This window comes from Leucoraja erinacea, chromosome 21, assembly GCF_028641065.1.
Source record: "Leucoraja erinacea ecotype New England chromosome 21, Leri_hhj_1, whole genome shotgun sequence".
Lineage (NCBI taxonomy): Eukaryota > Metazoa > Chordata > Chondrichthyes > Rajiformes > Rajidae > Leucoraja > Leucoraja erinaceus.
Genome location: NC_073397.1, coordinates 18,769,993 through 18,842,081, shown reverse-complemented (window position 1 = coordinate 18,842,081; position 72,089 = coordinate 18,769,993). Strand labels below are relative to the sequence as shown.

The window sequence follows — 72,089 nt, the reverse complement described above, 5'->3', positions numbered from 1 at the left end:
GTTCCATGGACAGAGTCCAATATCCACAATGGGGTAGAGATGAATCAGGCAGCACCCTAGCTTATGGAAGGACCATTCTGAAGTCTGATAACAGAGGGGACAAAGCTATTCCTGAGTGTGATGTTGCATGCGTTTATGCTTCTGTACCTTCTGCCCGATAGGAGAAGGGAGAACATAGAACATAAGAAAAGGATCTTTTGTGGTCAAAACTGACTCTTACCTGCCTACAGATATGAGTCGCCAACTTTTACATCCGAGAAAAAGATATGACTGGGAAAGGATAATTATTTGTTTACGTTGGCTGCTTCCCCAAAAGATCATGAAGTGTAGATGCAGTCAATGATGGGGAGTCAGTCTGTGTAATGAACTCGGCCTATCAAACCTCTGCCGGCTGTTTATGACATACTGTAATAAGTTCTCCTGCTTGTTGCCCATAGCCCTGCAATAGTCTCCTCTCCTTGTACTTATCCAATTACCTCTTTAAAGTTATTATTGATTCTGCCTCCATCACCTTTGAGGCATTACCTACCAGATGGTAACAACTGTCTGTATAAAGAAACTCTTCTCATCTCCCCTTTGATTCAATGCCAAATATGTGCCTTCTGTTTACCAGCCACCCATTAATGAAAACTAGATTTATTTTTATCCACCCTGTCAAAATTCCAGGTAAATTCTTTAGCGTTCACACTTCAAAAGTGTTTTATTGAATCATAAAACATTTTTAACGTTGTGAAAGTTGCAAAATAAATATGTATTTCTATCATGCAGATATTTATGAGGAAAATTACCGAGCCTTTTAAGAGACACCAACATGTTTATCTCCATATGCTACAACTGACTTTAAAGCACCGCAGCATTTTTATGTTGATCTGTATCCAAATAAAGAAATTAAATCACGATGCCAGGATTGATGCCAGAATTTGGCCCCATTCATGGGTCATGGCAGCTTTTTAGCCAGGGTCAGAGATCTGATTCTGAAGGGAGAACTGCTTCAAGGTTTCCAATAAATGCTATAATTGGTACAATACTTCTTCACTTCGAGGAACCTTTTAAAGTCATTAAACAGCTGGTTATAAAATTTCATTCGTTTTTTGAACGGTTTTACTGTCAGTTTTAGTGAGATCAAACGGGGAATTACCATCTGAGTTTACAGTTGCCTGTTCCCTCCTGGATTATTTTTCACCTGCAATGTGAGGCTTTACTGATTGAAACGAGAGAGTTGTTTGGGTTAGCTGAGGCATTAAATATCAAAATATTAGAGATCTGAAGCAGATCTAATCTGCCTTCAAACCACCCTCATATTTAATGGAAACAAATTAAAGCAGATGCTGGTTTATACTGAAGATAGACACAAAGACTATTGGGGGAAGGGGGCAGATAAACCTGGAAAAGAGGTGAGGGCAGGACAAAGCCTGGCACAAAATAGGTGGATACAGGAGGGAGGGGGGGGGGGGGGGGGGGGGGGGGGGGGGGGGGGGGGTGGGGGGGGGGGGGGGGGGGGGGGGGGGGGGGGGGGGCTTTAATTAGTTGGACAAATGAAAGGAGATGAAAAGACAAACCATGTGTTGGTTTGCCCACTGCCAGGAGAGCGATGTTTTAGAGGATTCAGCCAACATGATCTGTCGAAACCACCTTTGTTCATAGAGAGTGAGGTGTCTCCCTCCAGGGTACCCCCTGTGCCCTTGCTATCTTCATCAATCCTCCAAGTGTTCTTCAGTACGGAGGAACACAGATTTGTCTGCTGAGGTAGGAAGGAAGGTGAGCATTGGACATTTCTTGTCCATGTTTCATCTGAAGCCTAATCATGCAGTAAATAGCTTGATTACAGGCATATAGATTCAGACAACACACAAACAGATAATTTATGCAAAATATGACATAAATTATACGACAGTTAAAAGAAAAAGACTTTAGTGCAAAAAGCACTTACAAACCATGTCCATAAGAGATGGTCCATAGAGTTCCGTTGCTGAGGTAGGGTTTGGGTTGTGTGGGTCGGTTCAAGAACATGATAGTTGTAGGAAAGCAGCTGTCCCTGAACCTGGTGATGTGGGGACTTGAGGTTTCTGTACCTCCTGCTGACGGTGACAGCGAGAAGAGTGCACGGCCCGGATGGTGGGGATCCTCGGAGGCTCTCTGGGGGTTCCAAGGTTTGTTGCGGAATGTACCCCGGGGCATGGAGGCTGAGCGGTGGCCCCATGAGGCAAGTGGATGGTGCGTTCGTGGGTCGACGTGCCTGGGTTGAGGCATCAGAGGAGTGGACCGCTGGAGGTCCAGCAGCAGCCTGGGGATCGGATGCGGCACAGAGCGGCAGAGCACTGGTGGAGGACAACAGCAACATTGCCTGGCCTGGTCACCCCCTGCTACTCCGACTATAGGCCTTTATGGCCTTAAGGCTTTTAGGCCTTAAGTCTCTACATTTTTCACAGCTTTGGAATTAAATCATACAGGATGGTATCAGAAATATGGTGACTCTTGCGTATTGCATTGAGTAAACTATTATCCCTAACCTTTTGGACATAAGTATGATGTATAGTAAATGTTGTACTGAACTGTATGCAAAACAGGCATTTCACTGTACCTCAGTACATATCACAATAATAAACCTAAACCTATTCACTGCTGATGTGGCCTGAATTCTTGGCCTGGAGTGTACCGATACAGTGTAGAAACAGGCCCTTCAGCCCACCAAGCCCGCACTGACCAACACTCACCTGGAGAAAACCCACGCGGTCACAGGGACCGTACAGACAGCACCCGTAATCAGGATTGACACAGATCTGTGGTGCTATAAGGCAGCAACTCAATTGCTGCACCACTGTGCCGCTCCATTTGTTGCGGGTTTATGACATGGGCACCACCATTCTGAGCTCTTAGAGTACACACATGCATGCATGCATCTTTGCACCCTTGCACGCACGCATGCACACACACACACACACACACACTACAATGAACAGGAAATATCCTTTGTGTGAACTGGTCAAATAGCAATGATAACCTCATTGCTTGCGGCTGAGATGTGCCACACTAGACCGCAAATCTTCCTCTTTCCTGTTTATGTTGGTACTTTCAATTGACCCTGGGGAACTGACCGCTGGTACCAGACTTGGCTGAGTCCCTGCCAAATGAGCGTCACAATTAAAAGAACAAAGCTGTACTATTCAATGACATGGATAACATCTGACTGACTGATTGATGCAAGACAGAGGTAACAGGAAGACTTCAGTGCAAGCAGAGTGTACGCTGCTGGAGGGTCAGTTATTGTATATAGATGTGCTCAGGTATCCACTTAACTACTTTAAACAAAATCAATTTTATTATGTTTCAAATTTTTTCTTCAATGCAAATGACTCCTAGTTATGCTTAAAGATGAAAGAACAGAGTGTGGGGGGGGGGGGGGGGGGGGGGGTGTGGAGAGAATCTTGTCTTAGAGCTTGGATCATGTCACATATAATGTACTGTAGAAATTGAATCATGTAGGTGTAAAACACTGGGGCAGCTGGCTGAGACCCGGGTTCAATCCTGACCTCAGGTGCTGTCTGTGTGGAGTTTGCAAGTTATCCTTGTGACCGCATGTGTTTTCTCCGAGTGCTTGGGTTTCCTCCCACATCCCAAAGATGTGCAGGTTTGTAGGTTAATTGACTGTTTGTAAATTACCCCTTGTATGTGGGAAGTAGATACAAAAGTGGGATAATGTAGAACTAATGTGAATGGGCTGAAGAGCCTGTTTCCATGTTGTATTTTTCAAAACAATTGCAAGATACCTTAATTGCACTGCTGCACAATCCATTTGGAGCTTCTTTTTGGTTCCATATGCAAGCAATTATATTTTAGAATCTTCAAATAATGAGATATCTGCAGGCATCGACAGGTTTCTGTACATAGATTAGACTTTCTGTCTGGAATTCCCCAATCAATAACCCGTGCCTGCCTTCTCCCCATATCCCTTGATTCCACTAGCCCCTAGAGCTATATCTAACTCTCTCTTACATCCATCCAGTGACTTGGCCTCCACTGCCCTCTGTGGAAGGGAATTCCACAAATTCACAACTCTCTGGTTGAAAAAGTTTTATCTCACCTCAGTCTTAAATGACCTCCCCTTTATTCTAAGACTGTGGCCGCTGGTTCTGGACTCGCCCAACATTGGGAACATTTTTCCTGCATCTAGCTTGTCCAGTCCTTTTATAATTTTATATGTTTCTATAAGATCTCCCTTCATCCTTCTAAACTCCAGTGAATACAAGTCTAGTCTTTTCCATCTTTCCTCATATGACAGTCCCGCCATCCCAGGGATCAATCTCGTGAACCTACGCTGCACTGCCTCAATCACAAGGATGTCCTTCCTCAAATTAGGAGACCAAAACTGTACACAATACTCCAGATGTGGTCTCACCAGAGCCCTATACAACTGCAGAAGAACCTCTTTACTCATATACTGAAATCCTCTTGTTATGAAGTTACAAATGTTGGAATCTTGAACAGTTTGAACCTGGAGGTAAACACAAAATGCTGGAGTAACTCAGCGGGACAGGCAGCATCTCTGGAGAGAAAGAATGGGTGACGTTTCAGGTTGAGACCCTTCTTCAGACTGATATCAGGGGAGTTGGCGGGACAGAGATAGAATGTAGTCGGAGGCAGTAAGACTGGTGGGAGAACTAGGTAGGGGGAGTGGATGGAGAGAGAGGGAAAGCAAGGGCTATTTGAAGTTAAAGAAGTCAATGTTCATATTGCTGGGGTGTAAGCTGCCCAAGTGAATTATGAGTTGTTCCTCCAATTTGCTCTGGGTCTCACTCTGACAATGGAGGAGGCCCAGGACAGAAAGGTCAGATTGGGAATGAGAGGGTGAGTTAAAGTACTGAGTAACCGGAGGTTACTTGAACCTGGAGGTTACCGTTTTCAAACTCTTGTACCTTCTCCATGATGGTAGGAGTGATATGAGAACAATGCCAGGGTGATGTGGGTCTTTGATGATATTGGTGGCGTTTTGAGGCAGTGCCTCCGATCAAGCAGCGTCCACCACTTTTATAGCTTATCGTCTTGGGCGGAGCGCATTTCCGTGGAGGGAAAGGACATACAACGTTTTGGAGTGGGAATCCATCTTCTGACTGAACCCTTCAGACTGATCCCCAGAAGCACTGGTTTCTGAGACCTGTTTATCTATACTGAGTAAAATGTGAACTGGGAAAAAAACAGAAAATGCTGAAAATACATAGCAGCCCACGCAGCAAATCTGCAGAGTAGAAATGCTGATGTTTCTACACAATGAATGTGTCAGCAGATCTGAAGCTAGATCATCAGCCTAGACCGCAGACCAGCACAGACATTGTGTGCTGAAGGGCCTGTCCCTGTGCTGTACTGTTCTATGTTCTGAGTTTTTAATTTCTAGTTTCCAATTAGAGAAGTTTAAATTCCAAACCAGCTAAGCAAGATTTTTTTTATAAATGGAGAATTAATTTCACCATAAAGTGAAAAGATGGAACATTTATTGAGTAAATGAGCTCAAAGATAACTTTTGTTTATTGGTTTTCTGCTCACTGCCTCAAGGCTATATTGATCTTGGCAAGATTTTGCCAATGTCTCGGCTCTAATAAATTTAAAAACAAAATCTCCGTCTGAGAAAGATCAGGCTGTTTAGCTTAGAAATTTGAAATTTGTAAACTAGTCTTTAGTGAGTTAATTATATTATGCACAAACTGTAAACTAAAAATGGGGCGCTGATCCACCAACCACCCGTGCAACTGCCCTAGCCCTGTGCTTCTCCACAGCTGAATACGCATGCTCAAGCTGGAGCCGCTCCCACCACACCAAACTGGTTAACACAGCCCTCAACGACACCTGCCACATTATCACGGGATGCATAAAGACAACGCCAGTCCCGTGCCTCTACGCCCCAGCTGGTATTGCCCCCCCCCCCCCCCCCCCCCCCCCCCCCCCCCCCCCCCCCCCCCCCCCCCCCCCCCATCAGACGATCCATCGTCGCCCAAGACGAGCGGAGAGCACAGGAGATCGATACCAGGCACCCCCTGCACGGACACACAGCACCTCCACCCCGACTGAAATCTAGAGCCAGTTTCTTGCAGACAGTCCCACCTCTCCAGACAACCAAAGAAATAGCAAGGACCAACATCTGGAAAGATGAATGGAACCAGCTTAACACACGAGCCCACGACTGGATGGAGAGAGGAAGCACTCCGACTGAATGCCTCGCCAGCGGGCATGACCTCCCATGGCCAACCTGGAAGACCCTCAACAGATTACGAGTGGAGCAGGGGAGGTGCAAAGCACTTATGAAAGCATGGAACTACCAGGCAGAAGACACATGCAGCTGTGGAGCAGTACAGACAATGTCCCACCTACTGGAGTGTGATGACGCCCCCCAGTGCAGCCCCCAGGACCTGGCTGAACCGACCCGACCAGCTGTGACCTGCACCAGATACTGGCAGAATGACATCTGAGATTGCAACGGACTAGAAGAAGAAGAAGTTAATTATATTGTGTGTTGCTATTTATTACAGTGTGTGTATTTTATACACATGAGACTGGAGAGAGGGGAAAGGAGAGGACTATAAAATATTCACCTTGTGGAGGGAATCGCCCGTCAATTGCGGCAGCTTGTTGTGATGCAAAAGGACGTCTTTCTTGAACAAAAAAGAAAGTGCAGGAGGGACTCAGTGGGTCAGACAGCATCTGTGGAGGGAATAACAGGTGATGTTTGCGGTCAGGAGCTTTCTTTAGAACAATATAAAATTATGAGAGGCATAGATAGGGTAGACAGTTAGAACCTTTTCCCCCAGGGTGGAAATGTCAAATACTAGAGAACAGAGCTTGAAGATGAGAGGGGCCAAGTTTTAAGATGTTGTGCGGGCAGGTTTTTTACACAGAGATTGATGGGTGCCAGGAATATGCTGCCAGAGGCGGCGGTTGAAGCAGATACGATGGTGGTATTTTAGAGGCTTTTAGATATGCAGGGATATGGACATGTTGTCATGTTTGGAACAGACATTGTGGGGTGAAGGGCCTGTTCCTGTGCAATACTGTGCTATGTTCTATGAAAGGTAAATATCAAGAAACCCTCAGATCGCATCATCTATCGTGGGTGAAAGGATACCACCACCCTGAGCTTCCCCTGCAAGATGCACACCATCCTGTCTAGTAAATGTATCGCTGGTCCTTCATGGTCACTGGATCTACAGCCTGGAACTCCCCCCATCAACACCACTGTGGCATAGAGTCGTACAGCACGGATACAGACTCTTCGGCCCAACTCGTCCATGCCAATCGAGATACCCCATCTAAGCCAGTCCCATTTGCTTTGCGTATGACCTGCATCCCTGCTGAACCTCTGCTATTCGTGTACCTGTCCAAATGTTGTCGTGGTACCTGCCTCAACTACTTCCTCTGGCAGCTCATTCCACAGACCGTCCGCTCGCCCTCCACCCACCCACTGTGGGAATACCTTCACCAGAAGGACCTCAGTGGTATAGCAAGGTGGCTCACCACTTGATTCTTGAAGCACTAAGGGATGGCGAGGAATGCCAGCAATATCCAGATCCTGAACGACGAACAGGTTTAAAAAAACTGGCTGACTTTGCTGGAGACTGCCCTAGATTGAATAAATGAAGAAAAATAAATTGATTTAATAAGTGGTAGGAAGTATAACAGCCCGAGGCTTCAATTTACATTGAAATTTAAAAAAGCAAAATATCTCCAAATTAGGAAAATGCCGATGTGAAATTAAGCCATTTTCTCTCATCTGGAGTTGCACCAGTAATGATTTTAGTGCAGCTGCCTTTGTGAGGGCCCCACTCACCATGACAAGGGTCTGGGAAAGGGTTTATTCAGTCACAGAGGTGGGAGAGCTTACTCCAGTGTCTCAGAGAGTCAGTGAGAATGGTGCAGGAGAACTTGTTTATTGGCTTTGTATTGTCAAGTGCAGTCAAGTCAAGTCAAGTCAAGTTTATTCGTCACACACACATACGAGATGTGCAGTGAAATGAAAAGTGGCAATGCTCGCGGACTTTTGCACAAAAAGACAAACAAACAAACAACCAAACAAACTACAAACAGAATGTAACAGAATCACATATTCAGAATCTGGTCGGGACCCTTGGTACAGAATCACTGAACCAAGATACAGTGAAAAGCTTTGTTTTGGATGCCATCCAAACCGATCACATAAACTATACATAAATATAATCAGTCAAGTCAAACTCAAGTACAATAGATAGGGTAAAGGGAAAGATACAGAGTGCAGAATATAGTTATCAGCATTACAGCGCACTTATTCTATAGTCAAAGTAAATATGTCCACAATGGGGCAGAGGTGAATTAGCTCATGGAAGAACTGTTCAGAAGCCTGATAACAGAGGGGAAGAAGCTGATCCTGAGTCTGGTGGTGCGTGACTTTGTGAATTCTTTCATGTGTACTATTAGCTGATCTGATTGGATAGCATGCAAAACAAAGTCTATGGTAACAATAATAAACCTGAAAATAAACACTGCTTTGCCTAATTCTTTTTTTTAATGTAGTTGGGATTGTGTAAATAAACCACAGTATTTGTCTTTTGAAAAACTCTATTCTCTCCCCCACACCACCAGCTCCAGTTCTAGCCGAGGAGCAATGATTTAGTGCCTTCTGTCAGCTGCTTAATAGCCCAGCCTGTAATGATTTACTAATGGAGGCATCATAATGGGACATTAATGGAAAAGGGCACCATACATGCATCCTCCCAGGGGACAGCGCCAGGCAGGCAGCACTCAAGCAGCAGCTTTTACTCTAGCACAGGCAGTTTAATGGTAATTAGGCCCACCTGTATCACTCAGCACATCACATTATGCAGCTCAGGAGAAGGCTAGTTGGCCCATCATGTATATGCTAGCTCTTTGAAAGAGATATCCATTCACTTTTAGACTTTAGACATAGAGATATAGCGCAGAAACAGGCGCTTTGGTCACCCTGTACATGAGGGTCACCCTTAAAATTTGCAGAAGCCAATTAACCTACAAACCTGTACATCTTTGGAGTGTGGGAGGAAACCAGAAGCACCCAGAGAAAACCCATGGTGTCACTTGGAGAACGTACGAACTCCACACAGACAGCGCCCTTAGTTAGGATTGTACCCGGGTCTCTGGTGCTGTACCCTCGTGCCACTGTGCTGCTCATTCAGTTGCGCACACTTTCCCCTCTTGGATTTGCAATTTATTTTTCCTCTGATAAACTATCCAATTCGCAAGTTATCACTTACCCTCAACCAAATCATTAGTACAGATCATAAATAATCGGCGTCCAACCATTGCAGTGTCCGTTAATCACAGTCTACCAACCTGAGAAAGGTCCACTTGTTTCCACTCTTGGTTTCTCATCAAACAACTCAGTCCATGTCAATATCTCCCTTCTTTCTTAAAATAGTTGGGGGGGGGGGGGGGGGGGGGGGGGGGGGGGGGTGGGGGGTGGGGGGGGGGGGGGGGGGGGGGGGGGGGGGTCACATTTTCTTCTCTCCAATCCATAGAAACAACTTGGGAATCTACAGTTGATGACCAGAGTAGTCACCATCTATTTCAAACCCCTGGTTTGAGATCACCTAATTCTTGGGATTTATCATCTTGTTTTCTTTCATACTTTTAATAATTCATATTTATTCACTACAGTTCTCACTGGATCCTTGGTTTTGAGGAAATTCTAGCACCTTTTGTGTGTCTTGTCCCCCAGAAAGAATTGATGTAATCCCTCTGCTATGTCTATACCCATTATAAATCCTCCTGTCTTTGTCCAAGGTCTGCTCTGGTTAATCATGTTTTCACATTTTCACAGTCCATATTTATGTCTCTGGTCTACACTCATTCTATATTATCTGTCTTTACTTCTATTATCTGTTACTGGTCTTTGACCAGTGAGTTTGCAAAGTTTTCACACCTTACCTTTCAATATCTCTATATCTCCCTCTTACCGACTCTCAGTCTGAAGAAGGGTCTCAACCTGAAATGTCATCCATTCCTTCTATCCAGAGGTGCTGCCTGTCCTGCTGAGTTACTCCAGCATGTTGTGTCTATCATTGCAAATCTTCTCAATCCTCAAGCCTAGAGTCAAGAGTATGATGACAGGTCCCAACCTGAAACATCGCCTATCCAGTCCAGTAAGTATCCATTCCAATGTTGCTTTCTCTAATTTCAAGTAACCCCTACATTCCCTTTTTCTCTGCTCCTCCCCCACCCTAGACATCCTGCCAGTTCCACTGCTCGCATCCATATATTCCTTTGTTACCACCTCTCCCACAGCTAACAATGGATCATTGTGGACTCAACCTTTCCTTGGTCATCGGTGCAAGTTCCGATTTGTTCTGAACCTTTTCATACCTCTAGTTTCCCTCCCGTGACTCTCAGTCTGAAGAAGGATTTCGACCCAAAACATCACCTTTCCTTTTCCACACAATACTACTTGACTTGCTGAGTTACTCGAGCACTTTGTGTTTTTTAAGAGTCAAGAGTGTTTAATTATCATATGTACTAGCAATGGGACGATGAAATTCTTACGCTGCAGCTTAACAGGCTCTTAAACACCAATTGCTGTTCCTGACAATTTTATACGTTTCTTCCTTTTAGATTTAATGCTCATTAATTCCTCTTGTCAGCCACATATGGACAACTTTTCCTTGGCTTTTTATGCCTTAACAAATTATTTTTCTGGAAATTCTGAATTATTTATGTTTAATGCTAACTATTGTCTGTCCTCTGTCACCCGTTTCCCAACAAACCACGGTCAACCTCCACTCATCCTTCCATAGTTTCTAGTGTTTAAACTTTAGTTGAGAACTAGTTATATTATTAAATGACAACACTTTCTCGGTTGTACTAGGGACTTTGGGTTTTGTTTTGTTTTTGCACTATTTTTTTTATAATTGAACAATTTTGGTTGTTTACTATATTATCTACTGAGCACTGCGTTGCCGGAGGTTGCAGGTAGTAAAACTGACAAAAACCTCCGGGAACCTCCGGGAACCGCACGGAAACCTTGGGTGGGGTGCAAAGTCTCCAGAGGTTTCCGTTCAGGTTTTCTAAGTGGGACGGGAATAAGAATGTCATTGTTCCGTTTTGAGACATCAAACAATAAAACATTCTTGACTTGACTTTCAAATATATTGTAAAATTCTATTCTATTATCATCACGTTTCTCCAAAGGATCTTTGACATTGTGATTATCAATTTACCCTTCCTCGTTGGATGGCACAGTGGAGCAGCTGGTAGAGTTGCTGCCTCACAGCATCTGTGTGGGGATTCTAACTGCAGGCAAATGGAACAAACTGTGATGGGGCATCTTGGTCTGCATGGACAACCACTGCATGTGGCCTTGCCAAGGTCTTACCCACTTCAGACAATGGAGTTAGCCAATGGATCAGAGCAGGTTCACTGAGAAATGGGTTAAGAAGAAAAGAAAGCAGGTTTTCAGATGAGGAATGTACAATAGATAGAGCAAAGGAGCGTCAGTTCCATAGACAAAGTCCAATGCCCTCAATGAGGTAGATTGGTTGATCATGGGAGAGGAGTGATAAATTAAGGTGCAAGATTAATCTCAGAAAGGTAAAATGGACTATTATGAACAGCACCAGGAATTGTAACATCTGAGAGTTATTCTAGTGTGCAGAGGGAAGTCAAGAAATAGATTGCACAGACACTGACATTCTTTGTAATGTTAAGTGTTTTCCAGAGGGTGATGAAACGAGCAAGGTTGATATTTTTCTTTGTGCCCAGATTGTGACAGGGCTTCTGCTTAGACCTCCAATTTAGCATAATAGTCATAGTGTCATAAAGCATAGAAACAGTCCCAACCTGTCCATGCTGACTAAGATGCCCCATCTAAGCTAGTTCCACTGGCCTGCATTTGTCCCCTATCCCTCTAAACCTTTCTAGTCCATGTACCTGTCCAAGCGACTTTTAAATATTGTTACTGAGCCTGCCGCAACTACTTCCTCTGTGGAAAGGGTGCCACCACAATGTTGTCAGGGAGAGACTTGCAGGATATTCATTAACTCGGTGAAAGATTGGTGGAAATCAGGATGACGTTGCCTTCCAGGAATGTAGAAATCCAGAATTATCATTGGTCTGGTCCTTTATAGTTGCCGAGATCATGAGGATGGCAGATGTTGTTGAAGTAACTCTATCCTTATGAAAACAGTGTTGGTACATGTCAAAAATATTGAAATTGGACATAAACTCTGAAAAATGTATTCTCAAAAGCGGACTGTAAAAGAATATCATAACATGTGGAACAAATTATCTTTTCACTTGTCATCATAGAGGTTTTTTTCTGCGAGTGTTGACTGTTATTATGTAATATGCTGTGTCATATCCAATTAAACCAAACAAAGCAGATATACATAGTGGTTTCAACCAAGTAACAGTTAATCCCTTGGTATTTGGTAGTGATTTAATTGGTGTGGTCTCACCAATGTCCTATTCAACTGCAAGGAGACTTCCTTTCTCATGTATTCAAATCCGCTTGTAATACATTTATCCATTAATACATTTATCCGCCTAATTGTTTGCTGAACTTACCACTCATAGGTCGGCACAGTGTCACAGTAAACTTGCTGCCTTACAGCGCCAGAGACGTGGGTCGATCCTGACCTCAGGTGCTGTCGGTACAGAGTTTGCACATTCTCCCTGTGACCACGTGAGTTTTCTCCAGGTACTATGGTTTTCTCCCACATTCTAGAGACGTGCAGGTATGTAGGTTAATTGACTTCTGTAAGTTGTCCCTAGAGTGTTGGATAGAAATTGCATACTGGGTGATTGTTGGTCAGCGCGGACTCGGTGGGCCAAAGGCCTTTATCCACGTTGTATCTCTATACTAAACAAAACAAAACTTCGTAGAGTTAGATGGCACAGAAACAGGCCTTTAGCACAACTTGTCTTAGCCAATCCTGACGACCATCTAAGTTAATCCCACTTGGCCCATTTCCCTCAAACCCTTTCCTATCCATGTATCTTGTCCAAATTATGAAATGTTGCTTGTTCAAAGATCGATTTGCGGACTTGAGTGAATAAGTCTAATTGGTTATGTACTTCAAAATAAATGAGTGGATGAGTGATTATTGACTAAAATATTCCAATCTTCCCCCACCAGAAGCTCTGTTATGCTGCTGTATGTAAGAATTTCATTGTTCTGTTTTCAGTACATAAACACTCTTGACTCTTGAAACATGTTTTTTTCAATCACAACCTCCAGTCCATTTAACCTCAGACATGCTTGATCCAAAGTGGGTTGAGATAATTGGGCCTGGATAAATGGGGAGGTTGCCACAAAGAAGCTTCTGATCTCCTTTTGCCAATGTGAGTGCAGAAGAGTTGGTCGTTGACTTGTTTGTCGCCTTTTATCTCTGTTTTCCTTTAAAACATTCTTTAAAAACGTACTTCTACATCCATCCTTTGGCTATCACCCCTTATAACCCGAAGATAGACACAAAATGCAGGAGTAACTCAGCGGGACAGGCAGCATCTCTGGAGAGAAGGAATGGGAGACTTTTCGGGTCGAGACCCTTCTTCAGACTGATGCCCTTATAACTCTTTGCATGGGTCAGAGATTATTTTGATGACACAAGGAACTGCAGATGCTGGTTATTAAAATAAAACACAAAATGCTGAAGTAACTCAGCGGGTCAGGCAGCTTCTCTGGAGGATATGAATAGGTGATGTTTTGGCTCGGGGCCCTTCTTCAATGATTGTGGTGGGTGGAAAAACTGTAAAACAGGTGGGGGCAGGACAAAGCATGATAGGTAATAGGTAAGCACAGGTGACAAGGGATTTCTGATAGGCATATGGTTGGATAAAGGTCAGAGATTAAAAGATTAAAAAAAACAAATATTAGTGCAAAACAAAATCCCCGAAGGCCTTTGTGCAAACAAGACAGTTTGTACCAAAGATAGACACAACTTGGTAAAGTAGTTCAACGGGTCAGGCAACATCTCTGGAGAAAAATGGGTGACGTTTCGGGTCGGGACCCTTCTTCCGTCTGATACAAACAACTGCAGTTCCTTTTCACACCAAACAGTTTGTGGTTTAGTTAGTATTTGTAGTGTTCAAGAGCCTGATGGTTGTTGGGAAGTAGCTATTCCTGAATCTGGAGGTCAGTGTTCTGACCCCTATACCTTCTTCCCTGCGGCAGGAGTCAAAAGAATGTGACTGATAAAATTTGTCTCCTAATATCCTATGCTTTGAAATAAAAAATCCCTAAATTAGTGAGGTTACGCGCTGTCACCTAACCTTTCTGTACTGTCCACCAGTTCATCGGAAGGTCCACCACAAACTTCACCCCCAGCATATGGAACTGATTGCTTCATTTGATGAAGATTACACAGGAATCTCAGTTCAGACAGATTGCTGGTGGTTTCCAATGGATGTAGCTGATTCACCAATTGCCAGTTTGCAACAATGCAGCTTTGTGACATTATTGCCCTTTAATGTGACCGCCTCCTCTGCCGTCCCAGTCGACTTTCGCCCTTGGGCTCCTGTAGATTTCTCAAATCAATTTAGCTTGTGGCTCGCACTGAAGGTGGAAATGGAATTCCTCAGAAATAAACTAAACACAAAACAGGTTTCTGCCTTTCCTTAAAAAAAAATCCTCAAGTCCTTTGAAGAATTCAGGATCCCACTAATTATACCGACTAATAATCTGACAATCGGTCTCAGAACTGTTCAATGTTGTGTTAGTGTACAAGGACGTGAAGTCCAAATCAGACTCTCGGCATTAAATATAGCTACCTTGACTGGAAATCTAACACCTTTAATACCAGCACTCACTAAGATCAGCTTTGAAGCATGGCTAGACTGACTGTTACTAATTGACTGCAACATTTGCTTTTAATTTTTGTTGATATTTTCAGATTTCTTTGATGAGCTGCTCATTTCGGTTTCACATCTGCCTGACATTTTCACAAAGAGGGGAGGAGAGATTCTGAAGAAGAACGGGATGCGATGAGAAGGGCTTTGGTGGAATTAAAATGGGAGAATTATTCTAAGCAAGGATACAGACTGTTGTTCATCTGTGCGAAGGCTAGAGCAGAGATGTAGAAGGTGTCTTTCGTCATAGAAGGACAACATTTTAGCAAAGTGAGTATTATTTTGATTGTGCTGTCTTTTAAAGGAACGATTGCATGAATAAAATCTTAAATGTAATAACTCAAAGCTTCTATCCTCATAAAGACGCTAAGCCCTGCTCCCAATTCCATCGTCTATGCCGCATCTGCGCCCAGGATAAGGTTTTCCATACCAGATCTTCAGGGATGTCCACATTCTTTAGGAAACGGGGGTTCCCCTCTTCCATTATAGATGAGGCTCTCACTAGGGTCTCCTCAATATCAATAGGTCTGCTCTTGCTCCCCCCCCCCCCCCCATTCACAACAAGGACAGAGTCCCCCTTATCCTCACCTTCCACCCCATCAGCCGTCACATAGAGCATATAATCCTCCAAAATTTTCGCCACCTCCAACGGGATCCCACTACTGGCCACATCTTCCCATCTCCACCCCTCTCTGCTTTCCGCAGAGACCATTCCTTCCGCAACTCCCTGGTTAATGTCCCTTCCCACCCAAACCACCCCCTCCCCAGGTACTTTCCCCTGCAACCGCAGGAGATGCAACACCTGTCCCTATACCTCCCCCCTCGACTCCATCCAAGGACCCCCAACAGTCTTTTCAGGTGAGGCAGATGTTCACCTGCACCTCCTCCAACCTCATCTACTGTATCCGCTGTTCCAGGTGTCAACTTCTGTACATCCAGATGACCAAGCGCAGGCTCGGCGATCGTTTAGCTGAAAACCTCCGCTCAGTCCGCCTTAACCTACCTGATTTCCCGGTTGCTCAGCACTCCCCCTCCAATTCCCAATCTGACCTTTCTGTCCTAGGCCTCCTCCTTTGTCAGAGTGAGGCCCAGCGCAAATAGGAGGAACAGCACCTCATATTTCGGTAGTTTACACCCCAGCGGTATGAACATTGACGTCTCTAACTTCAAATTGCCCTTGCTTTCCCTCTCTCTATTGCCACCCCCCCCCTTCCCAGTTCTCCCACCAGTCTTACTGTCTCCAACTACATTCTATCTCTGTCCCGCCCACTCCCCTGACATCAGCCTGAAGAAGGGTCTCGACCTGAAACATCACCCATTCCTTCTCTCCAGAGATGCTGCCTGTCCCGCTGAGTTACTCCAGCATTTTGTGTCGACCTTCAGCATAAATATACAATTTGATTTTAGCCATTCAAGATCCTCCTTAAAAAACTAAACAGAAAACTGAACTTGCTCACTTCAGCCATAAAGAAAGACAGACAAATGTTCTGCTAAATCCTTAAAATATACTTTGTGTGTATGTGTTATTATAATATATTATTATATATGTTATGTACATCATATATATACCTGTATATAAATATATACATATGTGTGATATATTGTATATAATGTGCATAACGTAGAATATGTAATAATATATTAACTATAATATAATAATATATTATTATCACACATGCAACATATATATATATTTAGCAGATATATATATATATATTATGGATTTTGGGGAAATCGTGTCTATATAATGTTAAATAATTGTCGTCTATATAATGTTAAAATAATTGTCGTTTCTTTTGTTTTTTGACAATTTATTATTGCCATTTTAACAACTTTAAAACAAAATATGTCTGCTTTCAGTAGATAAGAGAGAATTCTAATTGAAATAGAGTTTCCGGCAGATTTCCAAAGGGCAGATCTCCCCCTTCGGTTTGTCATTAATGCTTCTTGTTTCTAATCCCCGTGGCCAAATCAGGTTTTTATGCAATGTTATGCCATTACAAAATGTAGCGAACTGGCTAATTATTTGATAGATATCACAAAGGAAGCTTTGACATGAAGTAACATGCCGTTGAATAACCCCCACCCCTGACAAACCACTGACTGAAAGGGGGAAAGAGAGGGTCGCGGCGAACGCTGTACATCTGAATTTCCATAAGGTTGGCTGGAGAACTTAACCCTGAGCAAAGTTCCTGAGAGTCTGAAATGAGGGGGGGGAAACGGATTCTTATTTCAACGAGACCATTGCAAGGAACAGTTCATTTCTAAAATGTTAAAGGAGGGAAGGTGATGTGTAACATGCGCCCAGATCCCAATAAAACTGCCTCTGTTTTATTTGCCAGTCTCTGCGGGTTTAATGTCCTGCCTTGCGCACACATTTTATTAGAAAAAAGTTATACACGGATCGAAATTTGTTTGTAAATTCGTTGCTGGAAAACTCAACAATTTTTATTACGCGCGCCGTTGTTATTCGTTTGAAGAAAACCCGTACATAGTCGTGCATTAAATTGGATTTCGTCTGTGCTCCAACACGCTCCCTCGGCAAACAACGAAAACACTGCACAGCGGTCCAACACTTTGGTAATTAATTGTTTGTTACACAATAACGTGAGAAAAGCCACCAAAAGTCTGTGATTTGCTGCAATAGTTATTTATACTTTCGAAACAAGGCACGCACAGTTAAAAAAAAAACTCGTCTAAACCGAGACGTTAATTCTACCCCGAATTAGCTATTTGATGCGTAAATATATAGAACAACATTGCAAATCTGACGATGAACCTTTACAATAATTGTAAATTAATCTGCATTCAAAGGGTGTTAATTTTAATAATGAGAATAGCCATATTAATTTAAAATATAAATTTATTTAAAGCATAGTGGAAACGAATGGGCACATTTTGTACATTTATTTCAATAGAATGAATTACTATTTTTTCAAAATTATTTTTCTCTCATCTGTTTCTTTACAATAAAGAACTAAACCCATTTTTGGATTCAGTGCGACAAATGAAAGATTATAACGCGTTGGTTAGGGAATTAGAAATTGCGAAGCCCTACTTCGAAAGCATCTCCCCACGTTTGATTGGGGCGAAATAAACTGTTATTTGGAAAAATATTGTTTGTTGAGGGGCCTGGATAATTCAGGTGATCTTGCAAATCAGATTTTCGATTCCTAAAATTGTGTGGAAAGAAGAATATGTTTTTGCCAGTATATTTTTCAGTTGTTACTCGGGCCAGCCATGTGCATACATACTAACATAGTTTCCATATTAGACGCATTTGCTGCTAAAATTCATGCCTCTACTTTTACTGTTTTTTTTACTCTGATTGTTCAATTGTTCTGCAACTCAATTCCCAATTAATTTCATGGGCTAAATTGAGTTTCACTTTGATGGTGGTAGTAAATTTTCCAACTGCAGTATCGGGGCTGGGGGTTTTTTTTACGGTTTGTTTTGGCAGTGGTAATGCAACATTTGCTTTTTGCACGAAATCGAACGATCGGTGGTGAGTCTTCGTTCTTGACAGTTCCCTTGCGATGCCAGTACTGAAGTTCCTGGTTTGCTAACAGCGATTTTGTTTGACTCACTCCCAAAAAGGCAAAGATGCTGCGTTTTTACAAAAATATGGACGCGTTTTGTTTTACACTCTGCATCAATTAAGCTAACATTAAGATGAAAGACACAAAGCGCTGGAGTACCTCAGCGGGTCAGGCAGCATCACTGGTGAACATGGATAAAGGCAACTTTTCGGGTCGGGAGACTTGTTCAGACTGATGGTGCCCTTGTTAAAAATAATACTGAATGAGTGTATTATATTATTTGTTTTAATTCACCTCTGAATTTGAGGTCATGTTACGTAGCACTGAAACCGTCGGCACCCAGCCCGACCCTCGACGTTTATAAGATTCACATTCGCGCTGCTCTTGGGGCCATCTAATTAGTCACGTACCACTCCGACATAAGCGTTTCTTTTTTGTGTACCAAACTTGTTTCCTTTTGAAAGCTGCCGTTGAATCTGTCACCAGCACCCTTGTACACACTACGACGCCGTTCATACATAAGCTTTTAAATATATATGTAATCTTTCCCGTGTTGATTTATCAAATGTTATGCTACATTTTTCTATATAGTATGTTTTACAAAATCAAGCATTTCCCTCTATCCGTGTACAATATTAAACCAATAGTCATGGAGCTATACAACATGAAAACAGGCCCTTCGGTCCATCTTGACCATGCCGGCCAGGTTAGCACAGTGGGAACAGAAGGAATTGCAGATGTTTGTCATCATGGTCGGCACGTACATGTGGGCTGAAGGGCCTGTTCCTGTGCTGCATTGTTTTATGTTCTATGACACAACGTGCTGGAGGAACTCAGACGATGGTTTCAGGTCGGGACCCTTCTTCACCTTACTGGACTGGTCCTATTTGCCTGTATTTGGCCCATAACCCATCTAAACCCTAAACCTAAACATTTCTAGTCTGAAGAAGGGTCTCGACCCGAGACGTCACCCATTCCTTCTCTCCAGAGATGCTGCCTGTCCCACTGAGTTACTCCAGCATTTTTGTGTCTATCTTTAGTCTCTGGAACTGAGGTGTTAGTGTTGAGAACTATAGTCTGCATCTTTTGTATCACGTGTACCAAGCAACAGTGAAAGGCTATTGTTTGTGTGCTCTCCACTTAAAGAAGACTACACATGACCACAGTGCACAGATAATTGATAAAGGTTACTGAGGCAAAGCATTATTGCTATTGTTGTGTGATAGTGACATATTGGACAGTGTAATCATTGGGTCGATGGGGAAGAGAAAGTCAGGTGGAACACCAATGGAGACTTTGGTCAGCCAGCGAGGGTGTATCTAACACAAAGATCACATAGAGTCATAGTCATACAGTACAGAAACAGGCCCTTCAGCCCAACTTGTCCATGCCAATTAAGATGTCCCATTTGCTTGCATTTTGGCCGTATCCTTCTAAACCTTTTCTATTCAAATAATTAGTCAGAATTTCATTGTTTTGTGTCTCTTGATTATCATACTTTTTTTGAATTGGGAACCTGTGTCAGATACTGAGAGATCCACTTTGTATTTAGGCGCTTTGCTCCAACCGTTTGACTTTGGCATATATTATTTTCTTATTTATAACACACATTTATAGTTCTTGGCACTGATAAAGAAGCTGATGACTGTAAAGACCAGCTTGTTTGTTTTCCTTCAGTTTAGTCTGTGATGCTTTGTGAAATACGAGCGAGTGCTTTACACCAAGGCTTTTGTTGCTTTCCAGTTGCATTTTCTCTTCAGCTCCCTGGCAAAATATTCAATGAACTTTGCATAACTTGGCGGACAAATTCATTATTTAATACAAAGTAAAACTTCCCCAGGAATGTTCAGGTTTGGATCAAACGGCTTATGAACCAACTGTAAATCACAGACACCATTAAGCGCCTGGTTAAAAGGAGAACATAAGAACATTTAGATGGCAGAATTTCTTTGGCTCTCTGTTTGATGGATGGCGATGTCTGTCGTTTGATGAGGCATATTGACATTGAGTTAGTGGGAGGTGATAAACTGCCCAAACAAGTTTCTAAACTAAATGTTCCTGCTTCTGTCATTAACCAAAGGCAAACTGGAAGCCTGGCAGTTTACAGCAGCCATGTTATCATCAGTCATTAATCTGTCATTGCAGCAAGGATACCTGGGTTCTCTTCTCTTCTCATTCCCAGTCAACATTACTGCTCTACCAATCTCTCCCAGACAAACCCCTGATCGTCAATTAGCCATCGCTATTTCAAAAAGCTATTTAAACCAGCACCTTGTGTGTATCTTTGGTATAAAGCAGCATCTGCAGTTTTTTGTTCCTACATAGAACCATACAATACAGGAACAGATACATCGGCCCACAATATTTGTGCCAAACATGATGCCAAGTTAAACTGATCTCATCTGCCTGTACATGATACGTATCCCTCTATTCCCTGCCTATCTAAAAGCCTCTTAAACACCACTATTGTATCTACCACCATCCTTGGACGCACATTCAAGGCACCAACCAGTCTCTGTGTAAAAAAGTTGCCTTGCACATCTTCACTAAACTTTCCCCCTCTCACCTTATGCCCTCTAATGTTCGACATTTCCACCCTGGGAAAAATGTTCTCACTGTCTACCCTATCTATGCCTCTTACAATTTTATATCCAGGTACTTCTATTGTCTGCCCTCAAACGTTCTCATCCCAATCAAAATCAGAGCTGGGCTATTTGCCAGAAATTAGGTACACTGTTATCAGATGGCGATAGTAGAAATAAAGAGAAATTTCTTGAAATTTTAATCAGGTCAACCAGCCGCTGGAGAGGGAAAAGTTAATGTTAGAGGTCAACATAGCCTTCATCTGGAACATGGGGAATAGATGCAGTCACACAAGAAACTGCAAATAATGGAATTTTGATCTAAACACAAAGTGCTGGAGGAACTCAGCGAGTCAGCAGCATCAGTAGATAGGCAATGTTTCAGGTTTGGGCTTTTTTTCAGACAGCTTTGAAGACGGGTCCCGACCTGATACTTTATTTGTCCATTTTCCTCCATAGATGCTGCCTGGCCCATTGAGTTCTTCCAGCACTTGTGTTTTGGATGGGGATATAGATACCTTGGATCGATTGTTAACTCAACACACTGCAGAGATTTTTGAAAGCAAACAACGGCAGGTTTTGTTGGACTGAAAGTAGCCAGTCTTTGTAGTAGAAATGATGCTTACATTACTTAGTCGGTTTTGGTGTGACTGACTCACCAAGCACGTAAGTTAACAGAACTCTCTGAGTGAACCGGAAATCTCTCTGATTGAGGAAGGAATTGAAAAGCTAATAACTGCAGATGCTAGACATTTGCAGGTCATTATCCTGAAATCTTAACTCACTTTGTCTCTCCACAAATGCTGCCTGACCTGCTGTGCATCTCCTGCACCGTCTGGCTTTAGTTAAGTGGGAAAGTTAATCAGCATTCAGCACCAAGGCCTCTGAGAATTTTATACCAAGGATCACAAACTTCTTCAAATAGCAGAGAAAGAAATGTTTGAGCTGAAGGATTTTTTTTGGGGATTAGGAATTGAATTTATGGTTAACTGATACAATGTGGAATTTTCAAATCTCTTGGGCAGTACCGGAAGGCCATTTTAAATAATTAGTTCCTGAAGTTCATTTTTAAGACCCTTATTTAAAGTTTAAAGATATATATTATCCTTGCATCCATCAGCACCTTATGACCCTGCTTACTGCTGCCCAGCCTATGGGTCTAACCGGCACTGAGCAAAACTATCCATCAAGCCTTCTACAATAACTAGGCAAGTGGCATTGGGGATTTTTTTATAAGTATTTATGGACTGTTATAAAACAAAATGTTTTCAGAGAAGGGGCAAGTGTCATCTTCTACCAATTCATTATAAATACTTGGGAGACTCTGTCTTTATTTAAGTGACTGCAGATGTTCAGATTCCATGGTGAGCGTATTATAAGAAATAAGGTTTATTAACAAACAGGAAAGCAAAATGCATTAATCCTGCTTTTTCAATTTGTTGGACTTCATTTCAGCTGGAGTTGTTAATTAGGTGGTAAGCTGTATTTGCAATCCAACGGTGATAAACAACATAACTTTGTGATATTGCAGTGCTTTGTGATAGTTTGTGATAGTTCCTCTCATCTTTTCAACAGAGGATTCAGCATGTACAGTACATGGTTAAGTGTCAGCATGTACATGGTTAAGTGTCATGAAATTTTATTTCTGAAAGGGGGTGGGAGATTGCAACCTTCACTCGGTCCACCCTGTTTCGATTAATGCAATCAACCCGATGTGCACAGACAAATAGATGTAGTGTTTTGTTAGGCTGTGCAAGCCATATGCAAAATAAGTTTTTTCTGAAAGTCCAGTCATTTAAGGACCAGACGCTTTGTGCAGAACAGTCACCATTTTTGTTAAATCTATGCATTGTGGAGTATGATTTGATTAAAATATTTAATAAAATTGCACCTTTGGGAGGCAAAATAGGTGAGCAAATCCTGCAAAATGTCTGAATATTTTTACGACCCGATTTCTCTTCCAAAACTAATATTTTTAACATGGCCACCTCCCAGCAAAACAAACAAGACCTTGCGTGATATGAGCTCACAAACAATTCCTTCTGGCTCCCATGAGCGCATCGAATGACAATCTGTATATTGGGCTGAAAATTGGGTTTAATTGACTGCAGCTGAATGATGGGGATTGATGTCAGGAGTAATTTATTTTCATACCAATCCTCGCTGACATTAAATGACGATACTTTTACTTGTCTATAAAAACTGGAACTTGTATTTTCAGAATTTTTTCCAATCTCAAAAGAAAGTGTTCATAATATTTCAGATTTGATATTCGGTCTCTATGTGTGTTTAGTTTTGCTTCATTCACCAAAAAAGGTTTGGTGTAGGTGTAGGTTTATTATTGTCACGTGTACCGAGTTACAGTCAAAAGCTTTTTTTTGCGTGCTATTCAATTGAATCAGATCATCTTACACATAAATACAATCAAGACAAACCTTGCTTTTTTTTTGCACAATGACATTTTAGCCCCAATTCTTACTTGTGTCCAGTGACTGTCAGCAGTAAATGCACTGGTATATGTGGCAACTAAGGGAGAGAATAATGCATATCACATCCATTTAACCATGGTGACCGATGTGTAAATAAAAGTGATTTGAGCAAATCACCAACAAATAACGGTCATGTCTAGAACCAGCTGGAGACACAAGGAACGGCAGATGCTGGAATCTTGAGCAAAACACAAAAGGGCTGTGGGAACCTGTGGAGGGAATGGACAGATGACAATTCTCTTCTTCAGACTAGTCAGTATGGCATGATTTAATTGTATAGCATGCAGATACAGCGTTTCACTGTATCTCTGTATGCATAAGAAAGTGAACTAAAACAAATATTTTCCCTGGATCTCAAACAACCAGGGGGCGCCGCACGATGGCAGCCTCGCCAAAAGTCTGTCTGTCTTATCGTCTTTTTTTTGTTATTTTTAGTGTGTTTTAAAAGCTTGTGTTAATGTTTTCTGGTTTGTTTTATGTGGGGGGTGGGGGAGGGGATGGGAGGAATCTTTTTTTTCAATCTCTTACCTTGTCGGATTGTATCTATGGTTGCTCTGCGGCCTAACATCATGGAGCTGGGGGTCTTACTCGGGACTGACGTTGAGCCCCACCACGTGGACTTGGACTTACCATCAGAGCCGATCCCTTGTCTGGGATCGACGCTCCAACTGCGGCCTGCGGATTTCACCATCGAGGAGCTCGCAGTCTCGGGGGGGAACCGATGTCGGGAAGCTCCAAATGACGCAGAAGGTTTCAACCAGCCCCGACCCGGGGTCAGATCGCCCGGCTTGGGGGAGCTAAGATTCCCCCCTGATGCAGGAGCTTGATCGCCCCGATACGAGGCCCAAAACGCCGCTGGCTGGGGGAGCCAAAATCGCCCGTCAACGGAAGGCTCAAGGCCCCCTACTGCGTGAGAACAAAGAAGGGAAGAGATTTAACTTTTTTTCGCCTTCCATCACAGTGAGGAATGTGGAGGAGTCACGGTGGTGAATATTTATGTTAAAATGTATTTTGTGTGTTGTGGTGCTTTTTATTGGTATGACTGGATGGCAAATAAAATTCCTCGTATGTTGCAAAACGTACTTGGCTAATAAAGCATGATTATGATTATGATTATAATCTCAAGGCGGGATAATGTCAGAGAGAACTTGATGTCAGATCTTAGAGCTGAATCCTGCATAAATCCTGGAGGAGTGTCGAAAGTGCAGGGTGCGGTTGTAAAGAGAAAATGGGAAATTGAGGCGTTAACTGTAGAAAAGTCCAAAGATGTCTTTTAAACAAATAAAAATCAACAAATGAAGGAATAGTGTTTATTAAAGTCAAACAAGGTAATCAAGTTAAGTCTAGCTGAGTTTATTGTCATATGCATAAGTACGGTGAGGTACAGGTACAATGAAAATCTTGCTTGCAGCAGCATCACAGCCACAAAGACTCAGACCACCCTCAAAAACATAACGTACATCAATTGTAAATTGTACATAAATTACACAAGGCTGTGAAATAATAAACACTACTTGTGGAATGGAAGAGTTGAGTTTAGTTTATTGTTACGTGTAGTGAGGTACAGTGAAAAAGCTTTGTGCTAACCACTCATCAGAAAGACAATGCACGATTACAATCGAATCATCCATAGTGTACAAATACATGAGAAAGGACTTAAAGTGAATAATGTTCAGTAGAAGATAAAGTACAGTAGGTTGAGGGTCTCCAATGAGGCAGATTGTAGCTCAGGAATGCTCTCTAGCTGGTGATTTGACAGTCCAGTTGCCTGGTAGCAGCTGGGAAGAAACTGTTCCTGAATCAGGATGTGTATGTTTTCATACTTCTATACCTCTTGCCCGATGCGAAAGGTGAGAAGAGTGGGTAGAAGGGAGTATTGTTCTTACTGTAAACTATTCTTTTGTCTTCACAAACAAAGGGGATGTTCCAAGCATTGTAGTTAGAGAGGAGATTGTGAGACATTGCATGATATACAGTAATTACATTTACAGAGCAAATATTAACAGAGGTCAGAGGTCCTGGGTGAAATGACACTGTGAAGAAATGTTCCTCGTGTTTGTCTAAAATAATTGTTTTCTATGCCACCCCACTTCTAGTCTCCACAACCAGTGACAACATCCTCCCTGTATCTACCCTGACGAGCAATGGAAACATTTTGTAAGCTTCAGTTAGGTCACTCTCACTGTAAATTCGACAGGTCGCAAGTCTGCTCTGTTCAATCACCCCTGTGGCAAATCCATTGGAAGTATAAAGTGGAAGGTTCACAAGTAAAAAATGTCCCAAGATGGTGAAACTGCCTTAGAAATGGAAATAAAATGTTATTTCATGCAAATGGCCCCATGAATTATTCTGTTTATACGGTTCATTATTTATGACTTTGGTATTCTCTCCTCAGCTCCCTCAATCGTGTTGAAGCTCGATTCTCCAGTCTGCAAAGACTGGGCCCTCGTCACTACCCACCCCCTCCTTGCATCATTCTGGCCACTTTTCCATCTCCAACAATAGAAATTGAGGAGGTGGAGAGGCTATTCAGAAGACAGAAAAGCCGGAAATCTCCATGACCGGACAATGTTTCCCCTCTACCCTCAAGCACTGTGCCGAACAACTGGCACCAGTCTACACAGACATTTACAACCAGTCCCTGCAAACCTGTGCTGACCCTGCCTGCTTCAAAGTCTCCACTATTGTCCCGGTACTCAAAAAGACAAGGATTACTGGTCTTAATGACTACCGGCCTGTCGCACTGACCTCTGTAGTCATGAAGACTCTTGAAAGACTTGTGCTGGCCCAGCTGAAATATATCACAAACCCCCTGCTGGATCCTCTGCAGTTTGCATACCGGGCCAATAGATCAGTGGATGACGCAGTCAACCTAGGCCTGCACTTCATCCTCCAGCAACTAGACTGCCAGGGGACCTATGCAAAGATTTTGTTTGTTGATTTTAGCTCTGCATTCAACACCATTGTGGCAGAGCTACTACACTCCAAACTCTCCAAGTTGACTGTGCCTGAACCCTCGTCAGTGGATCACCAACTTCCTGACAGACAGGAAGCAGCACGTGAGGCTGGGAAAGCACATCTCGGACCAGCAGACCCTCAGCATAGGAGCACCGCAAGGCTGTGTACTCTCTCATCTCATTTATTCTCTCTACACCAACGACTGCACCTCCACAGGCTCCACTGTCAAGCTTCTCAAGGTTGCGGACGACACAACCCTGATTGGACTTATCCAGGATGGGGAGGAATCTGCCTGCAGACAGGAAGTGACACAGATGGCGTTTGTAACAACCTGGAGCTCAATGGTCTTAAGACAGTGGAATTGATTGTAGACTTTAGGAGAGCTCCCCCTCCCCTCCCCCCTACTCACCATCAACAACATTAGCAGTCACATCTGTGGAGTCTTTTAAGTTCCTTGGAACCATCATCTCCAAGGACCTGAAATGGGGGGCTACTATCAATGTGCCCAACAGAGGATGTACTTCCTGCGGCAGCTGAGGAAACACAATCTGACACAGGCAACGATGGTCTAATTCTATACTGCCATCGTAGAGCCTGTCCTCATCTTCTCCAGCATTGTCTGGTTTGGCTCAGCCAACATGCACGATATCTGGAGACGGCAGCGAATCGTCCGATCAGCTGAGAAGGTTGTTGGCTGTAACCTTCCCTGCATTGACGAACTGTACACTGCAAGGGCCAGGAAGCGAGCGGGTAAGATCATCTCTGACCCCTCTCACACTGGCCAAAAACTCTTTGAAGCACTTCCCTCTGGAAGGTGACTCCGGACTGTCAAAGCCACCACAGCCAGACATAAAAACAGCTTTTTTCCACGAGCAGTAGCTCTACTCAACAACCAAAAGTCTGTAGCCTCCTTTTGTGTTGGTATTGTATTTCATTCACATGTTTAAACTATAATGTTTTATTATAATGTTTAATGTTTTATGTGTCATTCTTAATTGTTACTGTATATCATGTTACTTGCGAGCGGAGCACCAAGGCAAATTCCTTGTATGTGTACATACTTGGCCAATAAACTTATTCATTCACTCATTCATTATATCAACAGTCTACTGCCTAGAAAAAGAAGAGCATTAAGAAAACCCATTTTTCAATTACTGGTGTGATCCCAAGTGTAGTATTGTGTTCGGTTCTGGACACTGTTCAAGAAGAATGCCCAGACATTTGAGAAAGTGCAGACGAATTGTTGAAAATAATAATCTTCATGAAGTCTTGCAGGAAAACCCAGAACCAGAGAATAGACAATAGGTGCAGGAGTAGGCCATTCGGCCCTTCGAGCCAGCACCACCATTCAATGTGATCATGGCTGATCATCCCCAATCAGTACCCCGTTTCTGCCTTCGCCCCATATCCCCTGACTCTGCTATTTTTAAGAGCCTTGTCTAGGTTTCTCTTGAAAGTATCCAGAGAATCCTCCTCCACCGCCCACTCCGAGGCAGAGAATTTCACAGACTCACAACTCTCTGTGAGAAAAAGTGTTTCCTCGTCTCCATTCTAAATTGCTGACCCCTTATTCTTAAACTGTGGCCCCTGATTCTGGACTCCTCCAACATCAGGAACATGTTTTCTGCCTCTAGTGTGTCCAAATCCTTAATAATCTTATATGTTTCAATAAGATGCCCTCTCATCCTTCTAAACTCCAGAGTGTGCAAGCCCAGCCACTGTATTCTCTCAGCATATGACAGTCCCGCAATCATGCGAATTAACATTATAAACCTATGCTGCATTTCCTCAATAGGAAGTTTCGGAAGTAGCGGCGCTGTTAACAGCTGCGGCTCGCCTGCAGTCCGTCTGTCTTTACTTTTTTCTGTTGTTTTTTTTGTCTTGTTAAGTTAAGTTAACTTAACAAGACTTAGTTAAGTTAACTTAACAAGACATCTCCGGCCTGGATCGATCGCCTCAGCGCAGAGAGAGAACAAGGAGGGAAGAGACGGAGACTAAGACTTTGCCTCCATCACAGTGAGGATGTGCTTGGTGAACTCACTGTGGTGGATGTTTAATTTGTGTTTATTGTATGTTTTGTTTTTATAGGTTCTGTGTATGACTGCAGGCACCATAATTTCGTTAAGACCGAAAGGTCTGAATGACAATAAAGGTATCTAATCTAATCTAATCTAATAGCAAGAATGTCCTTCCTCAAATTAGGGGAACAAAACCGCACACAATACTCCAGGTGTGGTCTCACTAGGGCACTGTACAACTGCAGAAGGGCCTCTTTGATCCTATACTCGACTCCTCTTGTTATAAAGCCAACATGTAAATTTTGTTATAAAGGCCAATTATGTAAATACCAGATGCACGGATGACACAAGCTCAACAATGTGAAATGAGCTTTGGTTTATTATTTTCACGTGTACAAGGCACGTTGGTCGGCGTAACCGGGAGGGAGCTAGGGACATCTTGTGCTAGGGCCGGTAGGATGGTGAACCCGGGTAATGCCTCCAACACTTTCAAGGTCGGCTGCATGTGGCGCGCCCAGGACACAAAGATGGCCGGGCAAGGAAAGGAGGGGGACATCAATTCGCAGGAACAGCTCCAGTACACCGAGTGCACGGGCCAACCGGACTGTGGAAAATGGTGCCAAAATGGTAATATATGTAATGCATGTGTAATATATGCAAAAATAATTTCACTATGCAGTTGCATGTTTGATAAATAAAGCACTATTGAAACGAGGTACAGTGAAAAGCTTGGTTTTGCATGTTATCCAGTCATATCATAAAATACGATATATAAATACGATAACCAAGCCAAACTCAAGTACAATAGGTTGAGCGAAGGGGAAGAAGAGTGAAGAATACAGTTCTCAGCATTGTAGCCCATCAATTCTATAGACATAGTCCAAAGTTTGCAATGATGTAGAGAATTGTACAGTACCCTAGCTTATGGTGGATTGATCAGAACCTGATAACAGAGGGGAAGAAGCTGTTCCTCAGTCTGATGGTGTGCACAATCAGGCTTCTGTATCTTCTGCTAGACGGAAGCGGGGAGGAGCGGGAATGACTGAGGTGGGACAGGTCTGAATATGTTGTCAAGACAGCATGAAGTATAGAAGGAGTCAATGTGGGAGGGCGACATCTACAACACTGCCTTTGGGGGAGGGTAATTCATTTCAAGGAGATGAAGACTGGCTGGTTCAGTGGTTAATTAGGAAACCATGAAATATGAAGTGTTTACTTTTTGTACAAAGATGAAAGAAAGGTTTAATAAATTCAAGAGCAAAATTCTGAGTGCAAGAGAGAGAAAAGAAACAGCAGGTCAGACAGCCTCCCTGGAGAACATGGATATTTCAGGTCAGTACCCTTCTTTGGACAGAACAGAAAAATGCTTGTTAAAAGTGACAGGCAGATTTTTTTAAATGGTTAAAAACAATATGTATGGAATCCTGGACTTTTATAATCAGTGGCAAGAGCAAGAAAGTGCATTGGCGGTGGAGAGAGTTAGCAGCTACAAATTCCTTGGCATTAACATTGAAAATTACCTGGGATCAGTACATAACAATAATCACAAAGAAGGTGCATCAGTGACTACTTTCATAGAAATTCTGAGATTTGGAATGTTACTCCAGACACACTAGGGGTAATTTACAGAGGGCCAATTAACCTACAAACCCACATGTCTGGGATGTGGAAAGAAACCGGAGCACCAGGAGGAAACCCACGAGGTCACAGGAAAACGTGCAAACTCCACGCAGGCAGCACCCGAGGTCAGGATCAAACTCTATGCGCAGTGAGGCGAGTCTGAAGGGTCCCGACACAAAACTTCACCTATCCACGTTCTCCAGGGATGCTGCCGAGCCAGAGTTATTCCAACACTTTGTGTCTTTTTTTTTGTAAGCCTGCGTATGTAGTTCCTTGTTTTTGCATGGATGGGCGGCGTTTTGGGAGGGACCCTTCAGCCTGTTTTGACAATTTTTTATTTGGCCCCGAATTGTTTTTTTCTCTAACTAATTCCTCTCTCCAATTGATTTTTTTTTGTAAAATATATCGTTTAATGATTCCATCATCCTTACAGTAAGTTTCACATCACAGCACTGACAGGACAATGGCTTTGTCTTCTTCTTGCGTATGGCGTGCAGTCTAAAGTTGTAGGACAACTTGTCCTATTTGATTGTGTACGCCAGGTTGATTGCATTCGTTGAAAAAGGGCGGACCACGTGAAGGTTGCAATCTTTCACCCATGGCTTTGTCAGGATAGATGTGGCGTGGCGGGAGAAACCTGCATTGACTCCACAATGGGAGCCGTTTGCTGAATGACTTCATTCCCGATACTACAATAATGGAGGCAGTGAAACTCAATGCGCTTGCGCAACAATACGCCGGCGCGTGCGTCGGGGCGAACACATGCGCAGTCGCGGCCCAAACTGCAGAGGAATGATGCAATGTGGGCGGTTCGCGCTTGAAGGCTGTCGCCTTCATGACGTCTATTGACGGACATGGAACTCAACCAATCATGACGGGGGAGGAGCTACGGGTGGCCAATGTTGAGCCTGGGATGCGGGAGGGGGCGGGACGCGGGGCTGTCAGGCGCGGGCGCGGCGGCGGCGCGCTCTTGCTGTCGCGCTGTGAGCGGAGGCGCCGGGCGGACCGAAGGACGAGCAGCGAGGAGCCGGAGCCGCAGCCGGGCTAGCACATAGGAGGCGCCGCCATGTCGGGGGACGAGGTCGGTCAATCGGTGGGTCTGGACACCGATGCAGTCGAGGCCTCCGGTTCGAATTCTGAGCCCGTGGCGGCCCGCTGGAGCCTGAGGCCTACCCGGCCTGGTTCTGGCGTGGCCGCCGCACCCTCGGGCCCGTCGCGTTGTCGCCATCCCGGGCGGTGGGAGCTCATCACCGGAGTCCCGCCTCCGGGGCCGCGTGTGTTACTAGTGTAATATCTCTCCCCTCCCTCCCCCGGTGCAGGGGAAGGAGGGACGGGGGTGAGGGAGGAGACAATAGGAAGAGGGAGGCAAGGGAAGAAATGAAGGGGAGGACGAAAGGTGGGCGAAAGACGAGGTATATGTGAGATGAGGAGGGGAGGTGACGTTTCGGGTCATGCCTCGTAAATGCGAAGGTGGGTCCTAACATGAAATGTCACCAATCCATGTGACATTGGTTCTCCACAGATGTTGTCTGACCCGCTGTTACTTCTGCGATTTGTTCGTTTTTTTGTTTCAGTGCTATTTTCATATTTTGCTCATGATGTGCTGATTCACCAAGTGAAACTGGATTGTTGGTGGGAATTGGCAAATTTTGCTGCCCACGACTAGCAAAACACCAGATAACTCCATGGAATCCAGAGTCATTGTTCGGGATTCCGAATCCCATTTATCCTGCATGTAGACTTGTTTCCTGTTGCAATGAAGATGTGTGCTGGGTTATTTCTGGAATTTTAATTCTTATCTAATATTTATGAACATGTCTGGATGTGGGACTCTAAATGCAGGAATTTCAAGAAAGTTTTTTTTAATTCAGTGAGTTGAGCAACATGGGGAGCAGGTGGTGGGAAAGAGCTGTTACCATTTTGGATCAAAAACTTGACTGAGTTTGTAGAGGGAAGGTACCTTATATAAAGGGGGAGTGGGAAGGGTGAGGCAGGCTCTGTGGGTGCTAGGTGGACAGAGTTGGGTTAAATATTTGTATTTATCAAACCAAGACCACACAAGTTGTTGGCTCCAGCTTCAGGAAAAAAATGACATCTATAAGATCCTATTAACAGCCTTGATGATGCAAAGCATGCATGTTATCTCATTTTAACTTGTTCAAAATGTTAACATGCATGTCGTCGTAAAGAAATGATTTGACTAGTGCTGCTGGGACATGTTGGCCGGTGTGGTCAAGGTGGGCCAAAGGCCTGTTTCCACACAGTATCACTATGGCTCGTATGATGAAGAGAATGTATGTTATTTTCTGCAAAAGGGGTCACAGTTTAAGGATAAGAGGGGAGTCTTTTAGGACTGAGATAAGAAAATCATTTTTTACACAGAGTGGTGAATCTCTGGAATTCCCTGCCACAGAAGGTAGTTGAGGCCAGTTCATTAGCTATACTTAAGAGGGAGTTAGATATGGCCCTTGTGGCTAAAGGGATCAGGGGGTATGGAGAGAAGGCAGGGATGGGATACTGAGTTGGATGATCAACCATGATCATATTGAATGGCGGTGCAGACTCGAAGGGCCGAATGGCCTACTCCTGCACCTATTTTCTATGTTTCTAAAAGGCGGCCTATTGATGCAGAGCTGCCTCACAACACCAGAGGCCCAAGTCTGATCCTGGCTACGGTTGCTCTCTGTGTTTGCACGGTCTCCCTGTGTCTGCATAGTTTGATGTGGGTCTTCCTGTTTCCTCCTGCATCCCAAAGATGTGCGAGTTTGTAGGGCCTCTAAACTGCCCCCAGTATGTAGGGAGTGAATAGAAAGTGGGATAATATAGAACAAGTACAAACAGGTGATCGACAGTCTAAAGAGCCTGTTTCCATGCTGTATCTCTTAAGCTAAACATTCTTTGTCATGTTTCCAAGAGGGCAATTCTTGTGATCATGCACTACATCAAGCATGACCAGTGCCCACAATATACATTTGGCTTGCATTTTCTGAATGGTCTGAAACAATTTTGTGTGACTCCTACAGTGTTTCTTTCATATATTATCCGTTCCATTGTTATCCTTGATAACTTTTGACGGGCATTCAGCAGTTATTGCCTGGAGGTCCTCAGTGGTTCAGAAATAGTGCTGGTTTTGGATAGGACTAAAATGGAATATAATTATTCATTTTTGTTTGTAAAATTAACCTTTATTTTAACTCAATGATTGCATTGTACAGAGGATGGATTGTTGGAAGTATTTCCTGCACTGATGTCCTTGATTTTTTTAATATATGATTGCAACAATTCCTTTTGAGAAAAATACTGAAACTTTGCCAAGTAGATGTAGAACAAAAAACAGAGTTGTAACGAGTTTAGTTATCCCTGTGCAGAATAATTCAGAATAATATTTTTAAGTATGCTAACTTGTTTTGAAACCCTAATTGATCAAATGTCTGTTCTCTCTCTCTGCCTCTCCCTCTCACATACACAGATGATTTTTGATCCCACCATGACCAAAAAAAAGAAGAAAAAGAAGAAGCCTTTCATGTTGGAAGAAGATGGCACAGAGCAGCCAACAGAGGAGATACCAGTGACAGAATGCAAGGAGACCATAATAGCAGAGAACCTGGAGGAGAAAGTCCTGGAAGCAGATGATGAAGATAGTAAGAAGAAAGGTATTTCAATTCCTTTAATACAGTATTTCAAAATTATTTTTTAATTAGAATTCAGTATGGGGCTTCTAACATATTAATTAGGTTTTGGCATAGAAATATGGTCAATGGATATTTTTAAGACAGATTGACATAGAAACATAGAAAATAGGTGCAGGAGTCGGCCATTCTGACCTTCGAGTCTGCACCGCCATTCAATATGATCATGGCTGATCATCCACCTCAGTATCCTGTACCTGCCTTCTCTCCATACCCCCTGATCCCTTTTGCCACAAGGGCCACATCTAACTCCCTCTTAAATATAGCCAATGAACTGGCCTCAACTACCTTCACAAATTCTTTATTAGTAATGGTATCAAGGGTTATGGGGAGGAGGCAGGAGAGTAGAGTTGAGAGGGAGAGATAGATCAGCCATGATTGAATGTCGAGTGGTCTTGATGGGCCGAATGACCTATTACATGAACAGTAGGAGTACTGCGAAAAGGCCCTCAGCGTTTCAGGAAATAATTTGTTGCCACCTACTCTGCAATTGCAGATGGACAATAAAAGTAGCTCCAAACCCCCAAAAAGAATAAGTAAAAAAATCAAGATGATCAGCCTTTCCATGCCAGTATTAAAATAAATAAATATTTGAGTGGATTTAACTTCCCCGCTCTCACCCTCTAGTTACACAGCATCAGGTGCTGATATCTGGATATCTTTTAAAATATGATGCTGTTTTTCTGGGCAGTGAGCTCAATGCTCCACAATTTCTCTCAATGCTCCTGCAACATAGTCACCACCTCCCAGCCAGAGCACCCACACCTCCCACAGCTCCTCCACCTCTTGGGTCATAAATAAATTCCCTCTTCTGCCAATAATATTAAATTTGCCATCATCACATGTACATGGGAAAATGTTTCAACAAACTGCACTTATGGTTGTACGTTTATGATTGTCACGTGTACCGAGCTACAGTGCAAAGCTTTGTTTTGCATTCTATCTGATCAGATAATACCATACACAGATAAAATCAAGTCAAACTCAAGCACAATATGTAGATCAAAGAGGTAGATACAGTGTTGAATATGTCCTTAAAGTATTGTCCCTTAAAGACCTTTGCTTCCAAACATTTCAGATTCAGTGGGCTAAACAGCCATTCATTCAAAATCAAGCAATGCCAATCTCAGTTCAAGGCACAAGGTGCCAGAGTAACTCAGCCGGACAGGCAGCATCTTTGGTAGACATGGGCCATGTTTTGAGTCGGACAGTTTACTGCTGGGTGGAATGTACAGACAGCTTACTGATTTGTTGTGAAAGGTTGGGTGTTTTCTAGAGATTAGAGGTGAAAGCCAGTTGTCTGACCAGCAGTATTTTCAGCAACTGTTCTTTGTGTAGCTCTATTTCATTATTTCATGTAACAATGAGATGAAGCAACTAAAGTATGCACAACCTCATCTGACCCCGTTCACCTTGTTCAAATCTGCCAGCAGTCCAGTTTTCCATAGTTCTTTGGTGTTGGAGCAGTAATGGACCCTAAGGTTCTAACTGATGTTACTCGTATTAATAAAAGGAGGAATGCTGAGTTTTAGACAAAGAGAACTGCAGATGCTGAAATCTTGTGCAGAACACAAAGTGTTGGAGGAACTCAGTAGATTTTTGGTGGACAGATGTTTTGGGTCGGGTCCCATTAGAACTTGATACAGCACGGAAACAGGCCCTTCGGCCTACCCTGTCCGTGCTGACCAGCGATCACCCTGTACAGTAGCACTATCCTACACACTAGAGACATTTTACTAAAGCCAATTAACCTACAAACCTGTATGTCTTCAAGTTGATTTGCTTAATACATAAAGGCTTCTTACCACATTATGCAATGAGTAAGTTGTTGGATAAAATTAATGTTCAACCAGTACATCAGATGTTGTATGGGTGTACAGAAAGATATAGCTGTTGCTATCCAGACCGTTTGTAATGCTTGTTCAAAGATCATACATATACGACAGGAGTTTCTGGTCAGTAACTTTGAGAGTACATCTCCGAGATCAATATAAAATTCACATTTTTGGCTTTGTAGAGCTGTAGGCGGCACTGTGGCTAATGTTGCTGCGTTAGCGCTAGAGACTCTGGTTTGATCTTGACTACAGGTGGTGTCTGACCAGAGTTTGTACGTTCTCCCTGTGACCACGTGGGTGCTCAGATTTCCTCCCACATCCCAAAGGTGTTCAGGTTTGTAGGCTGGCTTCTGTGAATTGTCCTTGGTGTGTAGGGCAGAACTAGTGTGAACAGATGATCGGACAATATGAGTTGAAGGGTTGTTTCCATGTTGTATCTCTAAGCTAAACTAAAACTACAGATGTACCCTGCATTGCGAGAGGTTTCTTTTTGTGGTTGGGCCTTTGCACATTTAACACATAGTTACATTTTGAATTTGGATATATATCTATCTATATATTAAAACTGTGTGTTTGTGCGTGCCAGATTCGGCCTTTGATTCCTCGCTACGCCAAAACAACTCCGAAATTCTCCCAGATTTTTTCCATTTCGGTAGAGATTTCACTTTTACATTCTCAAATCCACTCATTAAATTTCGCCGTGTTTATGTACACATTTGTAATAAAATCCTCCCCCCCCCCCCCCCCCCCCAATTTTTTTTCAAAATGTAAAAAAAAAACAGCTCTCGCGCATAGAATGTTGGTGAACGTTCCATCGCATGATATCACAATGCCCAATGCTCACAGATGTCCAATCGGAATGGATTCTACATATGCCTTTGCTCCAGCCACGCCTCCCCCGCCTGATGTCGCAGCATGTTCCATTGTGTGATGTCACAATGCCATCCCTCACATATGTCCAATCGGAATGGATCTCATTTACATATGCCTTTGCACCTGCACCCCCCCACCGCAGCCTGTGTCGAAGCCCGTGATCACGTGTGTGGGAATAGAGAAAGAGGATTGGGGATGAAAGGGAATGGCGAACAGATGGACTGTCCCTCCCCCTTCCCCTTCCACTCTCCCTCCCCACTCTTTCCGCTCTCTCCCGCCACCTCGCTCCACCTCTCTCCACACTCTTCCCCATCCCTCCACACTAGTCCACCTCCCCCACACCTCTCTCCCTCATCCCTCTCTCCTCCATCTCCCGCTCCTCACCCCTCTCTCCCTCTCCCCCCCACCCCATCCCACTTCCCTCTCTCCCTCAACCCCCCTTCCCTCTCTCCCCTCAACCTCCTTCTCCCTCCCCACTCTTCCCCCTCCCCCTCCACACTCTTCCCCCCTCTCCCCCCCCCATCTCCCTCCGCCACACCTCTCTCCCCCCTGTTCCCCCTTCCCCTCCCCTCCCCACCACTCTCTCCTCCCCCTCTCCATCTCCCTCTCCTCCCCCTCCTCCTACCACCCAATCCCTCTCTCTCCCCCACCCCCTTCCTCTCTCCCCCACCCCCTTCCCTCTCTCCCCCCACCCCCTTCCCTCTCTCCCCACCCCCTTCCCTCTCTCCCCACGCCCTCCTCTCCTCCCCCACGCCCTTCCCTCTCCCCCACCCCCTTCCCTCTCCCCCACCCCCTTCCCTCTCCCCCACCCCCCCCTTCCCTCTCCCTCCCACCCCCTTCCCTCTCTCCCTCCCCCCCCCCCCTCCCTCTATCCCCCCCCCCCACCTTCCCCCTCCCTTCCCGTTCCTCTTCCCCCTCTTTCTTCTGTCCGGTTCTTTCCTCCTCGCCCGACCCCTCCCCCCCCTTCTTCCTCACTGTCCTCCTTCCCTCTCTCCCCTTTCCCTCTCTCCCCCTTCCCTCTCTCCCCCTTCCCTCTCTCCCCCTTCCCTCTCTCCCCTTCCCTCTCTCCCCTTCCCTCCTCTCCCCTTCCCTCTCTCCCCCCTTCCCTCTCCCCCCCTTTCCCTCTCCCCCCCTTCCCTCTCCCCCCCTTCCCTCTCCCCCCCTTCCCTCTCCCTCCCCCCCTTCCCTCTCTCCCCCCTTCCCTCTCTCCCCCCTTCCCTCTCTCCCCCCCCCCTTCCCTCTCTCCCCCCTTCCCTCTCTCCCCCCTTCCCTCTCTTCCCCCTCCCTCTCCCCCCCTTCCCTCTCTCCCCCCCTTCCCTCTCTCCCCCCCCTTCCCTCTCCCCCCCCTTCCCTCTCCCCCCCCCTTCCCTCTCCCCCCCCTTCCCTCTCCCCCCCCCTTCCCTCTCCCCCCCCCTTTCCCTCTCCCCCCCCTCCCTCTCCCCCCCCTTCCCTCTCCCCCCCCTTCCCTCTCTCCCCCCCCTTCCCTCTCCCCCCCCTTCCCTCTCCCCCCCCTTCCCTCTCCCCCCCCCTTCCCTCTCCCCCCCCTTCCCTCTCCCCCCCCTTCCCTCTCCCCCCCCTTCCCTCTCCCCCCCCCTTCCCGTCTCTCCCCCTTCCCTCTCCCCCCCCTTCCCTCTCCCCCCCCTTCCCGCTCCCCCCCCCCCCCTTCCCTCTCCCCCCCCCCTTCCCTCTCTCTCTCCCCCCTCCCCTCTCTCTCCCCCTTCCCTCTCTCCCCCCCTCCCCTCTCTCCCCCCCTTCCCTCTCTCCCCCCCTTCCCTCTCTCTCCCCCCCCTCTCTCCCCCCCCCTTCCCTCTCTCTCCCCCTTCCCTCTCTCCCCCCTTCCCTTCCCCCTTCTCTTCCCTCTTCCCTCTCCCCCCCCCTCTCCTCCCCCTCTCTCTTTCCCCCCCCCTCTCCCCCCCCTCTCCCTTCCTCTCTCCCTCCCCCTCCCCTTTCTCCTCCCCCTTCCCTCTCTCTCCCCCCCTTCCCTCTCTCCCCCCCTTCCCTCTCTCCCCCCTTCCCTCTCTCCCCCCCTTCCCTCTCTCCCCCCCTCCCTCTCCCTCCTCTCCCCCCTTCCCTCTCTCCCCCCCTTCCCTCTCTCCCCCCCTTCCCTCTCTCCCCCCCCCCCCTTCCCTCTCTCCCCCCCTTCCCTCTCTCCCCCCCTTCCCTCTCTCTCCCCCCCTTCCCTCTCTCCCCCCTCCCTCCCCTCTCCCCCCTCCCTCTCTCCCCCTTCCCTCTCTCCCCCTCTCAGCCACGCCTTCCCCTACCCGTCTCTCCCTTCCATCACTACCCCCCCTACCCCCCCCTCCTCTCCCACTTCCACCACTCCCCCTACACCTCTCCCCCACTCCCTTCCCATTCTTCCACTTATCTTCCCCACCCCTCCCCCCCCCCCCATCTCCCTCCCCACCCCATCTCCCTCCCCCACCCCTCCCCATCTCTCTCTCTCCCTCCCCCACTCTTCCCCATCTCTCCTCCGCTCTCCCCCTCCCTCCACACCCCTTCTCTCTCTCTCTCCCCCCCCCTCCCTCCACACTCTTCCCCCTCTCCCTCCTCCCACCCTTCCATCCTCCCCCCTCCCTCTCTCCCCCCCCCCCACTCTTTTTTTTCCCCCCACCCCTCTCTCCTCCTCCTCCTTTTCCCCCTCTCTCCCCTCTCCATCTCTCCTCACCCCTCTCCCTCCTCAACTCCCACCCCCCTTCTCTACCCCCTCCCCCTACCCTTCTCACCCTCTTTCACCACTCTCCCCCGACCCCGAATCTCCCCCTCTTTCCACTCACCCACCCCTCTTCCCTACCCCTCTCACCTTCCCCCTATCCCCTCCCTTCACCTCTGACCCATCCCTCTCACATCCCTCCCCCACCCCTGTTTTGCCCCCCACCGTTCATCGCCGCTGTTAACCTCACAGCTGGAAGCGATGGTAAAGTGAACCATTAATTTAAAGCAATCGAGCTGCTTCTGCATTTTTACACTGTATGCTCACCCGGGATCCGAACACGTCTAGCCATAGCGGCTGCTGTCAACTTCAAATGGCTGCTGTCCAGCTCTCCCGCGCGCAGCGCCTCTTGCAACGGCTGCGGGCGGCCGAGTCACATCAACACAACCTCCCCAAACCCTCTCCTCCTCCCTCCACACTCTTCCCCCTCTCTCCCCACCCCTCTCTTCCCCTTCTCTCCCCACCCCTCTCTTCCCCCCCCCTCCCCCCCCCTCTCTCTTCCCCCCCCTCCCCCACCCCTCTCTTGCCCCCTCCCCGAATCCTCTCTCACCCCCCCCCCCCACCCCCCTCTCTTCCTCCCCTTCCCCGCTCTCCCTCCTCCCCCTCCCACCCCCTCTCTCCATATACACACTGCTGTGTTCTTTCAGGCCATAAGTTCAATTGTCCAATCCCTATTTGTTGTTGTATAATCTACTAAGAGAATTTTTCTTCAATCGTAGATGCCACAGATGATTTAGATGACTTGGATTTCATCAATCAAAAGAAGAAAAAGAAGAAATCAAAGAAAGCTTTTGACATTGATGATAGTATAAAGGTTAGTAATGCAAGGCCATGAGGTCTATGTTGACCTGTGATATGAGAAACTTCCTTATTTGCCAAATGAATATTACCCGTATGAGAAAATGAACTATGATTTGCTGAATGAATAACATTAGAAAAAATGAAGTATGATACAATTTCAAAAATCACTTACGATAGACACAACATGTAGGAGTAAATACTTCAACCTGAAGAAGGGTTCCACCCCAAAACTTCACCTATTCTTTTTCTCCAAAGATGCTGCCTGACTGCTGAGTTACTCCAGCACTTTGTGTCTATCTTTGGTATAAACCAGCATCTGCAGTTCCTTTGACACGGTTTCAAAATGAATCTGAGTTGTAATACTCTGGCTCTTACGCTATGACGTTTTTGGGCGAGCACCACATCTTTAAAGGCATTTGGATCATGGAAAAAGCAACATCCATTATTGTTCTCTATTGTAATCTGTTCTTTTAAAGTTGCAGACTGCTGATAAGCAGTAATGTCATCGCTTGCAGTTTTTCCTAAGATTCTCTATCCTCTATATATATTTAAAAGTAGTTGCTACCAAACCAAAGCTTTTTTGAACAGTCTGTGTTTCCTTTGCAATGGAGGTATTTAATTTATGGAAATGTTGACACTCTTAGGATCTGAAAATTGAAAATGAGGTGCCTGAGCAGGGAGAAGCTGATGATGATGCATTTGACATGAGCATGATGAGAAAGAAGAAACCAAAACCTGTCACCTTCGAGGATGAGGAAATAAATGAGAGGACAGATGGCAGTGAGTATTTCACCTTGAGAAGTTGTCCATCGATGGTCTTCCTCTCCATCCCCCAGCTGACAAATGCAATGGGTAAAATAGTGTTGCAGCTGGTAAAGCCACTGCCTCACAGCACTAAAGCATAGCACAGGGTTTGATCCTGACCTTGGGTGCTGTCCCGAGTGGAGTTTGCACGTTCCCCTGTGACCATATGGGTTTTCTCTGGTTTCCTCCCACATCCATATAAGGAGTGGATGTGAAAATGGGATAAAGTAGAACGAGTGTGACTGGGTTTTTGATGGTTGGCGTGGACTCTGTGGCTGAAGATCCTGTTTCCATGCTGTATGTGTAAACTAAACTGAAAACCTTGGTTTGCAGTGGGTATACATACACAGCCCCATTGATAAAGACGTGGAATGTAATACAGGTTGAGCCTTTCCAGTTGGAAGAACGGTCCAGACCCACATTGCCGCCTGTCCATTCCCTCCAGTGATGTTGCCCGATCTGCTGAGTTCCACCTCAAGATTCCAACATTGTAATTCCTTGTGTCTCTTTTAAAAGTTAATTTTCGATCTCAGTTAGATCTTGGATTGAATTAGTTAAATGGGACAGATCTGTACTACATTCTAATCTTGCCAGACCACAGAACACTGAGCCCAAGAGGTTCAACCTGTGTTTGGAACATTGGCATTGTAAACTGGGCATGTGTAACTTTGTCTGAGTGTATGGTGCTCAGAATCATGAGGGGAATAGTTAGGGTGAAAGTAGTCTTTTACCCAGGGTAGGGGAATCAAGAACAAGAGGACAGATTTAAGGAGGGGGAGAAAGATTTAATAGGAACCTGAGAGGCAACTTTGTCCCAACTGGTATATGGAAGAAGCTGCCAGAGAAGGTAGTTGAGGCAGGTACTATAACATTTAAAATACGTTTGGACAGGTACATGGATAGGATGGGTTTGAGGGATATGGACCAAAGGCAGGCAGGTGGAATAAATGTGGATGGGGCATCGGTATAGTTAGGCTGAAGGGCCTGTTCCTGGAAATCTGCATACTTAATGCTCGTAAATAGCTGCAAGAAAGTCATCCAAATATTTTAAGTGCCACATATTGTTGGCAACGTCTGCACTAGAATAATGTGGGTATTATGTATTCTTGCCTGATGTTGCAAAATATAAACTATAAAAGTACTGAACCAAAATCTTTAAACTTGGGGTATTGAAGAGTAATACAGATTTAAAATTGTTGCCTGAAAATTTAATAAACTGGATTTCTCAATATATTTTTCATATAAATACTGGGTTTTGTTTGAACCCGAGGCTCCATATGTAATTTGAAGCACGCAGCCACTTCTCATGAGCCAAACAGAATTTATTACATTTAACTATTTAGAATCAAATAAACCATTCTATTTGCTTTGGTTTCCTTCCACTTTCTTCCCCAAGACATTAGTGTGCAGGGAGAGGTGTTGTTAGTTTGGATTTTCTTTGTCTGATTGTGGCCACCAGCAGATTACTGTAATCACAGCATGTGTAACTGACGTCCTGCATTTGAACATGTATGTGAAATGACAGTATCATAGCAGTATTAAGCCAACTGGTCCATGCCATGTTGATACCCACACAAACTCCTCCAGCAGCATCTGGCAAACAGGTGCCAGTAAAGATCCTCAGCGTTTTATTCTCTTTTAAGCTGGAGATATTGAGGCTAAGAAGCAATTGCCTGAACCCTGCTTACCTAGAGCGGCTCTGTGATTGAATCACGATCAGAATGAAAGCTGGCTTTTAATGCATTTTCCCCTTAAGTTTATAACATAGAAAGTACAGTACAGGAACAGGCCCCACGGCCCACAATATCTGTGCTAAACATGCCAAGATAAACTAATCACCCCTGTAGAAACAAGGAACTGCAGATGTGGGTTTACGAAGGAAAGGTACAAAGTGCAGGAGTAACTCAGCATGTCAGGCAGCATTCCTGGAGAACATGGATAAGTTATGTTTCAGATTGTGACCCTTCTCTGCCTGCACATGATCCGGAGACAACATAAAGCGGAGAGTGACAGGTTCTCGATTAGTAATGATGTTAAAGGTTGCAGGGAAATATGGTCATAGGTCATAAGAGCAGAATTAGGCCCATTCGGGCTATCGAGCCTACTCCGCCATTAAATCACAGCTGATCTATCTTTCCCTCTTAAACCCTTTCTCCTACCTTTTCATCATAGGACTTGACTATGTTACAACTTCTTCTCTCACAAAGTGGTGATTTATTTCCTCAGTAATCGATGATGATGAAAGCAAAAGAGACGATGGTATCACTTTCGTCTCCCCGACTGGGCCAGCGTGGGCTGGATCAGAACGAGACTACACTTACGACGAGGTAAAAATACATACTGGTTAACTATGTGAGGACGTTTTTTTATTATCTTTTCTGTCTTCACGTCTGATGGAATGCGGGTTAGGAAGCAATATTTCTTCAGGGGAAGCCCCTACATTGCCCCAGTATGTGGGAAGTGGATGAGAAAACGACATAACAGAACTTTTGTGAACGGGTTGTCGATGGTCGGCATGAACTCGATGGGCCAAATGGCCTGTTTCCATGCTGTATCTTTCAATTAAAACACAAAAGTGCTGGAGTCTGAAGAAGGTTCCTGGCCCAAAACGTCACCTGTCCATTCCCTCCACAGACGTTGCCTGACCTGTGTTCCTCCAGTACCTTGTGTTTTGCATAAACCCTTCACTGATGTATTTACAAATAATTATTTAGTTCATCAAAGCAACATCTATCGGCCCCCACCTCTCATCTTTTGCATATCATACATCACTATTGCCATACAGATATGTTTGAACAGAGATTGTGACTGAGACTGGATTTGTATCCTTCACCACTGACCCTGTGTCCTCCCCTGCTGTTGATTTTCATGATAGTTTTCCCACCAAGTGCTGCCTCTGCCTGTCACTGAGTCATTGAATTGTATCCCATTGCATCATCTTTCATGACAGCACATTGCATCAACGTATTACTCCTGCTGACCTTGTCGGAACAACTCTGACATAGAGCACAATTTCCCCATGTATCTTAGGAATACGCCACTCAGCCCCTTAAGCCCCTTGTCTTAGGAGTACGCCACTCAGCCTCTGTCATTTAATAAACTACCAAGATTGTAACCTCAGCTTTGCAAACCCATTTGCCCATAGTAACCCTTTTACATTCTTGTTATGAAGAATGTCCCCTTTTGCCGTGGGTATTTAGTGACCCTACCCAAACTGCCTTTGAAGAAGCAAGTTCCAAAGACTCACCATCTTCAGAGAACATTTCACCTATTCTGTCTTAAAGGGCAACCCCTTATTTTTACAACGACGCAGCTGGTAGAGCTGCTACCTCCCAGCACAGAAAACCCGGGTTTGATCATGATCTTGGGTGCTCTCTGTATGGAGTTTATGAGTTTTCCCTGTGACAGCCTGGGTTTTCTCTGGGTTCAATAGACATAGGTGCAGGAGTAGGCCATTCGGCCCTTCGAGCCAGCACCGCCATTCAATGGTAGCAAAAACAGGAAGCCTGATTGGGGATGATCATGGCTGATCATCCCCAATCAGTACCCCTGCCTTCTCCCCATATCCCCTAACTCCGCTATTTTTAAGAGCCCTATCTAGCTCTTTTGAACGCATCCAGAGAATCCGCCTCCACCGCCCTCTGAGGCAGAGAATTCCACAGACTCACCGCTCTCTGTGAGAAAAAGTTTCCTCGTCTCCATTCTAAATGGCTTATTCCTTATTCTTAAACTGTGGCCCCTGGTTCTGGACTCTCCCAACATCGGGAACATGGTTCCTGCCTCTAGCGTGTCCAAACCCTTAACAATCTTATATGTTTCAATGAGATGCCCTCTCATCCTTCTAAACTCCAGAGTGTACAAGCCCAGCTGCTCCATTCTCTCAGCATATGACAGTACCGCCATCCTGGGAATTAACCTTGTAAACCTACGCTGCACTCCCTCAATAGGAAGAATGTCTTTCCTCAAATTAGGGGACCAAAACTGCTCACTGCTCTGTTTAGGGGACCAAATCTGCTCACTCACCCAACCTATCCAAGTCACTCTGCAGCCTCATAGCATCCTCCTCGCAGCTCACACTACCACCCAGCTTTGTGTCATCTGCAAACTTGAAAATTGCCCTTGGTGTGCAGGGAGCGGATGTGAAAGTGGAATAACATAGAACTAGTGTGAATGGTTGCTCGATGCTTAGCATGGATTGGTAGGCCGAAGGGCCTGTTTCCATGCCGTAGCTCTAAACTATACTGACATGCTACTGCATGTAAGAATTTCAATGCTTCATTATTTGTACACATACCAATTAAAGACGAGACTCTCTAGAAAGGAAACAATCAGATTACAGATGTCCTTTCCACCTTTCCTCTTCTGTGGTTTGTAGGTTAATGCCTTCATATATCATAGCAGAATTAGGCCATTCGGCCCATCATGTCTACTCCATCATTGAACCAGGGCTGATCTATCTTTCCATCTCAACCCTTTCCCTGCCATCTCCCATAACCTTTGACATCCTTACTAATCGAGGACCTGTGATTCTCCGCTTTAAAGTACCGAATTAATAGGTGACATTTTGGGTCAGGAACATGGGCAGGTGATGCTCCGGTTTGCGTCTGAAGAAGGGTCCTGACATGAAACGACCTCTAGAGATGTTTCCTGGCCAGTTGAATTACATCTGACCTTGCGTCCTTGTTGGTTTGGAAGGTTGCAATCATTTTTCTTCTGCTCCAGCAATCACTGGAATGTAGCTAGAAATTTGCTTTTAACGCATGCCTTCTGAAGTCACTTGCAGGTTCAATGATTCTCCAAAATCAGTAACAAATCGCCGGCCATGCTGTTCCCTGGGTTTTCAATTGTTATCCTTTTTTGTACTTGCCACTTCATTGGCAGATTTAAAATTATTTAAAAGTATTAACTTCTGATGTAAACAAATCAGCTTTTAGTTGGCCAGGTTTAACATAGTTGGCAGGACATCATGAAGCCAGGCCTAAAACTTTAGTTAAAAGAAAGTCTGGATATTAGTTCAGGAGAAATCCTTTCCATGTGCACCCAATAATTTTGTCATGCTGCCTCCATCCATAAATAATTTAACTCAAACCAGGTTGACTGTTTTATTGAAGAATTTTTCATGTATATGTGTCTTCACAGCAGGAACACAGCAGCTGAAGCAGTTTACACAGTGCAATGATTAAACTGATTAAAATGTTACCTTTATGTGGACAGTCTTTGTTGGTGTTTTGAACTCCCTTCATTTACCCTAACCTGTTACAAAATGTGTGTATACATCTGTTTATGTACACATTTTCTCATATTCAAGTATTAATTCCAATAGCTTCTTCCCATTGGAGCTATAACATTGCTACTATAATTAATCATAGCCTGAGAGGCTTGTGTATGTGTGACCGCTGGATTTTTATATTTTGATAATAAATTCCTGAGTAGTGAATGTAAAGTGGGGGTCGAATGATGTCTGTGCTCAGTGGCCCAATCATCCCCATCCTTTAACCCCATACCTACATTTGACAGCTATGTCAGATTGCTTCGCACTCCAAGAAGCGCAAGAAATCAAAGAGAAAAATCATGTTGGATAGATGTTTAAAAATTATTTTTCCTTGAACGTGCTTTTTTTGTGGGTGAAAGTTTGTTTGACTGAATACGGGGCATTTAAAGACCGGAGGTCCTTGAATGGAATTTTGCCTGATCAAAACTATATTTGACCTTGCCTACCAGTTCTATAATACCCTGAGAGATAGGTCCATAAAATAAAAGTTATGCTTTCCCTGCTGTGAAGATAAATTTGTTCAGGGCACCTACCTCATAAATCTTCAGTTAGTGTTAAATTTCTGTCTACGTACACATACATCTTGCAGGCATATGTTTGAAACTCTCGCAAGTATTAATATGAAATATGCCTTTTTTCCTGTTCTTTAGTTGCTGACCCGTGTATTTAATATAATGCGAGAAAAAAATCCTGATATGGTGGCTGGGGAGAAAAGAAAGTTTGTTATGAAACCACCTCAAGTGGTCAGAGTGGGAACCAAGAAGACATCGTTTGTGAATTTCACAGATATCTGCAAACTGTAAGTTTTCAGAGCTACCTCCTTGCAGATTTCCAGTCCTCTTTTCATCTGAAAGATTGCTTTAAAATTAGATTAATGGTTATTATTGTCACATGTACTGAGGTAAAGTGAAAAGCTTTGCTTTGTATGTAATTGAAACTGAGCAGATACACCATATGTAAATACAAGAACTCAAGTGCAATAGATATCATAGATAGTTCCCAGCATTGTAGTGCTTCAGTTTTATAGACAAAGTTCAATGTCCACATAGAGATGAATATGACAGTACCCTAGCTTTTGGAAGAACCATTCAGAAATCTGCTAAAAAGAGGGGTAGAGGTGTATCTGAGTCTGATGGTGCACACTTTCAATCTTCTGTGCCTTCTGCAGGATGGGAGCAGAGGACAAATGACTGGGGTGGTCTTTGATAACGTTGGCTGTTTTTCTGAGGCAAGTGCAGATGGAGTCAATGGTGGGAAGTCTGGATCTGTGATGCACTAGGCTACATCTGCAACCTATGGTATTTTCTGTCTTGAGCAGAGCTGTTTCCAAACCCAGCTGTGATGCAATGTGGCAGCGTGTGTTCTATGGCGCATCTGTAGATGTTTGCGAGAATCATTGGAGGCATGCTGAATTTCCTCAGCGTCTTGGGGAAGTAGACGTGTTATGGGCCAGTCCCACTTAGGCGATTTTTCAGGCCACTGCTGGCGACTGTTAAGTCGTAGCAGGTCACTGAAAATCCAGCAACTGGATACCATGATGAACAGGAAGGTTGGCGCTGTGATTAAGACGGTGAAAGCACAGTACGGGAAGGGTCACGTAAGTCAATAGACAATAGGTGAAGGAGTAGGCCATTCGGCCCTGCAAGCTAGCACTGCCATTCAATGATCATGGCTGATCATCCACAATCAGTACCCCGTTCCTGCCTTCTCCCCTTATCCCCTGACTCTGCTATCTTCAAGAGAATAGACAATAAAAGAGGGGGGGGGGGGGGGAGAAGGAGTGGAGACAACTTTTAAGAAACCAGAGATACACGGCTGTGAAGCTCAGCGGGCAATAACATTGCTGGTCGGTTAACCTTGGTTCTGAAAACTACTGTTTACGTTTTGGTTTCCCAATGAGCCAATGAAATTCACTGGTCAGCACCAGCGACAACCTACGACCTGGCAACCCACGACAACTGCACCTACGTCACGAGAATTCTCACTGCTCTCCATGGGGTCAAAATTCTGGTCAACGCTAATTTTTCAACATTTAAAAAAAATTAGCGGCGACCAGAATGAAGCCACGACTAGTTATGAGAATGCGGGAACTACTCACCACCATGCAGGCGACTCCCCAGCGAGCATGTGGCGACCTCGTAGTCTCCTGTAGTCGCCTAAAAGGTCACGTAAGTGGGACAGGCCCATTAGTGGCTGTCGCATCAATATGGGTGGTCCACGATAGGTCATGAATAATATTAAACCAGGAAACCTGAAACAACCATTTCCACTTCGGCATCATTGATGTGGATTTGGGCATGTGCTCCACCATGCTTCCTGAGGTCAGTTTTAATTGAATGGAAATGACGATGACCTCTGTTTGATAAGAACCTCGGCTTTAGAAAGAGTCAAGAGTGTTTTATTGTCATATGTCCCAGATGGGACAATGAAATTCTTACTTGCTGCAGCACAACAGAACATGTGAATATGTAAACATAGTACATAACGGGGGAAGAGAAAAAAAAGAAAAAGTTCAATAAATAACAAATATAGTGCAATAATAATATAGTCTTTTGCAGTTCAGAGCTCAGAGCTTATTAGTTGTTGTGTTTAATAGCCTGATAGCTGTAGGGAAGAAGCTGTTCTTGAACCTGGACTTTGTGTGCCTATTCGTTGTTGTGCCTAATTCAGATACAAGCTTCCTCTTGTTTTGATGTCCATAGGGTGGAATGAGCAGATCTTGGAGATTTATCCAGTGATCTCCATTACTTTTTTTCAATTACATCCAAGTTGTCCTTTCCCTTCAAATATTTTTCACCACCTTCAGGCTGCTGCAATGAAAATATATAGACAAATGTTTTCAACGAACAAGTTTACTATTTCACATTCAAACCCTCTTCTGGTATAAATCTGTTACGAAGCATTCAAGTGGGGAATTCACAACCATATGTTTTATGTGGAGAGGAGTGAAAATGTGAAATTGGTTACCTTGGTAATTGATGCATCATAAGGATGCATTCAAGGGGAGGCTGGCTGTGTATACAGAAGGAAGGAGATTACGCTGACAATTTAGATAGATAGATCGGACTTTGTACTCGGGGAAAGTATCACCTTCTGTCTTGTAAAAAGAAGATATAGTGGAGTAACTCAGCAGGGTAGCATCTCTGGTGAACATGGATAGGTGATATATCAAGTGAAGAAGTGTACTGATCTGAAACGTCACCTAGCCATGTTCACCAGAAATGTTGCCTAACCCATTGAGTTACTCCAGAACTTTGTCTTTTTTGGTAAACCAGCATCTCCAGTTCCTTGTTTCTGCATGACATTTTTGTATCCAGCCTTTCTGGGATAAGGTTTGTATCTGACGTTGATATTATCTTAAAAGTTGAAGGGCTGGGGAATAAATTTGATTCGGAGTTGTGTAATTATTGCTTAGAACATAGAAAAATACAGCACAGGAAAAGGGTTATTGGCTCGTGGTGCCTGTGTTGGAACATGGTGCCAAATTAAACTAATCTCAGCTGTCTGCATTGATCTTTATCCCTCCATTTCTGAGGTTCTGGTTGGATCCAGGGGAATCTGGTAAAGTGAGGATCAATTGACGTAAAACTGACTAAACATTTAGTATCATTTCCACAAAATCCTGATTCGCAGCGTGTACTGACTTACTGTTATCGGACATAGCTCCTAACCCTATGTTACAGCCTGAAGATCAGATGAACATAGCAGCACTAATCATAGTTTTATGATGTTTGCGTGAAACATCAAAGGGCATTTTGTTCCTACGGTTCCCAAGGTCATATTTTTCTTTGAAAATGTGGAGTTTGGACATCAGTGCCAAGTCTAAGTGCCCTTCAGAAAGTTGATGAGCCTTCCTCGTGAACATCTAATGCTTATGGCTTGAAATTGTGGTCCTTGAATGTTGCTCAATGGGGAAATTGTGAACATTCACACCATGTGGCCATAAAACAAGCCAGTCAGAATGGTGTGATACTTAAAGCTGATGATATTGTACAAAATGCATCATTGTTTTAAGAAATGTCATTGCCCTCTCTTGTTTGACGTCACAGTTTGGAGGCTTGTTCTGTCACCTTTGTTATTGCCCTGGCTGATACAGATGAGGAAAAAATGAACCTGGGATATCAAAGTCGCCATAGCGGTTCAATGGCTCCAACTATCAATTTCAAAGGAAACACTTAGTAAGGCTATTCTCGCATTTGTGCCTTCCTCCCAACTGTGGTGCAGAGTAGCCTCCAGTCACCTCTGCTTTTTATTCTTTGATGCTTTAAGTAGGGATTTTTTCAGCTGACATTATTTTGATTTTAAAGCTAATAAAAGATGATTGAAACAACTGCGCAGAAATGTTCTATAGGATGCCTATATGGAAAGTGAAAACTTGCAGCAATTTATATGGTAGTAATTCAACAAAGTGTGTCTCATAAACTGCTACCATGCGGCTGGAATCTGCATTGGATTGCTGCCTCAGACTTCAAAGAAGTAGCTGGAACTAACACTTGTGAATTAAGTACTCAGGTGTTAGTCTTATTACAATTCCTAAGACTCTTGTTAGTTTATCACCATTAGACAATAGATCATCCACAATCAGTACCCCGTTCCTGCCTTCTCCCCATATCCCCAGACTCTGCTTTCTTTAAGAGCTCTATCTAACTCTCTTGAAAACATCCAGAGAATTGGCCTCTGCTGCCTTCTAAGACGGAGAAATCCTCAGATTCACAACACTCTGTGTGAAAAATTTTTTCCTCATCTCCGTTCTAAATGGCTTACCCCTTATTCTTAAACTATGGCCTCTGGTTTTAGACTCCCCCAACATCGGGAACATGTTTCCTGCCTCCAGTGAGTCCATAATCTTATGTTTCGATAAAATCCCCTATCATCCTTCTAAATTCCAGAGCATACAAGCCCAGCCGCTCCATTCTATCAATATATGACAGTCCTGCCATCCCGGGAATTGACCTTGTGAACCTACGTTGCACTCCCTCAATGGCAAGAATGTCCTTCCTCAAATTTGGAGACCAAAACTGCCCACAATATTCCAGGTGTGGTCTCACTAGGGCCCTGTACAACTGCAGAAGGACCTCTTTGCTCCTATACTCAATTCCTCTTGTTATGAAGGCCAACATGCCATTTGCTTTCTTCACTGCCTGCTGTATCTGCATGCGTACTTTCAGTGACTGATGAACAAGGACACCCAGATCTCGTTGTAATACGCTTTTCCCAACTTGTCACCATTGGAGGGTTGGAGGGTCGGGACAACACCCTAGCTAATGGGAGGACTGTTAGTAGTTCATAAAAGTGAAAAAGCCGTTTCTGAAATTCGTGGGTACTTCTGCCCAACGGAAGTGGGGAAAGGGTGACTGGGGTGAGAAAGGACATTGATTATGTTGACTACTTTCCCGTGGCAGATGGAGTCTACGGTGGTGAGACTGGCCCATGTGATTGCGCTGAGTCGCATGTTTCTGTGGAATAAAAACAAGACTTTCTAATCTTTGTCCATGTTTACAATCTAAAACTTGCCTAAAAGAATTGAGATTTGGACACCTACCAGGAATGGTGATTGTGTGCAGAACTTTATTTTGGCAGAATGAATAAAGGCAGTATAATCTGCCTGACTGGAATATGCATTAATCCTCCAACAGATCTCTCTTGTCAAAAACGAAATCTGGGTCATTATCTTATTGCCGAACATAGGAGCTTGCTATTTGGAATTGGCTGCTGCATTACAAGGCAATTTTTATCCATTTTGGTTTCACCATGTAGAAATTACAGCTGTGTTTATACATAGCCACCACCACCCCCCCCCCTCCCCCCCCCCCCCCCCCCCCCCCCATTTCAGGGCACCATAATGTTTGGGACACATGGCTTCGGGGGGGGTTTGTAATTGCTCAGGTGTGTTTAATTGCCTCCTTAATGCAGGTATAAGAGAGCTCTCAGCACCTAGCCTTTCCTCCACTTTCCATCGCCTTTGGAAACTTTTATTGCTGTTTATCAACATGAGGACCAAAGTTGTGCCAATGAAAGTCAAAGAAGCCATTATGAGACTGAGAAACGCGAATAAAACTATTAGAGACATCAGCCAGACCTTAGGCTTACCAAAATCAACTGTTTGGAACATCATTAAGAAGAAAGTGAGCACTGCTAAGTTTACTAATCGCAGAGCGACTGGCAGGCCAAGGAAGACCTCCACAGCTGATGACAGAATAATTATCTCTTTAATAAAGGAAAACCCCCAAACACCTGTCCAACAGATCAGAAACACTCTTCAGGAGTCATGTATGGATTTGTCAATGACCATTGTCCGCAGAAGACTTCATGAACAGAAATACAGAGGCTACACTGCAAGCCACTGGTTAGCCGCGAAAATAGGATGGCCAGGTTATAGTTTGCCAAGTACTTAAAAGAGCAACCACAGTTCTGGAAGAAAGGTTTTGTGGAAAGATGAGAAAAAGATGAACTTATATCAGAGTGATGGCAAGAGCAAAGTATGGAGGAGAGAAGGAACTGCCCAAGATCCAAAGTATACCACATCATCTGTGAAACACAGTGGTGGGGGTGTTATGGCCTGGGCATGTATGGCTGCTGAATGAAATGGCTCACTTATCCTTGATGATACAACTGCTGATGATAGTAGCATAATTAATTCTGAAGTGTATAGACACATCCTATCTGCTTAATTTCGAACAAATGCCTCAAAACTCATTGGCCGGCAGTTCATTCTACAGTAAGACAATGATCCCAAACATACTGTTAAAGCAACAAAGGAGTTTTTCAAAGCTAAAAGATGGTCAATTCTTGAGTGGCCAAGTCAGTCACCTGATCTGAACCCAATTGAACATGCCTTTTATATTGCTGGAGAAAACTGAAGGGGACTAGCCCCCAAAACAAGCATAAGCTAAAGATGGCTGCAATACAGGCCTGGCAGAGCGTCAGAGAATACAGCCAGCAAATAGTGATGTCTATGAATCACAGACTTCAAGCAGTCATTGTGTGCAAAGGATATGCAACAAAATACTAAACGTGACTCCTTTCATTTACATGACATTGATGTGTCCCAAACATTATGGTGCCCTGAAATGCAAGGACTATGTATTTACTGCTGTAATTTCTACATGGTGAAACCAAAATGTATAAAAATGGCCTTTATTAAAATCTGACAATCGGTGACAATTATCCACTTTGGTGGCAAAAACGGGAAAGTAGACTATTATCTGAATGGTGGCCGATTAGGAAAGGGGGAGATGCAACGAGACTTGGGTGTCATGGTACACCAGTCATTAAAAGTAGGCATGCAGGTGCAGCAGGCAGTGAAGAAGGCGAATGGTATGTTAGCATTCATAGCAAAAGGATTTGAGTATAGGAGCAGGGAGGTTCTACTGCAGTTGTACAGGGTCTTGGTGAGACCACACCTGGATGGAGTATTGAGTACAGTTTTGGTCTCCTAATCTGAGGAAAGTCATTCTTGCCATAGAGGGAGTACAGAGAAGGTTCACCAGACTGATTCCTGGGATGTCAGGACTTTCATATGAAGAAAGACTGGATAAACTCGGTTTGTACTCACTAGAATTTAGAATATTGAGGGGGGATCTTATAGAAACTTACAAAATTCTTAAGGGGTTGGACAGGCTAGATGCAGGAAGATTGTTTCCGATGTTGGGGAAGTCCAGAACAAAGGGTCACAGTTTAAGGATAAGGGGGAAGTCTTTTAGGACCGAGATGAGGAAAACATTTTTCACACAGACAGTGGTGAATCTCTGGAATTCTCTGCCACAGAAGGTAGTTGAGGCCAGTTTGTTGGCTATATTTAAGAGGGAGTTAGATGTGGCCCTTGTGGCTAAAGGGATCAGGGGGTATCAAGTCAAGTCAAGTCAAGTTTATTTGTCACATACACATACGAGATGTGCAGTGAAATGAAAGTGGCAATGCTCGCGGACTTTTGTGCAAAAGACAAACAACAAAACAACCAAACAAATTATAAACACAATCATAACACACATATTCTTTTACATAATAAATAATAGAAGGAAAAACGTTCTGTAGAGTTAGTCCCTGGTGAGAAAGGCGTTTACAGTCCGAATTGCCTCTGGGAAGAAACTCCTTCTCAACCTCTCCGTTCTCACTGCATGGCAACGGAGGCGTTTGCCTGACCGTAGCGGCTGGAACAGTCCGTTGCAGGGGTGGAAGAGGTCTCTCATGATTTTGTTTGCTCTGGAGTTGCACCTCCTGTTGTATAGTTCCTGCAGGGGGGTGAGTGAAGTTCCCATAGTGCGTTCGGCCGAACGCACTACTCTCTGCAGAGCCTTCTTGTCCTTGGCAGAGCAATTCCCGAACCAGATGGTAATGTTCCCGGACAAGATGCTTTCCACCGCCGCTGCGTAGAAGCACTGTAGGATCCTTGGAGACACTCTGAATTTCCTCAATTGCCTGAGGTGGTAAAGGCGCTGCCTTGCCTTACTCACCAGGGCTGAGGCGTGTGATGACCATGTCATATCCTCAGAGATGCGGACTCCCAGATATTTAAAACAGTTCACCCTATGGTATGGAGAGAAGGCAGGTACAGGATACTGAGTTGGATGATCAGCCATGATCATATTGAATGGCGGTGCAGGCTCGAAGGGCCGAATGGCCTACTCCTGCACCTATTTTCTATGCTTCTAATGTGCTCTTTAACCACATATGAATGTTTCTATTACAAATCTTAAATTGTGGAGTACAGAGGCAAATAAATAAACGATGGGTCTTTGTCCCAAACATTATGGCATGCACTGTATTTAAATGGTGAAGGCTGAAAAAAATAATGGTGGAACTATCTTTTCGTATAGTGCAAGTTTCCTCTTGTTATTTTCTTGGGAGTATTCTATTGATGTTATGGTGAGTGTCAAAGTCTCCAGCTCCAATCCTGCAAATCTACTCTCACCATTATGGAATTGTCCTGATTTACTTCATAATGCTTATTTTGAAAATTCATTTAAAAAAAAACAATTGAGTGATTCTGATGTTACGCACGATTTCCTCTTACCTAAGTTTTAAATGCCTAGCTGCCATGAAGACCTGTTTTTAAATGTGTATGGTATTTATTGTGGGGAGAGCATAATTGTTCCTTGGCAGTTTGTTACTTGGTTTCAATAGAAATTTTGTGAATTATCCTTGCGATAGATCTTGCAGCTTTATTGGTAAGGTGAGAAGAATTTGATACCCTCTTAATAAAATATTGTTATCTTGACAGCGTTTGGGTGTGTAAAATTAACTTGGTTTAAGGTATAAATAAATTGACAACTAACGTGGCACTTTTTTTCTCTTACCTCCAGGCTGCATCGTCAACCTAAACATCTTCTGGCATTTTTATTGGCTGAGTTGGGTACAAGGTAAGATGCAATCTTAAGAAATGTAATTAATTAACCATAGGAAAACTATAAGGAAGCCCTTCACTAATTGAAATGTTTAAAACAAAATGAAGAACCATGTTTAAACTCTAGCTCTATGATTTGCTCTATGTTAGTGCGCTCCTCGGTCCACCACCAATTTTATGGCATCCTTGGTTCCAGAGCCTTTCTGGATTACCCGTTTTGCCAGACCAACGGAGGTCACGACACCCGAGAGGAGTCCAACGGCACGGGAACGGTCGCCTGGGCTGCCGGGGGGCCTAGATACCGACCCGCAAAGTCAGCCTCGGAAGTCAACAATGGGAATGGATCTGTCGGCTCCGCTAGGACGGCGTTCTGGTCGCAAGGGGCAAATTCGACTCGCCGATTGGTGCGGAAATCCTGATCGGCCGTCTCACCCAGCCTAGGCACCCCATTTTAGGGGGAACTTCTGGGGAGGGGGAGGGGGGTTTCAAGTGCGCTCTCATAATTTTGATTGTAGGAGGTGCCGGGCCAGCGGTTACTGGAAAATTGGTGGTGGACCTGTACTAAAAATGTGGCTACCTATAGAGACCTTATCAGCTAGAAGGAATGAATGAGGCTATAATGAATGATTCCCACAGTTACAGACTGATTACCTCAGTTACTGACTATCAGTGTATCCAAGGCTTTTCCCCTCTATACCTTCTCTAATGAAAATAAACAAGCTGCGCTGCCAGAACAGTTGGGGATTGTATGTGTGGCTGTTGCCCTGCTTAGCATGGGTCACTTGGTGAAGCTGCCCACTTGTAACAATCATAACTCTTAACCACAGTTGCTAACTTTTTGACAAGTTATCCAGTGGAAAAACTACAAACTATGTTCCATTACTTAAACTCCTAACGGCATAATCCATAATCTAGATCTATTTAATGTTTTGAGAGAGAATTTGAAATACTGTGTTGAAGCGTACATTAGGATCGATCTGATTCTAAAGTCTTATCAGCCAATTTTCAATAAGATGACAGACATCTTTCAACTTTGCCACAACCTTTGTAAATTAAATGAGTTGCCAATGGAATCGAGCTTAGTTTAGAGGTACAGTGTGGATAAAGGCCCTTTGGCCCACCGTGTCCGCACTGACCAGCAATCATCCCTTACACTAGTTCTATCCTACAAACTAGAGACAATTTACAGAAACCAATTAATCTGCAAACCTGCACGTCTTTGGAATGTGGGAGGAAACTGGAGCATCTGGAGAAAACCAACGCGGTCACAGGGAGAACGTACGAATTCCGTACAGATGGGATTGAGTCCTGGTCTGTGCACTGTGAGGCAGCAACTCTACTGCTGCGCCACTGTGCAGCTGTTTGAGTGGATAAGGTGTTTTGTATCTCATCTTTGTTTAAAGAGGCACAAACACAACACACTGGGCTCAATCTGCAGAGATAACAGAACTGTCAACTTACTTTTTAAAAGAAAACAGGCGGCATCTGCAGCCATTTTAGGATCTCGCATTTAACTTGACACGTTTTCTTTTTGCCACATTTTACGATAATTATTATGAGGTAGTTTGAGCTGCAATTTAAAAAAAGGAATTTTGAAACAAAATGGCTGTTTCCCTTTGTCATTAGTGACTTTTGCAGTTGATTCTTTTGTCTGATCCGTGATGTCCATGATTTCAGATTAATAGCTGGGAAAAGCATATTGACCTTGGAGAAAGATAATCAGTCACATTATCAGAAATAATCAGTCACCTTATCAGAAAAAATACAAATATAACTTGCGATATTGTTCCCTTCAACTAACTGGAAAAATTGCTGTGACTTCCTTTATGAACACTTGTAATAATTGGTCCTTGTAAAAAGGTTTAAATATTATGAGGTTGTAACTTTGATTAAAAGCAAAGCTTAACTTCAATTTTATAGTTATTCCATTCCTGAAAGTAGAAATCCACTAATTATATAAAGGCAGCTCTGTTAAACTTGGTAATTTATTCATTCACTTGTGGCATTTAGGAAAGGGCAGCATTTATTGCTCATTTTCACTTGCTCTTGCAGTGGTGATGATGGCCTGCCTTGAAATGCAGTCCATATTTGATGTTGTGGAGTGAAATGTTCCAGGATTTAGATCCAGCATCAATGTAGGAATGTGAAATTATGTCCCAAGTTTCAGTCATCAATAAACCAAACGCCGCTAAAAGATCACCGAGGATTGTAATGGACAGCATGTGACCAGAAACTGAGATCAAATCTGGGTGTCTGGAGAACGCAGTGTCCCAATCAGTGGAGACACAGGGAACTGCAGATGCTAGTTAATAAAAAGGACCAAACTGCTGACGTAACTCGACGGGTCAGCCTGTTCTCCAGAGATGTTGCCTGGCCCGTTGAGTTACTCTGGCACTTAAATTTGTCTCTGCTGGCAATAATTTCCAAATGCTGGATGTAATTTTTCTTCAGGTGCAATATAAATAAAGTAGAAGCCATTCGTGTGGAACATGGGGTAGACTTGCTGTGTGAATGCCCTTCCCAAAGCTGTATCAACTTCCACAGTTCAATTATTTTCTAATTCAACTGCATGTTTGTGTTTGCAAGTGTAATGTTGATGTTGGAACCAAAACAAGAGTGTATTTGTATTAATTTTATATTCTGCGGAAATCAGACTGGCTGATCACGCCATCTATGTTCTCATCCAAATCCTTAATACATACACCAAACCACAGGGATGGTGGGGGGAATCCCAGCATTGCTCCCTGCTGCACTCCGCGGTTCATAGTCCTCCAGACTGAAAAACAACCCTCTACTATCACTGAAGCAGTCTGAAGAAGGGGCCCGACCCCAAACGTCACCCATCTTTTTTTCTCCGGAGATGTTGCCTGACCCACTGTGTTACTCCAGTACTTTGTGTCTATCTTCGGAGTAAACCATCATCCGCAGTTTGTTTCTACATATTTTGCCTGCTCCTCTGCAAAATCTCCTTAAGGTGTACCTTCTTTGAAGAAGTTCTCGTCGACTCTGAAGAAGGGTCCTGACCCGAAACTTCACCCATCCTTTTTCTCCAGAGATGCTACCTGAGCTGCTGAGTTACTCCATCACTTTGTGTCTATCTACTACTACTCTCTTCCTCCTTCCACCATGCCAGGGTTGTGTTCTGTTGGATCCCATGTGATCTAACTTCACGGAACAGTCAAGTGTGTTCCTTACTACCATCCAGACTCTGCTGAACCTTCACACTGCCTCGAGCCTGCTGACTATGAGTAAACATCTCAGTCCATTCTAGCACCTTGATACAATCCATTACATTTCATCATGACAGCACCATAAACAAAACAAAAAAGGCATGCAAATCTTGCCAAAAAGCTGGTTTTTAGCTTCATAGCAGTGATCAGAAAACAGGTGGAATGCCTCTTTGCCAGCCTGGGGCGCATGAAAGCTGTGTCAGCTGTGACCCCCTAATTCTCTTGGGTGTCATTATGAAATAATCATACCCAATAATAACCAAAATAACTTCCATTAATCAATGATTAAACTAACGGTACTTAATGTTGATGCTTTTGTGAAATTATGACTTAAATGTACACTTCCAGTAGTTAAATGAATGAATGAATACTTTATTGTCACAGTGAAATTCTTTGCTTGCACACCCAAAGTATGCAATAGTTGCCACATAAAGGGCGTTTACAGAGTTACAAAGAATCCTGCGCCAGAACCACCTTTGTTCTCCCCCCCCCCCCCCCCCCCCCCCCCCCCCCCCCCCATGCTGTGCCATCCATTATTCTTCCCCCTCCCTCACGGCGGCTCCCCCATGCCGGGTCCTCCTTTGTTCCTCCTGGCACAAGATGCAACAAATAAGAGCTGCATTTATTTTGTGCAGTGGATTCTAATGAGTTGTCTGAAATTATGGAGGAAGCAGGCACAGCTGAAAAGTGCTGGGGAGAATTATGCAAGACAATAAGCAAATATTTCAAATAGATGGCCCTAGGGCAACAAGGGTTAAGCAGTAGGAAAGAACTGCAGATTCGGGTTAAAATCAAAGATAGACACAAAATGCTGGAGTAACTCAGCACTTGGCAGCATCTCTGGAGAGAAGGAATGGATGGCGTTTCGGCTCAACCCGACTTCAGGGTTAAGCAGTGACTGCATTTGCTTCAGTTTAAAATAAAATAGTCATCCATTTTCATTGTGGATCTTGTTTCACTCCAAGTGCTGATGTTTTCTCTGTGTGATTAAGGCACTTGATTTTGTGAAGAGGGATTAAGCGGGCTGGTTATAGATTCCTTTGCCTGGCTGGAGGGACAGTTGCTTTTAGCTAAGTTCAAAATTTCACAAGAAGCGTTTAGTTGCAAGTCACGGGAACGGGACTTTTGGCATTTGTTTTTGACATTAAATTATATGATTCCAGACCTTTAAAGATTAGCACTCTGGAAAACCCCAAAACTATTGAAGGGCTATGAGCAAAAATATTAGATAGTCCAGTTTATAACCCAATGCTCCACATTGGCACCTATTCTAAAGTCTGATAAATGCAGGCTCCTTGAATGTATTAGGATTGGCTTGTTGTCATGTGTACTGAGATAGAGAAAAGCTTTGTTTGCGTGCTCTCTAGTCAAATCACGAGTACAATCAAGCCGTGCACAACAGGTAGTGCAAAGAGGAAAAATACCAGAGTGCAGAATATAGTGTTGTAACATTGCAGACTTTGTTGTAGATTGTAGATCCACAGCGTGGAAACAGGCCCTTTGGCCCACCAAGCCCATGCTGACCAGCGATCACCCCATACACTAACACTATCCACCACACTAGGGATAATTTATTAAAGCCAATTAACCTACAAACCTGTATGTCTTTGAATGTGGGAGGAAACCAGAGCTCCAGGAGAAAACCCATGCGGTCACAGGAAGAACAAACTTTCTCTTATGTTTGTATTAGAGAACAATCACCTGGAAACCTATGCCAATTCCTTTTGACCAGTTTAGTCTATAGTCACGTGTACCGAGGCACAGTGAGAAGCTTTTTGTGGCGTGCTGTCCTGTCAGCGGAAAGACTCTACATGATTACATCAAGCTGTCCACAGTGTACAGATACAGGATAAAAGAAATACATTTTATTGCAAGGTAAAGGCCGATTAAAAGTAGTACAAGGGTCTCCAATGAGGTAGATGGTAGCTCAGGTCCGCTCTAGTTGGTAATAGGATGATTCAGTCACCTGATAACATCTGGCAAGAAACTATCCTTGTATCAGGGGGTATGCGTTTTAATACTTCTTGCCTGATGTGAGAGGGGAGAAGATGGAATGTCTGGTGTGAGACTTGTCCTTGGTAATGCTGGTGGCCTTGCCAATACAGCGTGAAGTACAGTGGTTATACAGGGGCCACGGAACCTTTTTGAAAGTGGGTGGGGGAGGGCTGAGTGATCACTGATCACCGGCCTCGGGGTTACCCGGTGAAGGAGCGGAGCGACCAAGCGGGGGGAGGGTGGCACAATTATTATTTTTTGTTGCTGATCTCCAAAAATTGGGGGATAATACAGGCCATCCCTCTACTCAAAAAGTGGGGGGATATATCCCCCAACCCCACCCCTCCCCCACTCTCTCTCTCCCTTCCTCTCGGGGCCGACTCTCTCTCTCTCTCACTCTCTCTCTCTCATTCTCCCTCCCTCTCGGGGCCGACTCTCCCTCGGGGCCGACTGACACTCTCTCTCTCCCCCTCCCCCTCTCCCCCCACAGGCCCACCCTCCCTCCCTTCTGCTCGGCGACTATTCACAGCGCTTCGTTCACTGTCCCATATCTCGACTATGATCCATGCTGTGATTGGCCGTTGAAGGGGGAGGGTTTGGGGGGGGGGCAGTTATAGTTGGTTTCCGCCAGGGTTGGTCGTAGTCTTGCCCAACGATCATAGAGCGGAGTTTTGCCGCGCTCGCTGTGCGCTTGTTCTGAGATTCTGGATGTCGGAGGTCCTCAGAAGAAGAGAAAAATACGCCTGTGGGCCGGATAATTTGGGGTTATGAAGCATGTCTCGCCAAAAAAGTGGAGGAGCTGGACCCCACCCCCCCCCTCCGGTTCCGTGGCCCATGTTATAATTAACGGTTGATGCGTCCCATCAATGTTTCTCTCCACGTACTGCTATCCAGGCATCAGAAACCAATGGGCTGCGACTTCACCTCCTTGCTAACTTGCTGCTGCTTGAGCCCACGTAACAGGCATTGTGCTCCCAGCTCATCTGGAGACATTAAATGTGATGATTTTGAACTATATTGATTGTAACCTGTGGATTATTTTTCTTCTAACAGTGGATCCATTGATGGCAACAACCAGCTCGTAATCAAAGGAAGGTTTCAGCAAAAACAAATAGAAAATGTGTTACGGAGATACATCAGTGAGTATAGTGGATAATAATTATTTAAGTGATTGCTGGTATCGGTGTTACCTGCCGCTGATATAGAACATGTGACGGGCAGGGGAAAGTCTGCTCTGTCAAAATCATGGCCATCTTGTACCTCGTTCTTCAGTGTTCTTAGCCAAAACATTGACCATCCCTTTTCTTCCAAAGACGCTCTTTGACCCACTGAGTTCCTCCAGCAATTTTCTTTTGCTTCGGATCACTGTTTCTGCAGTCCCTCTGCCTCCCTATCTCCCTTGATACCCTTGCAAGACAGTAATCTATTGACCTTATTTCAAACGCAATAACTGACCCTGAAGAATCACTGCTGTCTGAGTGAACTTTCTCCTCAGTCCTAAATTACATATTTCTTAATCCGAAACTGTAACCTCAGTCCTAGAATGCTGGAGTAGCTCAATGGGACAGGTAGCATCTTTGGATAGAAGGATTGGGTGACGTTTCGGGTCGAGTCCCTTCTTCGGACTGGTCTTGTCCTAATGCATCACCCATTCCTTCTATCCAGAAATGCTGCCTGTCTCGCTGAGTTGCTCCAGCATTTTGTGTCTACCTTCGGTATAAACCAGCATTGCAGTTCCTTCCTACACACCTCACCAGCCAATTAAACTACAAACCTGTACGACTTCGGAATGTGAGAGGCAACCCACGCAGGGTGAACATGCAAACTCCACTCAAATAGCAACAGTGGTCGGGATCGAACGGGATCTCTGACGCTATGAGGCAGTGGCGCTACCAGCTCCACTGCCGTGCAGCTCTCTAGTGTGAAAGGGTGGCGCTGGTCCAGTGGGCAGAAAGGCCTGTTTCCATTCTGTATCTTTCAATCAATATGTAAATGATTAAAATGTAATTGGGTGTGTTTCTGCAAAACCTTTTGGCATGACTGATGTGTGTTTTTTTTTGTTGACTCCTTTTCCCCGATTCACAGAGGAGTACGTTACCTGTCACACCTGTCGGTCGCCAGATACCATCCTGCAGAAGGACACACGTCTGTATTTCTTGCAGTGCGAGACCTGTCACTCACGCTGTTCCGTGGCCAGCATCAAGACCGGCTTCCAGGCCGTCACTGGGAAACGTGCTCAGCTCCGTGCCAAAGCGCATTAGCCTAAACCATGGCCACTGGAGAGAATTGGAACTGAGGATCGATGTGATTGAACTGTTCAACCAAACAAGGGGTGGGTTTTAAGTGCATCAAAAAAATTTAAGAGTTGCCGACAGCTCTATGGAGGCAAGCGAGAATGGCGAGCAATAGTCTATGGAGATGTCCCAAGCCCCAGAGTTCATTGTGACATTCCCTGTTGCACTGCTCTGTTTATAAGCTGTCCAGTCACCAGTGTCATCGACAGATGTGGTTGCTGTTTACATGAGAGATCACCAGGCTGCTGGGGAGGTCAGCGTCATTTCTTGAAGTCCGGAAATGATCCACTGTCGATTATTTTAAGAGTATATAGTTCCTCATTGTTGAATATACCTCACCCTGGTAGTTATCACAGTATCTGGCTGCTGTACTTTTTTAAACAGAGGAGTGGTGGGTGGGATGGGGTGGGCTTGTGTGAGGAAGGGGTGTTGACCAAATTGTGCTCAATGAGTTTTGGAAATTTATTAAACAAATTCCCTGCAAATTATTTAAAACTGTTGACTTTTGTTTTACTACGGCATCTTATTGAAATCAAACCTTTCAAATACCAGGGTGAGGTCTGCGTTGTGGAACCTAATTGGTGCTGATTTAACAGCAGTTCTGAAGGTTTATCCATATTCAGCCAATGATCGGGTTGGGGAAGGCTTTTTAACAAAAAGTACTACAGGGCATGTGAGCTGAATTTACCTCATGGCTCTGCACCAACGGGTGAAAACGTGCAAGTAAGATGTAATAAAAGTAGTCATTCACACTTCTGGCGCTGTTTGCCCTCCACTTTAAAAACTCTTAACAGTGTTGTGGTCATGCCTCTATGCTCTTCAACGCTGTGAGTTTAGAAGCATCTCTGGAGAACATGGTCAAGTGAAGCCAAATTCTCTTCCAGCTGTCTCCCCCTTGCTACAATCAGTCTGAAGAAGGGTTCTGTCATGAAATGTTGCCTATCCATATCCTCTAGAGATGCTGCCTGGCCCATTGAGTTACTCCATCAATTTGTCTACTTTGTAGACCAGCATCTGCACTTCCTCATGTCTCACTGCTCTTCAATATGTTCCGTCTAGTGAAAAGGAAAAAAGATTGCAGATTGCTAGAAATTTTAAATGAAAACCGTGCTGAAAATACTCTGTGAGTCAGGTAGCATCTGTGGAGGGAAAGACAGTAGTCTAGGCTTTTACTCACATTCTTTGAGTAGAAACATCAGCGTTTTTACTCTGCAGATTTGATGTATGAGCTGCAAAGTGTTTCCTGCATTTTTAATTTTTTTCACATTTCACTAAGTATAGGTAAACAGGTCTCCGAAACCAATGATAGACATAGTTGGAGTTACTCAACGGGACAGGCAGCATCTCTGGAGAAAAGGAATAGGTGACATTTCAGGTCTGACCCCTTCTTGAGACCCTAACCAAGGGTTAAAAACCAGTGTAACATTATAAAACCTTGCCATACATAACTGCCTGCATCTTCCTTCTCAATGTGGCTGTACAGTTCTGTGAAAATGTGAACACATTTTCTTCCCTCCCCTTTATTAAATCCAGTGGATTTCTAACTGTTGGAAGGAAGGTTTTTAATAATGTTTGGAGAGAATGTTACGTAAATATTGGTGGGATGGCTTAGTAAAAATCTTCATTTGGGCTTTGTGTAACATGATCTCAACAATGATTCTGCCTTTGTGGATTATTTTCATGTCCTAATAAATTTGCCCTTACTGCATTTTCACCCTACAAAGTTCCCATTTGGAGGATGGAGTTTGCCTTTATTTTGCAGCGGATGATGAATGGGGTTGCGGATTATGAAGGATCGCGTGTAAATGAAGCGCGCAGAAAACATTTGCCACTTTTGTTAAATACCACAGACTCACTCACCAAACCGGAAATCATTTTTTCAGAAGGTGGAGCAGAGCTGGGTAACGACAATTTTCAGATTTGCGAAGTGAAGTGGGGATTGGCTTCAATGCTCTATAATTACTGTCACAATATACTGAAACATTGCAGCTTACCAACAGATTCTTGAATGTCAAAATGCTGAAGGAACTCAGCAAGTCAGTCAGCATCTGGCAAGGGAATGGACAGGAGATGTTTTGGATCGGGATACTTCAGTCTGAAAAAGGGCGGTGGCACAGTGGTGCAGCTGATAGAGATGTTGCCTCACAACCCCAGAGACCTGTGTTCGATCCTGACCTGGGGTGCTGCCTGTGTGGAGTTTGCAAGTTCTTGTGACTACATGGGTTGTTCCGAGTTCCTCCCATATCCCAAAGACGTGTGGTTTGTAGGTTCATTGGTCCTGTGTAAATTGCCCTTAATGTGTATAGAGAGTGGATGAGAAAGTGGGATAACATCAACCTCGTGTGAGCAGGTGATCGATGGTTGGCATGGACTTGGTGGGCCGAAGGGCCTGTTTCCGTGCTGTATATCTAAAGAAAGATCCCGGCCCGAAATGTCACCTGTGCATTCCCTCCCCAGATGCTGCAAGCCCCGATGAGTTCTTCCAACACTTTTTTTTCAAGATTCCAGCATCTGCAGTTCCTTTCGTCTCCAGATGTGGTGGAAAGGAGGACGAGGAGAATGAAAGATCCATTCATGTTCCTTGAATGTGAATTGCATTTCCCATGGGCAATATCATTGGCACAATGCCTATTTGATATGTCACCTTCCCAATTAAAGCAATATTTTAATCCAAGCCTGTGAAAAAACCATAAACACAAGTTATTTGAAATGTTTTCTTATGTAGTGTAAATTAACATCTCTCCTGAAAGTTGAGAGATGGAGAAATAAGCTAGTTCTGGGGGAAAATAAAATAGTTCTGGCTATTGCCACCATTTTCTTCATTTGGGCATTCTTCCTCTTAATATCTATGGCAATAAAGATAATGATAACTAGGCAACCTTCATTAAGAATATGCACAAGTTGTATCCACTTATGTTTTCTGTATTTACCTGATGCATGTCTGAGTAGACTGAACTATGTGTTGGTGATGTACAAGGCACCTTACAGTAAACCTTCCTGATCGGCTAACTCCCAAAGTGCCTCTGGAATTGAGAAAGACAAGACCTTGAGAGTTGACATTGTAGCTATGTCACCATCCACTTTAATGTAAACACATAGAAGGGATGCATTTTAAATTATTTTATATTGAGCTCTTGGAAGTAACGCCAAATGACTTTGGGTGCTGTGCAACTATTTTACTTTGTTAGGACAACAAACTGCAAGTGCAATTGTTATAAAAGAGCTGCCGCCTTATTCCCAAAGGTTATGTAATGCAAGTTAAGAGATACTTCCTTGGAGAACGGTGTAAGGCATTTGAAAATAAATTGAGTGGACTTCTAATGCAGCTGGTGTGCCATGCTTTCTTTTGAGTTATGTTATCCAGAAGTGCTGGGGAACATGTATTGAATGAAACAGATAGTACTAGCCTCCTCCTTCGATCTCTGTCCTTTCACCCTGTACCTGTGGATGCAACTTAGATTGGGACCACTCAAACTATTTGGTATATATGTACAAAGTCATGAGAGGAATAGATCGGGTAGATGCACAGTCTCTTGCCCAGAGTAGGGGAATTGAGAACCAGAGGACGTAGGTTTATGGTGAGGGGGGGGGGGGGGAGATTTGATAGGAACCTGAGGGATAACTTTTTCACACTGTGGGTGGTGTATGGAATGAGCTGCCGGAGGGGTAGTTGAGGCAAGTCCTATCACAACGTTTAAGAAACATTTAGACAGGTATATGGATAGGACAGATTTAGAGGGATATGTGCCAAACGCAGGCAGGTGGGACTAGTGTCAATGGGACAATTTGGTCAGCGTGGGCAAATTTAACCAAAGGAACATCTGGAATGTATCGTGTAATGAAAGCTTAGAGACCCATGAATGAATTAATTTGCCTATCAAGTTAGCTTCTATTACTGTCATAGAATACAGAATTGTACAGCACACGAACAGGCGATTAGGCCCATTATATTTGTGCTGATCATGTTGCCAAACTAATCCCATCTGCCTGCACATGGTATTTACCCCACATCCTTTTCTGTTCCTGTCTGTCCAAATATCTTTTAAACATTGTCATCATCTGTTTTTGCCACCTCCCCTGATGGCGTGTTCCAGGCACCTATATTGCATATGTATTTTTAAATCTTGCACAGATCCTTAAACTGTACCCCTCTTACCTTGAACCTATACCCTCTAGTGTTTGTTTTCTGTGCTGAGGGGGAAAAGGTTCTGACTACCCTGTCCATGCCTGTCATACTTCTATACCCTTGTTTCTGGCATCTCCTCAGTCTATGATGCGCCAGAGAAAACAAGCCAAGTTTGTCTGACCACTAATTATAGATAATGACCTATAATCAAGGCAGCAACCTGGTGAGTCTGTTCTGCAATCTCTCCAAAACATCCACAATCTTGTTGTAATCTGACCATAACAACACGCAATACTCCAAATTGGCCAAACCAAAGTTTTAAACAACTAAAAGACAAAAGTGTTGGAGGAACTTGGCAGGCAGGCAATATCCGTGGAGACACACAGATGATCTTTTGGCTCAGGCCCACCATGTGGGACTTTATCACAGTGGTAGAGTTGCTGCCTTACAGCAGGGCACAGTGGTAAAGTTGCTGCCTTACAGCAGGGCACAGTGGTAGAGTTGCCTTACAGCAGGGCTGCCAACATTGGGAGAGAGTTGGGAGTGAGAAATTGTGAGATATCAAGCCCGAGGGAGGGTAGTGCCCCCCCCCCCCCCCCCCCCCCATTGGTACAGAGCTTTTGCATTTTTCAGCTTGAAATTGTGCAATCTGGTGCATACTGTAGCAAGTGTTTTAACTTACACTTGAATGCAATATTTATGCTTTAAATTGGATTAGCTATGAATAGGTTTAGGTTAAATTACATTCTTAATTACATTCCACAGTAGAGCCAGGCTCTGATCAATAGGTGCAGCACATGAATGATCTTGGTATAGTCATGTATGGAAATCAGATTATAATCAAACATTTGGCCCATGTTGACCAACCTGGGTCTCACTGTACATCTGGCACTACTCCTGACCCTGACTGGTTGCATACCTTCTCTTATTCCTGACCCTGAGTCCAGCCTTACACTTGGCCCCCTATTCTACCCTGATCATATAGGTATGTTACAAAACCTACCTGAATCGTGGCTGAGCATCTGCCCTACCCCGTGTGCGCGATTTTGGCGCTGTTTAGAGGGGGCGGGTTTAAAACGCGATTTTTACTAGGCTGTTCCAATCGAAAATGTTCAGCCTAGTAAATCATTAACGGAAAATCGCTGAAATACCCCGTCACAAAAGGTATTATTAGTTTTTATGGCCTTGTATAATAGTTATAGTAGTTTAAAAATCACTCTCTCAACCCGCAACCTCTCGCAGCCCCAGGGTTTTATAAAGCAAACAATTAAAGGTATGTACCTTATTTTTACATTAAATGGGGCTTGTATATAACCCTGTATATAAAATTTTCGAGTAGTTCATTTTGGGCTCTTTATATCCCGCAGTATTTTTCTGGGCACTTGAGGGCACAAATCCAGCGCAATGTGAACGTTCTAAACCAGCGCGTTCACAGGATCCCACTAGAAAGCTGATTTAAATTGACTTTAATTTACAGCAATTGAACATTAAATTCCTTCCATTTGGCCTATAAATTGATGTAAATGAGATTTTAAAATCATGTTTTATTGTGAATTATTTGTGAATATTATTTGGGCACTTAGGCTATTTAAAAATGTTAATCATTTATTAAGAAATGGATAGATGTTTAGATCCAGTAATTGAAGTAATTATATGCTTTAATTTCAGGTCATCCAAGTAAGATTATTTTATATTTGCAGAATGGTTCAATCTATGATAACTGAAAATTTCATTCAGTTCTCTTAATTTTTAAGAAGGTTATGGGCTTTTGACTGTCCACGATCACAGCTTTTTTGTTATGTCCATAGAAAATCAATAGGGAACAAGATGCTAAATTCCGAGTATGAAAATGGCCATAACTTTTTTATTACTTGAGATATGAAAGTGAATTAGGTGTCAAATTAAACTTATTGTTATGCTTTATCTGATGGGATAAATTGCAGACTTGATTTTTTAAATCTCAAAATTTTGTAACATTGCTAGATCATAGTTCTGAACACTCCAATTGTCCCAGCTTTGACTGCTAACCCTAGTACTATTCCAGACCTTGACTCTGGATGCACACTTGGCTTGCTCCTAGCTCCTCTGCACTGACAAATTATCTGGCCCACACATAAAGCCCCATATCTGACCCTCTGGACTTAACATATCACGCTCAAGTTCACAGGTGCTTATCTAATGCGGTAACCTTTTATGGGGCACTTCACAGACCAAATTTGGTATAACATAATTTGCTACACCCATTGGCTTCCTTGTTATCTAACGTGCTAGTTACTTTGTCAAAGAAGTCATCAATTGGTTGAACACAATTTCCCATCCATAAAATTAGACTCACTCAGCTGTATAAGTATTCTGTTACCATTTCCTTCATTTTCTTAACAAAATGTCCTGAAGTCATTTTCACCCCCAGTATTTTCAGTATTTTGCTGTCTTCCTCTCAGCTGGGACTTTTCCAAAATGTAAAGTCCAATAACTATATATTTAAGCAATATTATTCTACTAAATGTGGTCTTGAGAGTACATAATGTTTTCTGTGGTATTCATAACACAACAATGATTAAAAAAAGATCTTTGTTTTGATTACACCTACATACGATATTATATTACAGTTAATATGTACCAATGGCAAACGTTTGTTCCATTGCTCCCCATTCCCAATTACTTTTACATTGAAGTGATTGAAATCCAAGTGAAGTTTAAATGGCATCAGAAAAATAAAACCTCCGGGATGGATGATATTCATTACCTTGTTGGCTGGAGTCAGTATCAGCGCAATTACTATATTAAACTTTGAATCTTCAGATGCCCTGGTTCAAGCCAAAATTAAAGACAAATAATAACCTCCTCACACATTCCTCTAAGTATCTCTGTCACTCCTTTAAAATATGCCCCTTTGATTAAGCTCTTAAACATCTATCTGAATCAATTTCCATCTAATTACACTCCTTGTGGATGTTAATCTATGTGTTCAATTAATAAAACAATGAGATTGGGGACATTTCTATTCAACCTATCAAAGGAATTTGGGTGGGGGGTGGGGGGTTATAAGTAGTCAGTGAGGTAAACAACCATAATAGTTGTGTGGCAAATGACAATAGTGCTACCTTCCCAATATTTAACTGAGGAAATAATGGGTTATCGGGGCTGTATGTTGTGACAGACAGCCTGACACCTTGCATGTCATTTTAATATTACACTTATCCCATCCCCCTGGATATTCCAGATTAATAAATTAAGGTTTTGTCAACTAATTAAAAATCAGGCTAATAGCAATCAATAACATTAGCCAACTCCGAAACACGAAGCGCTGAGCATTGGGATCCAGACATCACAACAACTGGCCTCAGTACCCCGCTCACATCTGGCAGTGCTCTCTGTCTCAACCAGAGGCCACGGAGCGTTTTTGAAAGTGGGAGGCTGAGCAATCACTGATCACTGGCCTTGGGGGGAACCTGGCGAATGGGGGGAGGGTGTGGGAGGGGGTTGACTTTTTGAAACTTGATGTATTAAAATCATGTTTTAGTGCATTGTAGAAGTATGATTTCAATGTGTTTTGTTTGAAGTATTTTTAAGAAGTAACTTTTTCCACACAAATGGTGGTGGGTGTATGGAACAAGCTGCCAGAGGAGGTAGTTGAGGCAGGGACTATCCCAACATTAAAGAAACAGTTCGACTGATACATGGATAGGACCGGTTTGGAGGGATATCGACCAAAAGCGGGTAGTGTAGCTGGGATATGTTGGCGGGTGTGGGCAAGTTGCGCCGAAGGGCCTGTTTTCACACTGTATCACTATGACTACATTATACCTCCACCATGCATGAATGCTTCAGAATCAAGTGGTCGAGTTTTATTGCCATATACTCAAGCATAGAAAATAGGTGCAGGAATAGGCCATTCTGCCCTTCGAGCCAGCAGTGTCATTCAATATGATCATGGCTGTTCATCTAAAATCAGTACCTCTTTCCTGTTTTTTCCCCATATCCCTTGATTTCGCCAGCCCCAAGAGCTAAATGTAACTCTTGAAAACATCCTGTGAATTGGCCTCCACTGTCTTCTGCGGCAGAGAATTCCACAGATTCACAACTCTGTGTGAAGAAAGTTTGTCCTCATGTCAGTCCTAACTGGCCTACCCTTTATTCTTAAACTGTGACCCCTGGTTCGTAACTCCCCCAACATCGGGAAAATTTTTCTTGCAGTTACAGTAAGTGAAAATCTAGCAGGCAAGCAGGATGCTTTCTCCAACCACCACCATTTGAAGTCCACTGTCTTCCACTGTTTCTACCCAGTGCTTGGTACTTACTTCCAGCAGCCACTGGTTGTCCTCCAGGATGCACCGAGCCGCAGCCTGATCCATGCTGGTCACCTGGGCGAATTCGGCACAGAGACTCTCACGGCAGCGGCGCAATGCCTCCGACAGCCCTGAGGCTTGCACTGAGGCTGCTCCATGGCCGGAGTTGCAGCAAGCGACTCGCCAGCCCGGCAAACACTCGCCAGACCAACAAACATTCGTCAGCCTGGCAAACACTCGCCAACCCCGGCTCCCCATCCGCATCTGTCCCCACCGCTGCTACTGCTTCCATCCCTCCCTCAGCCCCGGCTTTCCAACACTGCCCATGCACTTGATATGAGTTTTGAAATTTTCGTTGATCACAGAATTTCTCACGACAGAGCGTGAGAAATTTGTGATCTGCGTGAGAATTTGGCCAAATGCGTGATTCTCACACGCATTGCGTGAGAGTTGGCAGCCCTGCTTACTGTCTGTATGGAGTTTGTACGTTCTCCCTGTGACCGCATGGGTTTCCTCCGGGTGCTCCAGTTTCCTCCCACACTCCAAAGACATAAAGGTTTGTTGGTTAATTGGCTTCTGTTGTGTGGACCCTAGTGTGTAGTGAGTAGACCTTAGTGTGTAGAATAATGCTAGTGTACGGGGTGATACTGGTCGGTGCAGACTCGGTGGGCTGAAGAGTCTGTTTCCGAACTGTATCTCTAAAGGTAAAGTCGAAATCAGTACTTTACTAAAGCCCATGCAGACAACATCCACTGCTCTGCCCTCAATCATCTTTGCCATTTCCTCA

The 72,089-nt window shown here is 44.1% G+C and overlaps 1 protein-coding gene across 2 annotated transcripts; it reads left to right on the top strand.

The window, feature by feature from the left end:
- Positions 1-30,964: 30,964 nt before the first annotated feature.
- eif2s2 (eukaryotic translation initiation factor 2, subunit 2 beta) lies at positions 30,965-64,610 on the top strand. Of its 2 annotated transcripts, none has more exons than XM_055652289.1 (9): positions 30,965-31,134; positions 33,511-33,694; positions 39,868-39,962; positions 40,594-40,729; positions 42,980-43,080; positions 46,676-46,824; positions 55,328-55,384; positions 61,647-61,732; positions 62,679-64,610. In XM_055652289.1, the coding sequence occupies exons 1-9, from the start codon at positions 31,108-31,110 to the stop codon at positions 62,852-62,854; spliced, it is 1,011 nt and encodes a 336-aa protein (XP_055508264.1). In that variant the 5' UTR covers positions 30,965-31,107; the 3' UTR covers positions 62,855-64,610. The 2 variants fall into 2 exon arrangements, with proteins under 2 accessions (XP_055508264.1, XP_055508265.1); XM_055652290.1 differs by having other exon boundaries at positions 30,968-31,122.
- Positions 64,611-72,089: the final 7,479 nt, after the last annotated feature.

Excerpts from the sequence above, each read along its gene's own strand:
- eif2s2 (XM_055652289.1), top strand. The coding sequence starts at position 31,108 with ATGTCGGGGGACGAGGTCGGTCAATCG. Across the intron at positions 31,135-33,510 it reads GGGACGAGGTCGGTCAATCG|ATGATTTTTGATCCCACCAT; the intron begins GTGGGTCTGGAC and ends TCACATACACAG. Across the intron at positions 61,733-62,678 it reads TGTGTTACGGAGATACATCA|AGGAGTACGTTACCTGTCAC; the intron begins GTGAGTATAGTG and ends CCCGATTCACAG.